Source organism: Prionailurus viverrinus, chromosome B4 (genome assembly GCF_022837055.1).
Source record: "Prionailurus viverrinus isolate Anna chromosome B4, UM_Priviv_1.0, whole genome shotgun sequence".
Classification (NCBI taxonomy): domain Eukaryota; kingdom Metazoa; phylum Chordata; class Mammalia; order Carnivora; family Felidae; genus Prionailurus; species Prionailurus viverrinus.
This window is the reverse complement of record NC_062567.1, coordinates 106,510,693-106,582,781: the sequence shown is the minus strand read 5'-3', so window position 1 is coordinate 106,582,781 and position 72,089 is coordinate 106,510,693. Positions and strand designations below refer to the sequence as shown.

The following is a 72,089-nucleotide window of genomic DNA, read 5'->3' as shown; positions in this document are numbered from 1 at the left end:
TTCTTCAATATTGTGTAAGGTATTCTGGGTTTTTGTCCTCTCTGTATAAACTTTAGGATCAGGTTGTTGGTAGCCATAAAATGATTTCCTGATATCTTGATTTGAATTGTATTGAATTTGTAGACCATGTTAGGAAGAACTGATGTCTTAACAATATTGAGTCTTTCTACCCATAAACATGGAATATTTCTATTTAGACCTTCTTTGATTTCTTTCATCAGAATTTTGTATTTGCTGTGTTCTGAATGTTTGGGTGATCCCACAATTCAGATGTTGAAATTCTAACTACCAAAGGTAATAGTATTAGTAGATAGGGTCTTTGGGAGGTGATCAGGCCATCAAGGTGGAGTTCTTATAAATGGGATTGCTTTTACAAGGGGAACTCCGAAGAATTCCCTTGCTACTGCTTTTACCATGTGAGGATACAGTGAGAAGTCTGTTACCAGGAAGAAAGCCCTCACCTGACCATGCTGGTACCTTGATCTCAGACTTCCAGCTTCTAGAATTATAATAAATATATTTCTGTTGTTTATAAGCTACCCAGTCTATGATATGTTTTGTTATAACAACCGGAATTGGGTCAAATGATAATTTTTTTCAGATTGTTCTGGTACATATTTTGTGAGATGGATTCCTAAACATTTGAATTTTTGGATGTGAATATAAACAGCATTATGTTTTTAGTTTCAAACTGCTATATGGAAAGGTAATTAACCTCATATTCTGCAAACTTGCTATCATTGCTTATTAGTACCAGTTCTTTGGGATTTCCTACATAAATAATCATATCGTCTGTGAACAAATATAGTTTTACCTCTTCTTTCCCAATCTGTAACCTTGTGTTTCCTTTTTCTTTTCTTTTTTCTTTTTTTCTTTTTTTCATTAGCTAGGACTTCCAGTTCAATGTTGATAGAAGTGTTGATGGTATATCCATGTCTTCTCCCAAGCTCAGTGGGAAAGCATTCAGTTTCTCACCATTAGATATGATGTTAGCTATAAGAGTTTTGGAGATGTTGTTTATTAGTTGAGAAAGTTTTCCTTCATTTCTTGTTTGCTGTGAAATTTTATCCTGGATAAGTGCCGGCTTTGTCACATGCTTTTTCTCCATTTGTTGGTATGAACATGTGATTTTTCTTGAGCCTGTTTTTTTTTTTTTAAGGAGAAAAGTACAGAGTTTGTTCAATTTTTATAATGCATATGCACATTGTCTTCACAAGACAATGAAGGCCTAAAGAAATGACCAAAGCAGGAAGTTTTTATACCTTTTAGATAAAAAAAAATTAAAGAAATAAAATGAATTGGTCAAGAATTGATAAGACAAAGGAATTTGGGCTGGGGTGTAGTAAATGGTGAAGAAGTAACTAGGTAGGAAGGTAACTGTTCACTTAACAGGGTTTGTCAAGATTCCTTTTCTTCAGCCTGTCAATATGATGGATTTCAATAATTAATTTTCAAAGATTTAAACAATATTGAATACCTGAGATAAACCTCATTTGCTTATAGTGCATAATACTTTTTATGCACTGTTGGAATTATTTCTAATATTTCATTAAGGATTTTTGCATCTATGTTTATGAAAAACATCGGTCTGTAATATTCCTTTCTTGTAATGCTTTTGTCTGGTAGGGTATTAGAGTAACACTACCTTCATAGTATGAGTTAGAAAGTATCCCTTCTGCTTCTATTTTCTGTAAATGATTATAGAAATTTCTTCATTAGAATTCACCAGTAAAGGCTTTAGAGCCCTGTGCTTTCTGTTTTGGTTATTATTTTAATAGATATAGGCCTATTCAGCTGAACTGTTTCTTCTTGTGTGTTTTTATAAATTGTGTCTTTCAAGGAATTGTTTATTTCATAAAAATTATCAATATTGTGGGCAAAGAGTGGTCCATAATATTTATTTATTATTCTTTTATATCCATGGGTTCAGTAGTGATAGACCCTTTTTAATCTCTGATAATATGTGTTTTTTCTCTCTCTGTCTTTTTTTCTTGGTTAGCCTGATTAGAGATTAGTAATTCTATTATCAAAGAACCAGCTTTAAGTTTTATTGATTTTTCTTGTATTGATTACCCATTTTTAATTTTATTGATTTCTGGTCTCTATTATTTCTTTATATCTGGTTTACCTTGAATTTAATTTCATACTTTAATTTTTAAGATAGAAATTTAGATTAATGATATTATTACTTTTCTAATATACAATTTTATAAATTTTCTTCTAAGCACTGTTTTCTTTGCATCCCACAAATTTTGGTAAGATTTATTTTCATTTTCATTTTTATTTAGTTCAAACAATTTTTAAATTTCCTTAACCCGTGTGTTATGAAGAAGTATTATTTAATCTACAAATACATCAGTGTTTTCCAGTTGTATTTCTCTTACTGGTTTCCAGCTTAATTCCAGTATGATCTGAGAACAAATTTTATGATTTCTATTCTTTTCAGTTTATTAAGAGTTGTTGATCCAAATTTGGTTTTTATTGGTGAATGGTCCATGTGAGCTTGAGTAGAATGTGTATTATGCTGTTTTTGAAAGATGTAGTTTAATTTTTAATTTTTTTCCTAACTTTTCACTTCTCTTCTTTCTCATTTCATTGTGAATAGAGCAACATTTTAATTACTCAGTTCTCCCAGTATCTTGACACAAGCAAGAAAGTAGGGGAAACAGGATGTGTTTTATAAAATCCCTAAAAAGGAGAATCCCCGAATATACATTAATGACTTGTGAGCCTGGTATGCCTCTACTGTGGCTTTTGTAGTTCAGTGCCTTTTCCCCCTCTCACCCAGATGCCCCTGAAGCTCATTCTTGTTCTTCCCTATGGTCCTTAGACATGTTGGACCCAGGTATCTCCTCCTGAGGGCAGGCAGGGACCAAATCTTTGTGTCTTCAGTGTCTGACACTCCAACAATATTACAGCCCTTCTAGATACATTTTTATGTGTTTTTGTTTTTAATAATTTATTCTCAAGTTAGATAACATACAGTGTATACAGTTTAGTCTTTGCTTTGGGAGTAGATTCCCATGATTCACACTTACATACAACACCCAGTGCTCATCCCAACAAGTGCCATCCTCAATACCCATCTCCCATTTTCTCTGCCCTCTCAACCCCCCACCCTTATCAACCCTCAGTTAATTCTCTATATTTAAGAGTCTCTTATGGTTTTCCTCTCTCTCTGTTTGTAACTTATTTTTCTTTCTCTTCCCCTATGGTCTTCTGTTAAGTTTCTCAAATTCCACATATGAGTGAAAACATATGATATCTGTCTTTTTCATATGATGGCACATACATGACTGACTTATTTCATTTAGCATAATACCCTCCAGTTTTATCCACATTGTTGCAAATGGCACGATTTCATTCTTTTTCATCACTGAGTAGTATTCCATTCTATGTATATGTATCACATCTTCTTTATCCATTTATCAGTTGGTAGACATTTGAGCTATTTACATAATTTGACTGTTGTTGATAGTTCTGCTATAAACATTGGGGTATATGTGTCCCACAAATCAGCACTCCTATATCCATTGGATAAATTCCTAGTGGTGCTATTGCTGAGTCATAGGGTAATTCTATTTTAAATTTTTGGAGGAATTTCCACACTGTTTTCTAGAGTGGCTACACAAGTTTGCATTCCCACCAACAGTGCAAGAGTGTTCCCTTTTCTCCATATCCTCACCAACATCTTTTGTTTCCTGAGTTCTTATTTTAGCCACTCTGACTGGTATGAGGTGATATCTCACTGTGATTTTTTTGTATTTCCCTGATGATGAGTGATATTGAGCATCTTTCAGTGTGTCTATTTGCCATCTGGATGTCTTCTTTGGAAAAGTGTCTATTTATGTATTTTGCCCATTTCTTCACTAGATTATTTTGGGGGGGTTATTCAGTTTGGTAAGTTCTTTATAGATTTTTGATACTAACCCTTTTCTGGTATGTCATTTGCAAATATCTTCTCCCATTATGTTGTTTTCCTTTTAGTTTTCTTGATTGTTTCCTTTGCTGTGCAGACGCTTTTTATCTTGATGGGGTTCCAATAGTTCAAAATGGATGAAAGACCTAAATGTGAGACAGGAAACCATCAAAATCCTAGAGGAGAAAACAGGCAACAATGTCTGACCTCAGCTGCAGCAACTTCTTACTTGACATCTCTCCAAAGCCAAGGGAAATAAAAGAAGTATTCTTTAAATGTCAATTAGGGGTGCCTGGGTGGCTCAGTTGGTTAAGCATCCGACTTCAGCTTAGGTCATGATCTCACAGTCCATGAGTTCGATCCCTGCATCAGGCTCTGTGCTAACAGCTCAGAGCCTGGAGCCTGCTTCAGATTCTGTGTCTCCCTCTCTCTCTGCCCCTCCCCTGCTCATGCTCTGTCTCTGTCTCAAAAATAAATAAAACATTAAATTTTTTTAATCTTATAAAAAATGCCAATTAGATTTAGCTGATGATGGTACTGTCCATAACTATGTCCTTGGTGATTTACTGCCTGCTGAATCTGGAATTACTGAGAGATTGGTATGGAAGTCACCAAATATAATAGTGGTTTCACCTATTTTTTCTTGCACTTCTAACATTTTGGTCTCACATATTTTTACTCTCTGCTTTTAGGTTCATGCACATTGTGAATCTTTAAGTCTTTTTGGATACTTAACCCCTTTATGTTATGTAGAGCCCTTTCTATATCTGAAAATTTTCCTTGCCATTAAGTTGGATTTGTCTTAAATGAATATATTTTCTACAGATTTCCTCTGACTAGTCATAGCATGGTATATGTTTTTTCTTTCTATTCCTTTACTTTTTATCTATTTTTTCCTTTCATTAAGGTAGATTTCTTATAAACAACATCTAGTTAGTTCTGTTTTCTTCTTCTTTTTTTTTAAATCCACTGTGACTTGTCTCTTTTAATTGGTGAACTTACATCACTGACATTTAAATGATTATTGATATAATAGGTTTCTAACCTATTTTTAAACTGTATTCTGATCCTTGGCCCTTTTTATCCCACTATTTTCTGTCTCCTCTAATTTTAATTTGGTATTTTTTATGACTCCAATTTTTTTCTCATTTCTTATCATCTCAGTTATACATCTTTAATTATGGTTTTTGTTGCCCTAGTATGTGAAAGATACATTTACAACTAATAATTTCACTTTTGAATATTACTATACTATTTCATGGATAGTGCAATTACTTTATAACTGTTACCTCAGTTTCTCCTCCTAGTCACTTAAAATTGCTGTCATTCATTTCACTTAATCTATAAACTGTAATCACCTAATACATCAGTGCTGTGATTATTTTGAGCAATCATGGTTATGAAGAGTGAGAAGAGTATTGGGTATATAAAGCTCATTTGAAGTCTCAAAGAAATTGAGTAGCTTAACATCTGGTCTAGCAAACAAATTTATTACTACAAATTAAACTTTTATATACACTTTTATCATAGTCATCACTCTATTCAACAACATCAAGCATCAAAAATCATCAATAGGATTTAAATTTAAAAAAAAAAAACTCCTGTTCTCTTAGGATATTCGTAGGAGCATTAAAAAGCATACAAGGTTTTTTTGTGTACCTCAAATTATCACTTTTGATTTTTTCTTTAAAAATAATTTTTTTAGCATTTATTTTTGAGAGATAGAGAAAGACAGAGCACGAGTGGGGGGAGGGTCAGAGAGAGGGGGTACACAGGATCCAAAGCAGGCTCCAGGCTCTGAGCTGTCAGCACAGAGCCTGATGCGGGGCTCAAACTCATGGACTGCAAGATCATGACCTGAGCTGAAGTCAGGCGCTTAACTGACTGAGCCACCTAGGTGCCCTTTGATTATTTCTTTTTAAAACAAAACATGACTTTTCATAAAATAGCAATAACACTTCTGATAAGAGTATTAATAGTACTGATTTTAGTCATATGTAATGGAGTGGTGAATTTGAAATTAGTTACTAGTTTTAAAATTTGGTAACAGATGCTTGAAGTGCACTTGAAATTAAGGTCAGGTGTGATTCTCAGGCATCTTTGTGATAACCTACTTTTTTTTGTTTGTTTTTATGGTCATAGTATGAACATATCAATCAAGATAATCGAGAAAATGAAACCCAGAAAATGGTCACAAGTTAGGAACAGTTCATAGAATCCCTTACTCTATCAAATAATCATTTCAGTATCTATTTATATTTTATTAGCACCTGATAGGTTTTTTCTGAGATATTTTTCTTACAGATGATTGGAAAACTTTTTTTTTCTGGTTTGTATATAAACCTTACAATCCCAGATGTAGACAGATAATTTCCAAAGAAACTTTTTTTAAAAAAAATATGTATGCTTTTCACATTCTGATTCAAGTGAAATGCAGTGCAATCTTACCCAGAAAATATGCAAAAGAGTTAAAGTTTTTGGCAACCAAATATTAGAGTAGAAAAAATGTTATGTAACAACCATTTTTTTTAAGTTTATTTATTTTGAGTGGGAGAGCAGGGGAAGGGCAGAGAGGGAGACACAGAATCCTAAGCAGACTCTGTATTGACAGCAGAGGGGCTCAAACTCACAAACCCTGAGATGATGACCTGAGCCAAGATTGAGTCAGATGCTCAACAGACTGAGCCACCCAGGTGCCTTCCAACTGTTTATTTTTAATTTTCACCTGGCTTCCCTAGCTGAGAAACCATTTCAGAAATCATTAAGTCTTTCTCTTTTAAGTTCTAGCTTTCATTTGATTTATAGGGATGGTACTTCTATTTCAGTGTTAGGTCACTGCACAAATATTTATTGTGCAGGTAAATATCTCATAAATAATTCTGTATAATTAACCCTAATGGTAGATTTAGATGTATGTTTTAGCATGTCTTTTGGTTTCCAGATTTTATAAAAGGAGTAAATAAAATAATGGCAACAAGTTTTGTCATACTTTTGAATACTGTGGTGATTATTTAACAAACTATGATGCAAGACCCAACTACTGTGAGCCAAGAACATAATGTGTCACCAGGGAGAATTATGGCAAATTAATTACATAGTAGATTATAACTTTACAATAAAGAATAATTATTGTTTTATTCCTCTGGTCCATGACTCAATATTAGCTCATAAAGTGGGGCTCTATTGAGTGTAAAATAATGTTTTTGTTTCTTTAATAATAAAAAATCCATTTAGAATAATATCTCATGTAAATTAAATAAGATATAGGAAAATGCTTAACACAGTAATGTCCACATTCATATTCTGTAACTACAACTGTTTAGTGATACTTTATTAGAACACTTCAGCTTTTCATTGAAATATGTTTTTTCCCAGATTTTTATCCATAGTAAAAGAAAATTATATTTTCAATATAAAAAGATAATCTGGTCATTGAAGAAATACCAAACTAATTTAGTACAGAAGAAAAGTATTTTATAATTCATGAATTTTAACACCATTTTGAAATGTAGAAGAGGAAATTCTCCAGTCTACTCTTTCAGAGCTAATTTTGCTTTCCTGAAAGTTTTAGTGAATAGAGCACTTGTGGTTTATCGGTTACATTATCCTTGTTCTTGCCAAACATATCCAGTATTTTCAGCAGCATTACTGCCTTGGAAATCTCAGAAAAATGTAAGTCACACCTTATGCATATGGTTTTGATTTTCCTGCTCCTTTTGTTTGGTGTTTGTGACAAAAGAAAAACCATGTTTTCTCCAAACATATTTTGTGTTTCTCCTGGGCAAACAGGAACATTATATTTACCAGTCTCTACCCTTTCTTTTCATGGAGTTAGGCAGTATGTGACCAATGTCACTTAACAGAATGTGGAGAAAAGGGATGTGTAACACAATGAAATTTGGATTGTGATCTTTTTGTTTTCTGTCACCCACTCTCTGCTAATACCTTGTGGGCATATGTTAAGGAGGTCACCTTCACAAGATAAAGAGACAAGGTATGATTTCTTAATGGCAACCATATTGGATTTTGAGATATATTGAAAGTTGAGTAACCAACTCTCAATGTTAATTCACTGAGATTTGTTTTTCTGATATAAAAGTTTGCATTATGTACACAAATCCTATAAACCTCATTAATTTATATAACATTTTATATTCAATATAATAGGATGTAATGCATTCAGTGTGTTTAGGAGACGTACTTTAAATTGAACTTTAAAATTATGTGTTGCAAGGAAAGTTTAGTTAAGTATAAAAACACCTAGTTTTTGGTTAGTACATTTTTATTTACTACTATAACACAAAATACATGTTATCCTATAATTATAGTATTACATGTATCTGTTATATAGTGAAGCTATGCAAACACTGTACTATGACCAAAAATTCTCCGTATGTGTAACTCAAAGATAAACACAGATTGAATTTGCTGGTCTGCTTATATTTTAACTAAAGGAGAGGTCCTTTTAAGGATTATAAAATAGTTAAATATAAAACTACATCTTATTCCTATAATTTTAATAAATGGATTAAATCCTAATATACAACCTTGGAAACATTTTTGGTTCGTTTTCAAAGCTTAACGTCCTCAATAATGAAGAATTAGAGTTATTTTGTATACTTGAATGCTATCTTTAGCTTACCAATTTATTTACATAGATAAGTGTTACTAACAAATCAATTGTATTTATGTTTGAGATACCATTGATAGGTCCTCAATTTAATAAATTTAATGTAAGGCTTAGGGAATTATATAATATGGGCATTTCGTATGAGAAATAATAAATTTACCATATATTGTAGAAATAAATCAGAGATAGGTAAGTTTTAATGGCAGTAAAAGGGCTAGCTATTTCAGTAGGGATTTTCTTACCAGTAAATGTGAATTTTAGTCTCAATAGTTCTGTATAGGTAATAAATGTAATCATCAATGTAATAAAATATATTTTCAATAAAATAAATGTAAAAATCAATGTAATAAAATATATTTTCAATTTTATAATGTTTATAGAGAAAATACCAATACATTTAGTTGTATGTCTGTTTAGGCCATAACGCTGTGAATGTTCATTATGCAGTGTAAGCTGCTCAGCCACATATCGTAGGTCCAATATATATATGATACTGCTCAATATATTATCAATTATAAATACATGCATAAAATCTTGTTAGTAAAGGCTTACCAAAATTAACAAATGGGTATATTTCTACAGCCAATTTTGTGCTGAGCAGGCCAAATCATATTTCTGTCTTAATTAGATAGAAGAAGGGACAGGATGTGCTCTGATTTAAAAACAACATTCTCTATGGAATAAAAAAAGGATCTTGCACCAGGCAATTAGGCATATTTCCATCACTGGAATGGCTCTAAAAATTGATCTGGGGTACTGGTAAATGAAAATTCTTCCACATAACATCAGCTAAAAAAACCCTTTAGTTACAAATAATACAGACACTGAAAGCTATGTCATGTCCATATTTATTTTCCAAAAAGTTACGTAGTTTTTTTTCACAAGGCAGAGACACTGTGTAAAAAAGCTTTTTCTTTCACACTTTACCATGAGTATGAAGTCTAATTATAATATTGTCTCTTTTTCTATTTGAATGTGTCAGTTTTCATATTATGACTTTCACACCTGTACTAGCTAAGATTAAACAGCCATGTCATCTGAGACCACCCGACAACTAAACTGTGAAAATTAATTTCAATTTCACCTAAGCTCAACCTCATGCTGTTTTCCCATTATTCCCATGCCAGGATATATGTGACTTTTGCCTACCAAATGGCTTACTTATTATTATAGACAATACTCTAAAGACTTGTAGTGATGAACTCTATCTCATAATTCTGTATAACTTTAATAAACACATTTTATGTTTGATGGAAGCATATTATGAAAGCATTATTCTTGTTTCTCATTGACAAATATTTAACTGAACACCTCCTAATGATAAATATTAAACTCTAAAAACTGTTTAGGCTAGCTGGTAATATGTGTGATATTATTATAAAATAAACATATAAATGACTTATCTAAGTAGTGTTTTGAGAAAGAGTTTAAAAATAAATGAAGTAAACACTGAAAACACCAAAAGAAAAAGTAGAAAAGTCTAAAATCACAGTTGGAGATGTAATATTCTTTATTAAGTCATAGAACAAAACAAGACAATAACATTACAAGGAAACTACAGCCTGATAGTGTGTGTAAGTATGTGTATGAATATCTATGAAGATTTTATAAAAGTATTAGCATTTAGAATCTACCGATGTACAAAAATGGTATTACATCATGATTAAATAGAGTTTATCCCTGGAATTCAAGACTACTTTAACTTTGATAACAATCAATGCAATCTGTCATATTGATAAAATCCAAAAAAAGTCATAATTTCACTAAAAACAGATAAATTATCTGACAGAATTCATCAATATTCATAAGAATTCTCAGATAAGAAAGGAACTCCCTCAACTTGAGAAAATGTAGCTTAAAAAATGAAGCTAACATTATACTCAGTGATAAATATGAAATTCTGTCCCCTGATGATCAGGAGCAAGTCAAGGATGAATGTCTTCACACCATTTCTAATAAATTTGCACCATGGTCATAGACAATACAATAGACCAGGGAGAGGGAGAGGTGGAAAAAGAAAGGGATGGAGGAGACAGGGACATCAAAGAAGATGGGAGACTGAGGGAGAGAGAATGGGAAAAGAGAGAGAGAGAGAGAAAAAAGAGACAGAGCATGCAGTTTGTAACAAAGCAGTAAATTTATTTACAGGGGATATGATCAAGTATATAAGAAATCTAAGGAATATACAAAATTGTTGCTAGATTTAATAAACTCTAATATGAGTTTACCAAGTCATAAAATGTTAGTTCAGCATATCAAAAGCAATTTTTATGTATATAAACAATTGAAAATTGAATTTAAAAATATCATGTAGATTTTAATGATATGATATATTTAGGAATATATATATATACACACATATATTTAGGTATATATATATATATATATATACACACACACATATATTTAGGTAAATATATATATATATATATATATTTAGGTATATAGGTATGTATATATACACATACATATATACACACATTTATATATGTGTGTGTGTGTGTGTGTGTGTATATATATATATATATATATATATATTCCTAAATGTGTATATATGTGTGCGTGTGTGTGTGTGTGTGTGTGTGTGTGTATAGTTCTGGAAACTGGAAACTACAAAATACTGTTGAAAGAAAGTATACACATACACATTTAATTTTATACATTTTAAATTATATGTATACTTGTATCCTCTATTTAAAATCTTACAACTTAACAGCACAACTAAGTTATAAATAGACAAATGCTTTGAATAGATACTTGATAAAAATAGATACATTATTAGCTAATGCTTACGAAAAAACTAAATAGTTTTAGTCATAGGTAAATGCAGATTAAAATTATAATGACATAAAACTATAAACCTATTAGAATAGCAAAAATTAAAAAGATGGGCAATATCAAGGGTTGATAAGGTTATGAAGTAACTACAACCTTTGAAACCATTTGGAAGTTTCTTTTAATATTGAATATACACTTAATATTAAATATACAACCTAGTAATTCTGCTAGATATTTATTCAGAAGAGATGAAAATGTATATCCATAAAAAATGAACACATACTAGACGACTCCATTAATGTAAGTTTTAGAACTGGGAAAACTAATCTATAGTAATTGAAATGAAATCACTGGTTTATTGGCCAAGGGGTTGATGAGTAGCAAGGCAGGGTGGTAGGGAGTGGGGTGACTAGTCTTAAAATGGACAAGAGGGAATAAATTATTTGAGTTGATGGAATTCTTTATATGTTGATTTTGGTGATGCTTGCTTGGATATGTAAATTTGTCACAACTAAATGTATATGCAAATGCGTTCATTTGACTCAGCCAATATATTATATATGTATGAAATACCAAAGTGAGACCAGACTTCAAAGGTGATTTTCAATGAAACCAGTTTCACAACTTTTAAACAGTAAAATTTACACACACCAGAAAGGAATGAAGAATATCGAGTAAGAGATGATTTTATTGGGAAGTGTAGGAGAAGAAAACTTTCTCTTTCTTTCATTCTAGGTTCTTTGACATGTCTGATAACTAAATTGACATAACAGATCAATAGGAGAAAAACAAGTTTTGTACATACAGGAGCCCTATAAAAATATGAAGCTTTTTAGCAGTCAAGTAATGGAGACTTAAATACCATCCTGACCTAAGGGACCTAGGTCTCAAAAGGCAGGAAGAAAATCCATAGGAAGATGAGAAGAGCAAATGTTTGGCAAACAAATGATTGTCATGCCCTGCAGATAAGTCTGTCTGATATAAAGAGTTATCCCTGATAATAGTTGTCTTGCTGGGACAATCCCCCTTTCTAAGTTATTTTAGGCAATTAAAGGGAGGGTAAAAGCACTTCTTGAGTCTGTTGGGCCTTGATTATCTTCAGCTTGAAATAATGCACATACCAAAGTGGCACATTCTGGGGTGGCATAGTCTGCTCCCCTTGAAATTATTTAAAGGAAATTATTCCTATATTGTAAGCCCCTCTCCTACCACCACATCCACACACTAAGGAGAAAATAGGTGGTGTGAGTGTTTGTAAATGCGGAGGGAAGGAGACCATTTGAAGAGCTTAGTTAGATGTTGTTATGGGTTGAATTGAGTCTCCAAAAAGTTATGTTGAAATCCTAACCACAGGTACTTATGGGTGTGACTTTGTTTGAAATAGGGTCTTTTGCAGATGTAGTCACATTAAGATGGGGGTCATGAAGGTGGGTTCTAATTCACTGTGAGTGTTACCTCTATATGAAGTGAAGAGGGACATATGGCCACAGGATGGAAGACTGTCATGTGATAACACAGGCGGAGATTGATGTGCTGAAGCTGTAAGTCTGGGGATGCCAAGGATTGCTGGCAAACTATCAGAAGGTAGGAAAAAGCAAGGATGGATTGTCCCTAAATGTTTCAGAGGGAACATGACCCTTCCAACACCTCAGTTTCAGAATTCTATCCTCCAGAGTAGTGAGACAATAAATTTCTATGGTTCTAAGCCACCCAATTTGTGGTGCAGTGTTCACTAACACTAGGAAACTATTAGCAATAATCGCACCTTGGATAAACCTCATTGGCTACAATACTGCCACTGCGCAAAGCTAACACTAGGAAACTAATACAGATATTTTCATTAACCAAGATTGTGACTTTCAAAAAGGAAAATAGAGAATGAAATATTTTGGCTAGCTTTTCCAATGACTGGAGTAAGGGACAAGATGCTTCTGTGTTGCATTTAGCCTGTGCTCTCTTATTTTCTCAGGCCAAAAATTGTATAAATGTTTCCTATGGACCACATGTAGTCCTTTTGGGAGATAGCCAGGATGGAATTAAGTCCTACCCAAGCCAAAAATATTGTCTTCAGGGAAGACATAGAAATTGTGTGGAGTGGATTGCTGGAAAGCCACACTTGGGAAAAGAGTTGCCAGCTGAAGGACCATCATGGTCAACATCAGGTCAATGGAGTTTTAGTTGATAGGCCCAGAGTGGATATGTGAGAGGAGTGAACTTTGCCAAGCACACAATGTGCTAAGCTCTTTCACAAGAGGAGCTACCAAGTAGAAATTTCCCTATGTCCCTTTACTTTTCTTTCTCGTTTTTGCTCTGATCCTGGAGGGTCAGAAATAGCAGCTAATGAGTGGCAAACAAAGAAAGCAAGAAAGAATGAAGGCTCCAAGTATTTGCTCCTTTTAAAGGGCAGAAAACCTGCCCTTTCTTACTTGCACTAGTTAGGAGAAGGACAAAAAAAATAAGTCTAACTTGTTCAATTCGGATTGAAGAGCTGAGTAATAATATCAAAGTGTATATAAGATTATTTCTAAATCAAGGCTGTGTTTTCTGACATAAAGTGATAGAAAATTCTAAATTCCTTAAGAGGATACTAGAAAATCATGAGATTTGCTCAAGTTTTTATCCAGGGGCAGAGGAGATATCTACAGAATATTTTTAAAGAATGTGACAGAATGAAAATAAAGGTTCTGCTATGATTACATCCCATGGGTCCTCATTTTTTGTACACAAATCTTAGAGACAGAGATCAAAACTTGAATGAAGTCAGGCATTTCTGGTCTGCTTATTATATCGTGACAAGGTATCTTGTGAAAACAATGTATTCAATGGCGATTTTTAACCCCATCAGATACTACCTCTGGAGGAATTTAAACAAAAGAGGTGGTGTGGTGCTAAGAGAGTCATAGGTGCAGAAGTCAAAAATTGCAGTTATTAGTAAGCACAATCTGTACGGTAGGAAGATAGAATTGGTAATAGGATTTAACATATGTGAAAACTGTGGAATGGCTCTGTGTCTAGATAGAATAAGTAGCAACAGATTTCTTTAAAGTCTTGAATGCTCAATTTCCTTTTGGGATACAGGAGTTGTCATTGTATTCAGAATAACAAAGAACAATAATCACTGTCTGGAGACTCAGGTTGTGTTACCAAGGAGAAGCTCTGTGTGTGTGTGTGTGTGTGTGTGTGTGTGTGTGTGTGTTTACCATGATGTTTTCTTAATATCAGCTTTCATCTCTAGAGATAATCTCCCGAGATGGCCCAGTTTTTTACATTATACATACATAATTTAACCACTTATTGGTAAACAGTATATAAAAATAACATATTTATATTGCTTATCAAAATATTGTTTTCTAATCTCTCTCTCTTTCTGCATACACATAGTGATATTTGTAAACACATATCTTTAGCAAAGGTGGTGAATGCATAATATACCAGAATTTAATTAGCAATTTGTTTTAATAAACATTTAAATTGTTTCCAATTCCTTTGTTATTATCAGCAATTGTTCACAGATACTTATACATAAATATTTGTACCTGTTACTTTTTTTCATGAGACATATATAGAGAAATTGTATTACCCCAACAAAAATTCTCACAGAAATTGTAACCAAACTCAAGGGGCTCACATCTTGGGATACATCAATTTTTTCATGGAAGTTTTGAAAGCAAATAACTTTTTATTACTTGTTACAAGTGAGGAGATCAGGAGATATCTCTCAAAGTACTGTCTCCCTGTAGGGTTAGTATAGGAAGCTTTTATTCAGAGTTATACTAGAGGGCAGGGGCAGGAGGCTTGCACAGGCATCTTGGTTCAATTGTGCATGCCTAGCATGTCAACATGCTGGCACATACATCTTCTGTTCAAAAAATGGCAGAAAACTCTGCCCATAGGAGGAGATCATAATATTATAATGAGCTATAAGTAACTTCAGGACAACTGTGAAGGGGGTTCTGCGTAGGTGTTCAGCACCAAACCACCTCAGACTGGTTGGAACTTCTGGTTGTGCAAAATGAAACACATTCTTTCCCTGCTTTTGTCCCTTCCTTTCCTCCCTCCTGCTGAGAGCTTTCAGACCCCTTAGAAGTTGTGTAAACTTCCCCTTGTGACCTAGCTAACAAAATGGTGGAACAGTTGGCACACACACTAGTAGATTCTTATTCTCTGAGGACCTCTGTTTCTTTAGCCACACGAAACTGTATGAACAGGGGCAGCTGGGTGGCAAGATTGGTTAAAGCAACTGACTCTTGATTTTGCGTTAGGTCATGATCTCACAGTTGGAGCCTGGTATCAGGCTCAGCTGACAATGCAGAGACAGCTTGGGATTTTCTTTCCCTCTCTCTCCCTGTCCCTCTCCCACTTGCTTGTTCTCTCTCAAAATAAGTAAATAAACTTAAAAAAACAACAACTGTGTGAACAAACTTATATAAAGTCACACCATCTAAAGTTTCAGATGACCTGAAGTGGTTACAAATAGTAAAAATAAAATAAATACATTACTAATAAAAATATTTAAAAGAAATTAAAAGCAATGTAAATCAATTATATCTAGTACAAAGATCATATAAATGATATTCTATAATCAACATATGACATTTGGGCCTTAAAATTCTAATTGAAACTGTATTTGAGAAACGATGTATTTGACAAATAGATTATAATTATGTAAAATTCTAAGTAACCTTTATATTTCATAGTCATGTTTAAAAATATGTAAATAATAACTCACCTTTAAACATGTTTGACCTATAATTTAAAAGTATTATGGAGTCAAGATTTTATACTCCTGGGTAATTTGAATGCTCCTTCCCTTTTAGGTACAAGAACTAAAATTAGAAACTTTTGATATTGTATTATTTGAAAGAGCATCCCTAGAAAGTGTTGAGTTGGAGTGTAACATATATACACACACAAATTGTGCAGGAAATAGTCACACAAACAACAACGTAATACACACAAAGATAGGGGCGCCTGGGTGGCGCAGTCGGTTAAGCGTCCGACTTCAGCCAGGTCACGATCTCGCGGTCCGTGAGTTCGAGCCCCGCGTCGGGCTTTGGGCTGATGGCTCAGAGCCTGGAGCCTGTTTCCGATTCTGTGTCTCCCTCTCTCTCTGCCCCTCCCCCGTTCATGCTCTGTCTCTCTCTGTCCCCCAAAAAATAAATAAACGTTGAAAAAAAAATTTAAAAAAAAATTAAAAAAAAATTAAAAAAAATACACACAAAGATAAAACTTTGCCTTAATTGCACTTTTCAGTGACTAAGAAATATATAATATTTGCACATAAATATTAACTTTCTATATATCTGTTATGAGTAATAGCTTTTATCTTGGGTAAAACATTTAGATGAGAAAAACAAGTTGTTAGAACACCAACTTGGTACATCTTAAAGTTATCTATTCATAGAAAAATATATTCTGATATGAATCATAGACACATATGTATATGTATATGAACACCCTAAAGTAGTCATCTTTCCATATTTTAAAACTTTTGAGGGAAAGATGTAGGGTATGTAACTTAGGAGTCTCAGTTGGATTAAGTTATTTAGAGTTAAGAAGTTGAGTTATTTACTTTCTAAGTGCCTCACTTTTATGTGTTGTGATAGGAACTAAATACAAAAATGACTTGGTGGTAACCCAAAATGGAAGAAGTCTAATGCTTTCTGATAAATGTAAGTTTGATTTCCTTTTAATTGATTTCTCTCGTTCAATATGGAATCTTTGCCCAAAAGATCTATACACTAGAAAAATATAAAAGACTTAAGAAGGTCTTATCCATATTAAAAGTAGCATTTCCTTTTGGAATATTAAAATAGGATTAATATTTACTAAAATTCAACTAGCTTTTTCCTTTGTGACTTTCATCCTCCCTTCCCTTTCTTTCCTTTTTTCTTGTCAAAAGAGAGGATAATGTGATATATTTGAAAGAGAACATATATATAGGCATTGGTCTTAGAACAAAATATAACATATTTTTAAATATTGTTATATACTTGCTAGAAAACAAAAAGTAAGTAGCCTCTCCACCAAAAAAAAAAAGAGCAGCTCTAATTGAAGTTTTAAATCATTTTATTTTAATTCTTTGACCAGATGTGCTGAGATTCAGAATCCTCTCCCTTGACTTCCTTGAGTTACGTGCTATTTTCATTTTAATGAAGTTACAACTATTTTGTCTTAAGAGGAAGTGTTCTACATTATACATTTTTTAAGTGTCAGAAAATTGGGGGGTAAATGAGAGAAATATCAGTCTTTCCTAAACATACCCAAGATTCTTACAAGCCAATGAACTGCCATGTATATTTCCAGGTAGCTGTATGTTGAATTGCTGGGTTGACCAAGAGGATCCTATTAACTGTCAATGAACACAGATAAATTTTCATAGAGTGAGCCAATAAAATTAGAATGATTGGTGCTATAGTAAACTTTGGAGAGAGAGGAGGAAAAAAGTATATACACAATAAGCATGGCATGTTAGTGTAAATACCATAATTTTTATTTTAATTATGATAGCTTATTTTTATTTTTTAAAAGTTTATTTATTTTGGGACACCTGGGTGGCTCAGTCGGTTAAGCGTCCGACTTTGGCTCAGGTCGTGATCTTGTAGTCCGTGAGTTCAAGCCCTGCATCGGGCTCTTCGCTGACAGCTCAAAGCCTGGAAACTGTTTCAGATTCTGTGTCTCCCTCTCTCTCTGACCCTCCGTCTCTCTCTGTCTCAAAAATAAATAAACATTAAAAAAAAGTTTATTTATTTTGAGAGAGAGAGCAAGCAGGGGAGAAACAGAAAGAGAGGAAGGGAGAGATAATCCCAAGCAGGCTCCGTGTTGTCAGTATAAAGCTCAACATTGGTCTGGTTCTCACAAATCTGAGAGATCATGACCTGGGCTGAAACCAAGAGTTGGACACTTAACAGACTGAACCACCCACGTACCCCATTTATTTTAATTTTTTAAATGATGACTACTATTTATTTTTAGTTCATATTAAGTTCCAGCCCAATTGGATAGATGCTATTATTGTCCCCATTTCATAGGCAGGAAAACTGGGAATTGAGAGATTAAGTAACTTGTCTAAGACTACATAGGGAGAAGAGCTGGGATTCACACCAAAGCAATATACCATAATTTAATTTAAATTTTTTTCTCAGAAATATCTTTATCTTGATAGATAAAACAGTTTAACCCAAAGTGGTGCAACTTTAGAGTTTGATATCTAGATTTTTTTTAGCTTTCAGAGGTACATACATAAATAAATATTAACTTTTAAATATTTACTTATTTGTTTTTGAGAGACAGAGAGAGAGCAAGAGCAAGAGTGAGAGAGAGCGAGAGCACACATACTGGGGAGGGGCAGAGAGGGAGACACAGTATCTGAAGTAAGCTCCATGCTCTGAGCTGTCAGCTCAGAGCCCAAGAGGGGGCTCAAACCCAGGAACCATGAGATCATGACCTGAGCTGAAGTCATTTTCTTAACTGACTGAGCCACCCAGGTGCCCCAAAATTCACTTTTTTAATTGTAGAGTTTGATTCTGATCATTGTATCCAATTAAATCCTCTCCATAGAAAAATGCTTGAGAGGTATTATCTCCCTAAAAAGTCTTCCCCAATCCCTTTGAAATTGATACCCCACTCTGATGAGCTGAATTGTACCTCCCCCCCAATTCATGCATTGAATGATGAAGTCTTAAATCCCAATACCTCAGAATGTGATAGTATTGGACATAAAACCTTTGAAGTGGTAATTAGGTTAAAATGCACCCTATTTTATAGGCCCTAATCAGATATGTCTGGTGTCCTTAAGGAGGATGCCAGATGGGATGAGCACAGAGAAACATAGAACCATGTGATGAAAAGGGAGAAGGCAGATATCTAACAAGCCAAGAAGAGAGGACTCAGAAATTGATTCTAGTGACAATGCCTTGATCTCACCACTGTCCTACCTTCCAAACCTGTTAGAAAATACATTGCTGTTGCTTAAGAGTCCCAGTCTGTGGTACCTCATTATGGCAACTCCAGCAACCTAAACTATCCACTTTCGACTGAAAGCTCAATGAATAATCTACATGGTATAATTTTGACCTTTCTCAAATTTCATATAAATGGAATGATCCAATGTGTAACATTTAATTAAGCATTTGAATTTTTTTTTACTTACCATAATATTTTTGAGATTTATCCACGTTGTTGCTGTATTTACATTTTGTTCCTTTTTTATGACTAAGGAGTTTTCCATAGAATGAATAGAATGTAATTTCTTCCTCTAGTGGATGTGGTGTTATGAAATAATACCCCTGTAAACACTGATATATGTTCAGGTGCAGGCATAGAAAAGTACCTAGAAGTGGGATGGCTAGATTCTATAATAACTAAACTTATAATGTACTGGCCCTCTGTGCTCAGAAGTTGGTATCTGTATCATTTTGCATATCGACAGCAAGACAGGAATTACTGTTACTCACCGTTCTTGTAAGCACATGGTTGTATTGCTCATTTGGTCTTAACTATTCTAGAGATGTGTTGGGTATGTTATTGCAACTTTAATTTGAACTTCTCTGATGACTAGTGATATTTGCCATCATTTTATGTGCATATTTGCCAGCCTTATATCTTTTATTATGAAGTGAATATTCAAATTGTCTGGCCCTATTAATCTAGTTTCTTGTTTTCTTATTGATGAGTTTTGAAACTTCTTTATGTATTCTGTATACAAGTCCTTTATCTGGGATATATTTTTTTTTTTTCAATGTTTATTTATTTTTTTGGGACAGAGAGAGACAGAGCATGAACGGGGGAGGGGCAGAGAGAGAGGGACACACAGAATCGGAAACAGGCTCCAGGCTCTGAGCCATCAGCCCAGAGCCTGACGTGGGGCTCGAACTCACGGACTGCGAGATCGTGACCTGGCTGAAGTCGGACGCTTAACCGACTGCGCCACCCAGGCGCCCCTCTGGGATATATTTTTAAGAAACCATTTGAATATTTTCACAGAGTCTGTAGTTTGTCTTTTATTTTACTGAAAGGCTGAAGGTTTTAAATCTTGGTTAAAACCTATTATTATTATCATTACTATTTTTATTTCCAGGCTGACTTTTTTATATCTTATTGGATAATTTTTTTTCTAAATCAAAGTCACAAAGATTTTGTTCTGTTCTCTTTTAGAAGGTTAACAATTTTATTTCTGACATTTTCATAGTATGATCCTTTTGGATTTTTGTTTTAATGATATAACATATATGTCAATTAATTTTTTTTAATTTTATTTTTAATTAAAAAAAATTACATCCAAATTAGCATATAGTGCAACAATGATTTCAGGACTAGATTACTTACTGCCCCTTACCCATTTAGCCCATCCCCCCTCCCACAACCCCTCCAGTAATCCTCAGTTTCTTCTCCATATTTATGAGTCTCTTCTGTTTTGTCCCCCTCCCGGTTTTTATGTTTTATATTTTTGTACTATGTAATATATGTTTATATATTTTTGTTTTCCTTCATGTTCATCTGTTTTGTCTTTTAAAGTCCTCATATGAGTGAAAACATATGATTTTTGTCTTTATATGACTGACTAATTTCACTTTGCATAATACACTCCAGTTCCATCCACGTAGTTGCAAATGGCAAGATTTCATTCTTTTTGATTGCCGAGTAATACTCCTTTTTATATGTATACCACATCTTCTTTATCCACTCATCCATTAATGGACATTTGGGCAATTTCCATACTTTGGCTATTGTTGATAGTGCTGCTGTAAACATAGGGGTGCATGTGTCCCTTCAAAACAGCACACCTACATCCCTAGGATAAATGCATAGTAGTATAATTCCTGGGTCGTAGGGTAGTTCTATTTTTAATTTTTTGAGGAACCTCCATACTGTTTTCCAGAGTGGCTGCACCAGCTTGCATTCCCACCAACAATGCAATTGAGCTCCTCTTTCTCCACATCCCTGACAACATCTGTTGTTGCCTGAGTTGTTAATGTTAGCTATTCTGACAAGTGTAAGGTGGTATCTCATTGTGGTTTCGATTTGTGTTTCCCTGATGATGAGTGATGTGGAGCATTTTTTCATGTGTCGGTTAGCCATCTGGATGTCTTCTTTGGAGAAGTGTCTATTCATGTCTATGGCTCATTTTCTCAAAGGATTATTTGGTTTTTGGGTGTTGAGTTTCATAAGTTCTTTATACATTTTGGATACTAACCCTTTATCTGACATGTCATTCGCAAATATCTTCTCCCATTCTGTCAGTTGCCTTTTAGTTTTGCTGATTGTTTCCTTCGCTGTGCAGAAGCTTTTTATTTTGATGAGGTCCCAATAGTTCATTTTTGCTTTTGTTTCCTTTGCTTCCAGAGACGTGTTGAGTAAGAAGTTGCTGTGGCCAATATCAAAGAGTTTTTTGCCTGCTTTCTCCTCGAGGATTTTGATGGCTTCCTGTCTTACATTTAGGTCTTTCATTCATTTTGAGTTTATTTTGTGTATGGTGTAAGAAAGTGGTCCAGGTTCATTCTTCTGCATGTCGCTGTCCAGTTTTCCCAGCACCACTTGCTAAAGAGACTGTCTTTATTCCATTGGATATTCTTTCCTGCTTTGTCAAAGATTAGTTGGCCATACATTTGTGGGTCCATTTCTGGGTTCTGTATTCTGTTCCATTGATCTGAGTGTCTGTTCTTGTGCCAGTACCATACTGTCTTGATTATTACAGCTTTGTAGTATAGCTTGAAGTCTGGGATTGTGATGCCTCCTGCTTTGGTTTTCTTTTTTAAGATTGCTTTGGCTATTCAGGGTCTTATTTGGTTCCATACAAATTTTAGGATTATTTGTTCTAGCTCTGTGAAGAATGCTGGTGTTGTTTTGATAGGGATTGCATTGAATATGTGGATTGCTTTGGGTAGTATTGACATTTTAACAATATTTGTTCTTCCTCTCCAGGTGCATGGAATCTTTTTCAATTTTTTTGTGTCTTTTTCAATTTCTTTCATAAATTTTCTGTAGTTTTCAGTGTATAGATTTTTCACCTCTTTGGTTAGATTTATTCCTAGGTATTTTATGGTTTTTGGTGCAACTGTAAATGGGATCAATTCCTTTATTTCTCTTTTTGTCACCTCATTGTTAGTGTGTAGGAATGCAACCGATTTCTGTGCGTTGATTTTATATCCTGCAACTTTGCTGAATTCATGAATCAATTCTAGCAGTTTTTTGGTGGAATCTTTTGGGTTTTCCATATAGAGTATCATGTGATCTGTGCAGAGTGAAAGTTTGACCTTGTCCTGGCTTATTCGGATGCATTTTATTTCTTTTGTTGTCTGATTGCTGAGGCTAAGACATCCAATACTATGTTGAATAACAGTGGTGAAAGTGGATATCCCTGTCTTGTTCCTGACCTTATGGGGAAAGCTCTCAGTTTTTCCTCAGTGGGAAAATGATACTAGCATCAGCTCATTCATATATGGCTTTTATGATCTCAAGGTATGCTCCTTCTATCCCTACTTTCTTGAGGGTTTTTATTAAGAAAGGATGCTTTATTTTGTCTAATGCTTTCTCTGCATCTATTGAGAGGATCATATGGTTGTGTCCTTTCTTCTATTGATGTGATGAATCACGTTAATTATTTTGCGGATATTGAACCAGCACTGCAACCCAGGAAAAAAACTCACTTCGTTGTGGTGAATAAAATTTTTTAATGTATTGATGGATCCAGTTGGCTAATATCTTGTTGAGGAATTTTGCATCCATGTTCATCAGGGTAATTGGTCTATACTTCTCCTTTTTAGTGGTGTCTGTCTGGTTTTGGAATCAAGATAATGCTGGCTTCATGCTGGCTTCATAGAGTTTGGAAGTTTTCCTTCCATTTCTATTTATTGGAACACCTTCAAGAGAATAGGTGTTAACTCTTCCTTAAATGTTTGTTAGAATTCCCCTGGAAAGCCATCTGGCCCTGGACTCTTATTTTTTTGGGAGATTTTTGATTACTAATTCGATTTCCTTACTGGGTATGGGTCTGTTCAAATTTTCTATTTCTTCCTGTTTCAGTTTTGGTAGTGTATGTTTCTAGGAATTTGTCCATTTCTTCCATATTGTCCATTTTATTGGCTTATAATTGCTCATAATATTCTCTTATTATTGTTTGTATTTTTGCTGTGTTGGTTGTGATCTCTCCTCTTTCATTCTTGATTTTATTTATTTGGGTCTTTTCCTTTTTCTTTTTGGTCAAACTGAGTAGTGGTTTATCAATTTTGTTAATTCTTTCAAAGAACAAGCTTCTGGTTTCATTATTCTGTTCTACTGGTTTTTGTTTTGTTTTGTTTTGTTTCCATAGCATTAATTTCTGCTCTAATCTTTATTATTTCCTGTCTTCTGCTGGTATTGGGTCTTATTTGCTGTTCTTTTTCCAGCTCCTTAAGACTTAAGGTTAGGTTGTGTATCTGAGACCTTTCTTCCTTCTTTAGGAAGGCCTAGGTTGCTATATACTTTCCTTTTATGAACGCCTTTCCTTTGTCCCAGAGGTTTTGGGTTGTGGTGTTATCATTTTCATTGACTTCCATATACTTTTTAATTTCCTCTTTAACTTCTTGGTTAGCCCATTCATTCTTTAGTAGGATGTTCTTCAGTTTCCAGGTATTTGTTACCTTTTCAAATTTTTTCTTGTGGTTGATTTTGAGTTTCATAGTGTTGTGGTCTGAAAATATGTTCGGTATGATCTTGATCTTTTTGTATTTGTTGAGGGATGATTTGTTTCCTAGTATATGGTGTATTCTGGAGAATATTCCATGTGCGCTGGAGAAGAATGTATATTCTGTTGCTTTAGCATGAAATGTTCTGAATATATCTGTTAAGTCCATCTGGTCCAGTGTGTCATTCACAGCCATTATTTCCTTGTTGATTTTTTGATTATATGATGTGTCCATTGCTGAGTGGGGTGTTGAAGTCTCCTACTATTATGGTATTACTATCGATAAGTTTCTTTATATTTGTGATTATTTGATTTATGTATTTGGGTTTTGCCACATTTGATGCAAAAATGTTTACAATTATGATATAATGCCCTTTTTCATCACTGGTACAGTCTTTATTTTAAATTCTAGATTGTCTGATATAAGTATGGCTACTCCGGCTTTCTTTTCTTGACTATTATCATGATAGATTGTTCTCCATCACCTTATATTTAACATGAAGGTGTCTTTAGGTCTTAAGTGGGTCTCTTGTAAACAGCATATAGATGTGTCTTGTTTTCTTATCCATTCTGTTACCTTATGTCCTTTGATTGGAGCATTGAGTCCATTGGCATTTAGAGTGAATACTGAAAGATATGAATTTATTGTCATGATGCTTGTAGAGTTGGAGTTTCTGGTGGTGTTGTCTCGTCCTTTCTAGTCTTTGTTGCTTTTGGTATATATATTCATCTTTTCTCCCCTCAGACAGTCGTCCTTAAAATTTCTTGCAGGGCTGGGTTAGTGGTCACAAACACTTTCAATTTTTGTTTGTCTGGGAAACTTTTAATCTCTCCTTCTATTTTGAATGACAGTCTTGCTGTATAAAGAATTTTTGGCTGTATATTTTTCTGATTCAGCACATTGAATATATCCTGCCATTCCCTTCTGGCCTGCCAAGTTTCTGTGGATAGGTCTTCTGCAAGCCTAATCTGTCTTCCCTTGTAGGTTAGGAATGTTTTTCCCTTGCTGCCTTCATGATTCTCTCCTTGCCTGAATATTTTGTGAATTTGACTATGATATGCCTTGTTGATGGTCTGTTTTTATTGAATCTAATGGGGGTTCTCTGTGCTTCCTGGATTTTGATGTCTGTGTCTTTCCCCAAGTTAGGAAAGTTTTATGCTATTTCTCTCTCTTCCTCTTCTGGGACTCCTATGATTCTGATGTTGTTCCTTTTTAATGTGTCACTGACTTCTCTAATTCTTAAATCGCGCTCTATTGCCTTCTCTCATTTTTTCTGCTTCATTATTCTCTATAAGTTTGTCCTCTATATCACTGATTCTCTGTTCTGCCTCATCCATCCTTGCCACCGCAGCATCCTTCCATGATTGCAACTCAGTTATAGCATTTTTAATTTCAGTCTGACTAGTTTTTACTTCTTTTATCTCTGCAGAATGGGATTCAAATCTATTTTCGACTCCAGCTCATATTCTTATTATTGTGATTTTAAATTATGGTTCATACATCTTGCTTGTATCTGTGTTGGTTAAGTCCCTGGCTGTCATTTCTTCATGCTCTTTCTTTTGGGGTGAATTTCTTCGTTTTGTCATTTTGAAGGGAGAAAAGGAATTAATGAGGTAGAAATATTAAAGTTAAAAAAATGTTGAAATTAAAAAATTAAAAACACACACACACAAAAATCAAATAAATGATGCTAGACCCTAGGTGTATTTTGGTCTGGGTGTTGAAAGTGGTTTGACAGATTAGAGAAAAGAAAATGTGGAATAAAAGAAAAAAAAAGGCAATCGTTTGAGAATTTGAAAAAAATGAATACACTAATGTAGACTAAAATGAGATGATGGGAGTAAAACAGAATTTGAGGAAATATACACAAAAGTAAAGAGTATAGTAGAAACAAGCTAAAGAAAAATATTTTTAATAAAAATTGAAAATAACAATGAATTTTTCCCCTTTGGTATTCAAGAAGAAGAAAACAAACGAAAAAGAAAAGGAAAAAATAAAAGGAAATTGTTTGGAAATTTGAAAAAGTGAAAACAACTAGTAGACTCAAATAAAATGATGGAAGAAAAATCGAATTTGAAAATATAGTAAAAAAATAAAATATATAGTGAAAATTAAAAAATATAGTAAAAACATAGTAAAAATTTTAAAAATATAGTAAAAAGAAAATTAAAAAATATAGTAAAAAATTAGAGAAAATATATTAATGGAAATTGAAAGTAAAAATGAAGTTTTTCTCTTTCTGCATTCATGAAAAAGAAAAGAAATGGAAAAGAGAAAAAAGAAAAAGAAAAAAAAGGAAATTGTTTGAAAATTTGGAAAAGTGAATACACTGAAGCGGACTAAAATAAAATGATGGAAGTAATATGAAGTTTGAAAAAAATTACACAAACATAAAAAATATAGTAAAAAAATTACAGAAATTTATTTTTAATAGAAGTTGAAAATAAAAATGATTTTGTTTTCTTTCTGTATTCAAGAAAAAGAAAGTGAAAAAGAGAAAAAAAAGAAAGAAAATTGGATAGACCTGTTAACAAATGGAAATAGGACTGAAATTACTGCGTTTTCCCCTGGAAGTCAGACTATGAAGGACTTTATAGTCCATAAACTAAGTAGGTGGTGAGACTTGTGTTCTTGAAGAGCGAGGTTGTCCCACTTGGGCGGGGCTCGGTGTAACAGCTCCGTTCTCCACTAGATGGTGCTGCTAGCCTACTGGGTTGGAGTGTTTGGAGCTCCTAGGTGAATATGCACATGCGCGGGAGCAGTGAAAATGGCGTCACCCAGCTACCCAGTCTCTAGTATGAGAACTCTGTTCTTCCCAATCAGCAATCATGCACCTGTCATCTGTCTTCAGCTTTCATCCAATCCCTGCTTTTTCACTGTCTGTGACCAAGCCCCAGGCAGTACCTCTCACCTGAGTTTTGTCTCAGATACAGCTGTTTTCCCCGGCCCCTTACTTCCGAAGGACTGCGGCTTTGACCCGTTCCGCCCCTCTGCAGGAGGTTCTCACGGAGCAATGGCCGAATGAGCAATGGCTGAATGTCGGCGGCAGCCAGGAACGCTTGCTGGACCCTGTTGCTTCCGGTGTCCCGAGACTGTGGCCAGGAGCCAGCCCGCCCCAGAAAAAGTTGGTGAGATAGTGTAGCAGAAGCATTTCAGGGATTATGGAAAATCACAACACATATCTGGCACCAGGCTTCACCCTTAATGACCTTGTTCCAGCACCAGCGAATGTCGCTGTTTTCTGGGGTCTGCTGGGACCAGGTGGCTTCAACAGTCTCTACCAAATGTCCTTCCAGCAGTGGAACCGCTTTTCCCCATGTGGCCTGAGAACCTCCCAGCTCCCACTCTGTTTCTGGGGATTTGCCCTTTCCACCAGAGTGCCTCCAGGTATTGAGCTGCGGAGTTGCAGACTTTTTGCTCCCCTTGTTTACAGTCTTAATGGAATTTAAACCCTCTCCTTTCTCCTTTCTCCATTTTTAGTTTAGTCCCTATGGCTGTTTCCAATTTTCTACTTTCTCTCCAGCTGCTTTTGGGGAGGGGTGCTTTTCCTGTATTCTTCCCCCCACCCTGTCTCTGTCCTCTCTCACCCACAAAAGCATCTCCCTTCCCATGGCTTCTCGCTCCCCAATTTTACCTCTCCTCGCTGAGTACCTGCTGAATTCTGTGGTTCAGGTTGTGCAGATTGTTGTCTTAATCCTCCAATCAGTTTTCTAGGTGTGCAGGATGGTTTAGTGTTCGTCTGGCTGTATTTCATGGATGCAAGACACACAAATAACTTCCATGCTGTTCCACCATCTTGGCTCCTCCAGTGTCAATTAATTTTTATACACACACACACACACACACACACACACACACACACACACACAAACACAATTATATTCCAGTTGAATAACTTTGGCACTTTTGTCAGGTCAATTAAGCAAAGAAGTGTAGATTTATCTGAGCTATTGTGTTCCATTCATCCAACCTTACTCTAATATGACAATGCTGCTTTAATATAAGTCTTGAAATTAGAAATATTAGTTTTCTATAATTTTTCTTCTTTTTCAAGATTTTTTTCTTGGTCTTTTGCCTTTGCATATAGACTTTAAATCAGCTTTTCAATTTACTAAGGAAAAAAATCTGCTAATATTTTGATTGGAATTGCATTGAATCCAGAAAAACTAGAGGAAAATTATAATCTTAATAATAGTGAATTTTCCATTTAATGAATTCAGTGTATCCCTTGATTGAGGCTTTCATAGAAATGTCTTTGTGATATTTTGTAGTTTTCAGCATGCAGGTCTGTACCACTTTCTTTTCTTTTTTTTTTTAATTTATTTTTTTTATTGAGGTAAAATCAGTATCTAACATTATATTATTTTCAGGTGCACAATGCAATAATTTGATTCTTGTACATATTAATTTATGATTCCGTAAGTCTAGATGCTATCTGTCACCATATAATTGACTCTCTCACCTATTTCTCCAATCCTTACTCCTTTTACCTCTGATAAACCCCTCTAATAATGACCAATCTGTTATGTGTATTTATGTGTGTGTGTGTGTTTCAATTCTCATATAAGTGAAATGATATGATATTTTTCCTTGTCTGAGTTATTTCACTTGACATAATGCCTTCAAGGTCCAATAAGGTGGTTGCAAATGGCAAGATTTCCTTTTTTTGTGGCTAAGTAGTATTCCATTGTATGTGTGTATGTATGTATGTATGTGTGTGTGTATATATATATAAATATATGTGTGTATATACATATATGCATCCCATATATTCTCTATCCATTGATCTATCAATGAATACTTAGGTTGTTTCCATATTTTGACTATTGCAAATAATGCTGCAATGAACATAGGTGTGCATATATATTTGAATTAGTGTTTTATTTTCTTTGGATAAAGAGAAGTGGGATAGATGGATCATATGGTAGTTCTTTTTTTAATTTTTTGAGGAACTTCCATAATGTTTTCCATATTGGCTTTACCAATTTACATTTTTACCAAGAGTGTGCAAGAGTTCCCTTTTCTCCGCATCCACCCCAACACTTATTATTTCTTGTCTTTGTGATAATAGCCTTACCTGTGGGAGGTGATATCTCACTGTTGTTTTGATTTGCATTTCCCTGATAATTAGTGACTATGAGCATCTTTTATGTGTCTGTTGGTCATCTGTATGTCTTCTTTGGAAAAATGTTTTTTTAGGTCCTCTGCCCATTTTTAAATATTATTGTTTCATTTCTGTTGTTGAGTTTTTTGAGTTCCTTATATATTTTAGCTATTAACCCTTTATCAGATACATGGTTTGCAAACATTTTCTCCCATTCAGTAGATTGTCTGTTCACATTACTGATGATTTCCTTCACTGTGGAGAATCTTCTTAGTTTAACATAGTCCTATGTGTTTATTTTTGCTTTTGTTGCCATTGCAAGGCAACAAGTAAGGTCTAAAAATTCAACATCAAGGCCTCTATCAAGGAGATTACTACATATGTTTTACTAAGAGTTTTATATATTCAGGTCTTAAATTCAAGTCTTTAATTCATTTTGCATTAATTTTTGTGAATGGCATAAAATAGTGGTCTAGTTTCATTCTTTTGTATGTGGCTGTCCAGATTTCCCAATGCCATTTAATTGAAGAGACTGTCCTTTCTCCACTGTATAATTTTGGCTCCATTATTGTAAATTAATTGACTATATATGTGTGGCTCTCTATTTATTCTTGGGCTTTCTATTCTGTTCCATTGATATATGCATCTATTTTTATGCCAGTACTATACTGTTTTAATTACTATAGATTTGTAGTATTGCTTGAGATCAGAAGGTATAATGCCTCCAGGTTTGTTTTTCTGTCTTAAGATTGTTTTGGCTATTCAGTGTCTTTTGTGGTTCCATCCAAATTAGAAGTATTTGTTCTAGTTTTGTGAAAGATACAGTAGAAATTTCAATAAGGATTGCATTGACTGTGTAGATTGCTTTGGGTAGTATGGACATTTTAATAATATCGATTCTTCCAGGGGCACCTGGGTGGCTCAGTTGGTTAAGCGTCTGAGTCTTGATTTAGGCGCAAGTCATGATCTCATGGTCTTGAGATTGAGCCTACATTGGGCTCTGTGCTGACAGTGGGGAGCCTGCTTCAGATTCTCTCTCTCCCTTTCTCTCTGCCTCTCCCCTGCTTGCACATTCTCTCTCTTTTTCTATCAAAACAAATAAATAATTATATATATGAATAAAATGTCAATTATTCCAATCCACAAACACAGGGTATCTTTCCATATATTTGTATATTCTTCAAGTTCTTTCATCAACATCTAGATTTTATTGTTTAGGTCTTTCACCTCCTTGGTTAAATTTATTCCAAGTATTTTATTCTTTTCACTGCAATTATAAATGGGATTGTTTTCTTAATTTCTCTTTCTGCTAGTTCATTATTATGGTATAGAAATGCAATATATTTCTCTATGTCAATTTTATATCCTTCATCTTTACTGAACTCACTTATTCTAACAATTTTTAGTGGAGTTTTTAGGATTTTCTAATATATAGTATTGTGTCATCTGCAAGTAGAGACAATTTTACTTTTTCCTTTTCAACACTGATATCTTTTATTTATTTATTTATTTTTTCCATTTGCTGTGACTATGACTTCCAATACAAATGCAAAAATGGCGCTTGGCAGTGCCCTCATCCCCCAAAGTCCCACTAGTCCATGCCCCTCCAGCAGATGCTTTAAGATTTAGCCAATGAATCTTCTTCATATATAATCCCATAATTCTCAAACTGCTGGGTGAATGACTCTGCACATGAACCCCATAAAAGGAATATGTCATATTCCTACAGTTCCCCCAGATCTTCTGTACATAAGACCCACTGGTTTCCAAAGCCAGGGTCTTTTGGGGTCTTGTCTCTCTGGTGCAGATCCCTAGGGTTAGGGTGGCTAATGTGAGATGCAAACCCCTCACTCTTCAGGGAGAGTTTTGAGACCCATGAGGTTCTTCCTTATTGAGGATTACTGTTTATAGGGGCGGTAAGTATTTTGATGAGACCACATCTCTGCCTCTCCTACCTATCTGGATTTGGCCATTTTATCCCTTGTTGTGGATGGAGCTGTTCAGCTAGTTTGTATTATTTTTAAATGGCTATTATTCCATATATAGTAGATTTGGCATATCTGTGGAAGAAGGTCAGTTCAGGTCTCTCTATGCTGCTATCTAGGACTATCATGACTTCTAGTCCTGAACATTTTATTAAGTTTATTTCTAAGCATTTCATTTTTTATTCTAAGTGGGTTCATTGTTTGCTTATTTTCTTTTCTAAAATTTCATTTCTGTTATTTGGAAAAAATAATTTTTGTATATTAATGTATAACCTTATAAACTTTTTAAATTTACTTATTAGTTCCTATAGCCATTTTAAAATAAGATTCTCTTCCATCCATAAGTATTTCCTACTTATGGAAAGACCTAATTGATGCCATTAAGTAGTAAGAGGCAGCATAATATACAGATAGCCTCTGCGTGCAGACGTGGCCACGTTGAATGAAGCTTTATTTCTTAAGTGTTCTATAAACATTGGCCTTTGTTTTCTAGTCTGTTAAATGTACATAGTTATTTTCCTATTCGAGATACTAGTATAGAGTTAGTCAAAAGGGTGTTTTTGTTCCTACTATTATTAAGTCTAAAGTGTCCTTTCACCCAAGACATTTGCATTTTTTTATTAAAAATTTTTTTCATGTTTATTTATTTTTGAGAGACAGAGAGTGACAGAGTGTGAGTGGTGGAGGGGTAGAGAGAGAGGGAGACAGAATCTGAAGCAGGTTCTGGGTGCAGAACTGTCAGCACAGCTGACAGGAACCCTGAGATCCTGACCTGAGCTGAGGTCTGATGCTTAACTGACTGAGTGACCCAGGTGCCCCAACACATTTGCATTTTAACTATGATTTTCAATGGCTTAACTCAAATGAATTATCATATTAAGCACCATGATTGTTCATTTGGTACCTTACTTTCAGTCATAAATCTCCTCCCCTCTCCAATATTAAAATTTAAATATTACTGATTTTTCTAGATATGAGACAACACTTACTGTCACACAGAGAGTAAACATTGGCAGCTAAGCTTATTGTCAGCTTCGTAGAGAATTGATAACTGTACAATTACAATAAAGTGATAAAAATGAAATATTGCTTTGTCTAAAAATACAAGATTAATTTAATTCAGGGAGTTTTAAATTTTTTAAGAACTGTTCAATCTCTGCTAGCCTATGATACACACATACCTACTCCTTAGGGAGGAGTAGTGCTGAGAAGCTATAAAAAGTCTAATATCTGAAAGGTTAAATTAGATTTGGGAAAGCTACAGGATTCTCAAGTGTTTAAATGATGTAATTATTGTAGAAACAAACTTGATTGTACCTGATAACATAGAGGATTCTTTATATGATGTTTCTGCCATTGGAGATATTATATCACCATAAAAATTATTTTGCAAACCTATCCAAATGTATTATGTTAGAAAATATTTAGTAGTTGTTTAATTTAACTCGTAAAAAAACCCATAAATAAGTATCAGCTTCCTTGTTGAGGATAAAACACCATGACCAATAATAGCGTTTAATGCTTTATGAAATGTAACCCTATGAAAAATGCAGTGTAATTACATTTAGTGACATTCTGCAATTTAATTAGGGTTAATTAAATTGAACTATTGGCAATTTTTGCTTATTTGCATTATTTTTTTAAAAATACTGTGATTTAAAGGTTAATTGCAGTATTTATAAGACAATAAAATTGCTTCTCCATCAACTTTTTTTTCATATAAATACAGATGGATAATTTTGCCACTCTGTAAATAAATTTGTAGTTTTATTATTTAATATTATGAGTTGAACACAACTAAAACAAATGGACAACTTAAACTATGAATATAAAAATTTATTATAAACTAATGACTACCAGGTTGGTGCTTTTGGTTTTTAATTCAGAAGGATGATTCAGGAGGATGGTCTTCTGTGCTTAAGGAGCCTTCTTTTGGGGTTGTCTTTTTGGTGTCACTCATGAGAATATTTCACTTGTGCCTGTTTTTATTCATACCAGTGCTTCTGGTATACTCTCCAACTTGTTGATTTGTTTTACAACTCTTTATATCACTTTCAAAGATCTCAACCTAAACCCTCAAACTTCATCAAGCTGAGTCACTACTGTTTTAATTGCCTTGAGTTTTGCTGCTTCTCTAGTAAGAACCCTTATTTTTCACAACCTGTCAGTTGTATTACTTCCATCTGTCACCAGCATTTCATCACCTCTGAGCAGCACGGCCTGCCCTTTGTTAAATCATCTGTTTTTTCAAAACTTCAGTATAAATAGTGAACCATTCCAATTACCAGTATGGCATAAGGGGGAGAATTGCAGACTACTTCAGGATGTCTGAGTTTGAATTGTAGGTCTACCATTTAGCATCTGTATGACATTGGGAGGTATAGTTAACAGCTCTAATCCTCAATATCTTTACCTGTAAAATGGGAGTAGTAGTAATGCTGTTTAAAGATGCAGTGAGATAATGTAACTAGACCATGCTTTAATTCATATTAGTTTATATTTGTATTATTGGCTTTGGTCTTCTATACTTAGTTTCTCAGTCAATTATTCATGTCTATTATCATTACCATCAACCTGACAAAAACATGCCAATAATTGAAAACAACCATAGTGATGTGACACCTCAAAATCTACTCTAGATAAATGTATTCATTGGAAGGGGAGAAAATGTTTCTTTGGCCTGAAAGGCAGGTTAGATAGTAATGAAATTGATTATCAGTTATAAAGATGTATTTGCTTCTTTGCATTCTCTATATCTTCCCCCCAAGGTTGTGGCCCCTTGATCCCATGCAGCACCAACTCAGGAAAATTCTCAGTTATGGATATAAGTACACATGATCAGAGGATTCAAAGGAATGAAAATCAGGTACACTGGCACTCAGCTATTCTATTTGGGCAGTCTCTGGCTAGACAGGAGAGTACATCATTCCAGAGAATGTAGTTTAAGGAAATGCGTAAGGCCTTTGGGAATAGAAAATCTATGTCTTAATTAGGATTGGTCTTTTTACTTTTTTTTATTTTTATTTTTTTTAACATATATTTATTTTTGAGACAGAGAGAGACAGAGCATGAGTCTTTTTATTTTTTAATATAAATAAGATTCTAGATGTTTATTATTTTTCTGCAAGGACAGTCATAACATTTCATAATTCAAGCTCATATTTCTCATTTTTAGCCTATAATCACGTGCCACAGAGTAGAAAATTTAATATTGAAACACACTGAGCTAAGTGTTACAATTCATTTTTCAATAATGATAAGACAAAATCTCATATTCTCTGTCCTGGGGTTTTGTTTTATAGTTCTTATAAATTAGAGTGTTTTGGAAATTCATTGGGAAGACTTGTACTGTGAAAAGATAATCTTTTCATTTCATATCATCTTTTACTGATATACTTAAAATTTCTAACATCATGATTTGATCTTTTCAAATTTATTTCAGTCACTATTCTTTCACTCTATACTTTCCAGATATGAAAATACTATTGAAATAATCGTAAACATGTGAAAGATACAAAAATGATTCTTTTTAAAACCACTTTCATTAAAAGGTTCTAATGAAATCCATCCTTCTCATTTAATAACTTTAATATAAAACTGAAATAAGTTGTATCTGCTTAATATTTTCACTAATACTAAATACATTTAGTATTAATACTAAATACATTTAGTTGTATCTGCTTAATATTTTCACTAATACTAAATGCATTTAGTATTACTACTAAATGCATTTAGTATTACTACTAAATGCATTTAGTAGTAATACTAAATACAGTTAGTATTAATGCTAAATACAGTTAGTATTAATACTCTATACAGTTAGTATTAATACTAAATACAGTTAGTATTAATACTAAATACAGTTAGTATTAATACTAAATACTAAATACATTTTACTAAATACACACACTAGATGTGAACAAATTAACAGTGAAAAGCAAACATTTGACAGTATTTGAAATATAATATGTCTCTTTTTAAAAATCCATTTCTCATTTGAGAAAAGACATTATTATGATTTAGAATTTTCTCAGTGGCTTATGCACCTAAATATTTATCCTAATAACATTGTATTTTTTAAATTTTTTTGATGTTTATTCATTTTTGAGAGATGAAGAGAGACACAGCGTGAGTGTGGGAGGGGCAGAGAGAGAGGGAGACACAGAAACTAAAGCAGGCCCAGGCTCTGAGCTGTCAGCACACAGCCCGATGCGGGCTTGAACTCACAGACTGCGAGATCATGACCTGAGCCGAAGTCAGATGCTCAACTGACTGAGCCACCCAGGCACCCCACATTGTATTTTAAATTATAGATTTTAAAGCAGATAATAATCTGTACAAGGAAAAGAGACACAAAATATTTATTTCATGGGTACATAAGTATGTATGTACTTAGACTAATTGATTTAGAATAACACAAGTGGGTAAAAATATGAAATTGTTTTGCAACTCGTGTTTTAAATAATGCAAATGTAGAAAATTATGACCTTCCCTTCTAATGTACCATAGATATTTTAGTGCAGCTTCCAATTTTAAAATAGCATGAAGTGATTAATATTCATCAAAAGGAAGTGGGAAGAGAAGCATCATTTTATTTTCAATTAATAGAAAACATGGCATTGTCTATTTTTAGTCTCCTAGCTATTTATCCATTCCCTACGGAAGTGAATGGGCTTCCACACTCCTTGTCTGCTTTTTTGCTAAAAGTGCTTGCCTGGGCTGCCAAGCTCACCACGCAGTTTCTATCTGGCATTGAAGCGCTATCTTTTTCAGCCATGCAAGTCTGTGTTTTGTGATAAAGTGCCGTTATGGGCAGCCTTGCTGACTCTACTCTGCTTCAGAAAGAACTCGTGTGCACTACAGGATTCCATTTGAAAACTCTCTCTTCTGATGCTTGACTTTCTTCTGAAATTGTACTTGCAATCCTAATGGTTCTCTTTTTAATATTTTGACTCATTTTACTTGTTTAATATGAACTAGATATTTAATTCTACATAGAACAGCGAGGAGGTTTCTGACTGCTACAGAAAGTAAATTTTATAAGAGATAAACTACAATTTATAACTTGATTTTACCTAGCATGTATCACTTTAAATGCACAGATGGAGAGTTTTCAGGCCACTATGGGGGTAATCTGACTTGAGATATGTTGGTCTATTCATTTCACATTCCACAAGATCCACCGTGATTATTTCAGTCCATGTGATGGCATAGTGGCTGTATCACTGTCAATTTTTCAGCATGAGAAAAGAAAGCATTGGTTGTATTACCAGCCATTTATTTAATGTGTGTATAGGCATCATCTTGGAACATCCATTTCTGATGTTTTATAGGCACTTGACACCGTCTGCTTCAAACACATAGAAATGAAGGATATATAGTAACTGAGTGTATCTACTTCTAAGTTTAACTAACAAAGCTTTAAATATTTTTTACCTGAATTTATAAATTAGATATATTCAGTTTTTAGGAATCACACAAGCAGGACAGAGAAAACTCACACTATAGTAGGGAAATCTCTCCCAAAACTGCTTAAAGAATTTTCATAAATTCAAACTTATAAATTCGTAAGTTAAATTCCCTTAACAATTCTAACACTGTTAACAGAAAATAAAGTCATCCTAGACATTTTAGCTATAAGTATCAAATATACCATGTTCCCCTAAATATCATACCCACTTTCATTAAAAAAAAAGACACTGCTATTGTAAACTTAATAATGAAGTGTTAGTGATTTAGACTTGGCTCCCTTCATTATATCTTAACTTAATTACCTTTTAACTTACTCTCTAATGGGCATGCTGAGGTTACTTGGTGGAAAATTAAAAATCATTGTACTGTTTGCTATGCCAGGTTTGCTGTAATTATTGGTATATTTGTTTATCATTCACAAACTTGAAATCACTTTATGAGAACTATATGTGTGCCCTGGATTCCTCCCAGGATGCTGATTAGACAGGTGGGGCCATTTTTAAAGCTGTCTGATTTGGTTGATGGAATTTCCTACTCCCTTTAATTTACTACCTAATTGAAATCTATTTCTTCCCATGATCTTCTCCTGTTACAATTCAGCACTGCTGCAATTCTAAAATTTTTAAATGCCATCCATTGGGTTTCAAAATTCACTTATCTTTGTCTTCTGAAGCTATAATTCTGACGTTAGGCTAATGACATTTTGGAAACAAAAGAGAGGGAAAATTATGAATAGCAGAAAAGGGGATAGGTATTTGTTTCTTTTCTCCTCAATTACAGATTATTTTTTCTGTCTTCATGTATTTATTAAATTGGCTTTTAATTCCTCATTTTATTGAAGAATAGCAAATTTAACATTCCTATTCATGTAGAAAGGGCAAATGTCAGCTAGTCATTGATACTTTAGGCAATATCAATGTCTAATTTCAGCTGGGACCTAAAGTTACAACGTAGACTAGTGTGGAAAGAACTTGGGTTTTAGTGATTAGACATGGGTACTAATCTGACTTTACCAATCATCATCTGTATGATGTTGAACATGTTACTTAATTTTTAATGTCAGTTTCCGTATCTTTATATCTGGGGTAACTAAACAAACCACACCAATTTATTGTGAAAATAAAATCACATCTCTAAAGTACATTTTAACATGCCTGACACCTAGGTAACACTTATTAAATTATAGTTGCAATTAGTTAATCTATCAAAATAATCTTATATATGCTAGGGTGGAGTGGTTCATTACTGATATTAAATGTAGCTTTGAAAATAGATTTTACTTTTAAACTCACTAGGGCAAAGAATTTAATTTAAAATCTGCCATGTTTCATACAGATGTCAAGATCTGTGAAGGGACTGAGATCTGAGATCTGAGATTTTGCCCTCTGTGTTAGCTAATAAGTTATCCTGTCGAAAGTTCACCTACATCGATAAAGACAAAAGATGCTTGCATGAGACAAAGGACAGTTTATGACTCACAGCAATAGCAGTGGTCAGCATTATATTGTTTACACTAGTTCTCCAAGCCCTAATTCCCACATGCCACCTGGTGACATGACAAGGTCTGGGTGATGCCTGTACACACTGTGGGTTATGTTAAAGGAGAAAAAAAAAACCTGAGTTTAAAAACCCTAATTTTTTATAAGGAGACTGTGAGCAAATCTACCCAAACTTTGCCCTGGAAAGAGACATTGTAATTATTAATGTGAACAGCAAACCAATATGCCTTCTGTTCTGGAAGACACTCTCTAACTTCCAAAGCTATTTGCTTTATGAACAATCTTGAAAGATGATATAGAACAAAACTGTTAATGCCCCTGCTCAGAAGACAGAAGTACATGGAGAATTGAATCCCCACAGTGGGATAATGGAAACTATGGACCTTCTAGTATAAAAATCAGGAGAAAATTTTATGAACATAATTTTAATTCAGTCATTCAAAGTGCTGAATTCTATCCAAACCATTTGTTGACAGGTGTGGTAGAGGAGATCAGTTACTTGTGAATGTCTTAATAGTATTTTAGAGAGGAAAAAGAAAAATTGGGATATTTATGAGGTTTTTGGATACAGTAGAAAGCATGTATTTCAATGTGAGGTCTTAATTAGGACTGGTTCACGATGTAGTAGTGGACGATGAGTGGACCAGGCAAAGCTAAGGTTTTGAGAAAACAGTTCCAAAGTGAGTGTTATGTATTGAAAGTTAGCAGACGAATGTTCATATTAATGAGTTTTTCAAAAGTGCTTGAAAGGAACAATGTTATTTGTATCTTTTATCTTTTTGGATTGGGTTTTCTGGAAGAGCAAGAATAAGTGTAACATTAGTGAAGTCTTGATAATACAGAGATTAAGCAGTGTGATATAGATAATTTTGCTTCTTCAAAGCCAAATGACATTTATCCAAAGCCTGTCATTATTTGTATATGAATCTGGATTTGTGGCATAGAGACATCTACTCACATTTAATAGGTTTTGTATCTTGAAGACAATATGGGGAAAAGGGTAGAAAACAGAATATACCAAAAGGAGAAATTAAAAACAAAATGACCATGGTGTGGGAAAATGACCAATTTAAGGTAAAAAAAAAAACCAAAAAACAAAAAAAACAAAACTGTAGAGAGGGCACCTGGGTGGCTCAGTGGGTTAAGTGTCTGACTGCGGCTCAGGTCTTGATCTCACCATTCACGAGTTGTTGTTTTTTTTTTTTTAATTTTTTTTTATAACGTTTATTTATATTTGAGACAGAGAGAGACAGAGCATGAACAGGGGAGGGGCAGGGAGAGAGGGAGACACAGAATCTGAAACTGGCTCCAGGCTCTGAGCCATGAGCACGGAGCCCGACGTGGGGCTCGAACTCAGGAACTGTGAGATCATGACCTGGGCCGAGGTTGGCCGCTTAACCGACCAAGCCACCCAGGTGCCCCTCACCACTCACGAGTTTGAGCCCCACATCCAGGTCTGCGCTGACAGCTCTGAGCCTGGCGCCTGATTTGGATTCTTTGTCTCCCTTTCTCTTTCTGCCCCTCCCCCACTAATGTTCTGTCACTCTCTCTCAAAAATAAATAAACATTAAAATTAAAAAAGAAATATATATATATATATATATATATATATATATATATGGATAGAGAGAGAGAGAGAGGGGGGCACTTGGGTGGTTCAGCCAGTTAAGTGTCTGACTTTGGCTCAGGTCGTGATCTCATGGTTTGTGGGTTCAAGTCCCATGTCAGCCTCTGTGCTGACAGCTCAGAGCCTGGAGCTTACTTCAGATTCTGTGTCTCCCCATCTCATCCCCTCCCCCACTCGTGCTCTCTTTCTCAAAAATAAACCTTAAAATTTTTTTTTTTTTAATGTACAGGAAACAAACAGGGAAGAAATGTTAAACACACAGAAGAATTCTAACAGTACACTAGCATCTGCCCTAAGAATGAATATAAGATTAGAGTCACGGGGCGCCTGGGTGGCGCAGTCGGTTAAGCGTCCGGCTTCAGCCAGGTCACGATCTCGCGGTCGGCGAGTTCGAGCCCCGCGTCGGGCTCTGGGCTGATGGCTCAGAGCCTGGAGCCTGTTTCCGATTCTGTGTCTCCCTCTCTCTCTGCCCCTCCCCCATTCATGCTCTGTCTCTCTCTGTCCCAAAAATAAATAAACGTTGAAAAAAAAAATTAAAAAAAAAAAAGTTTAGAGTCACATTATTATAAAAAAGATATCTTCCTTGCACTTAGGACAATAGAGAAAAATGAGTCCAATCAGAATATCTGATCTAAGTGTGTATATATATATATATATATATATATATTAATCTTATTATAGAAAATACTTGATTGAGCTATATTTTTAAGATGATTAAAATGACTCACAACTTGTAGCCAGCTGAAAGTTTTTCCAGGTGTTCTTATTTGTTCTTTCTTTCTTTTCTGTTTTGGTCTAGATTTGATATTTCCAAAGTCAAAAGTTACATAAGTCCCTGTAGACAAGGGGTGATTTATAAGCAAAGAGGGTCATCAAGATTAGGATGGAGTTCAAAAGAAGCAATAAGAGAGAAACCACTTGAGAAAACAGAAGTCATTTTATGTTCCAATAAGAATTCCCCAAGCCTATCATTCTCAAAGCAGGCTGTCCAGAAAATAAAACCTTTTCTTAAAAATAAACTTTCAGGTTTGAAAAATATTTTTTGGTGCAAATGATAAAGTTAGAGCTTTCTGACCAATGGGCTTCCATTTTCTAGGGATAATTATTAAACTGATAAGGACAGATACCATACTTGATCTTAGCCAAAAGACCAAGAAGCGATTACAGATAATTATTAAAATATGAGAAAATGAGGCAGTAATACTAGAGGTAAATTTAAAACGTTTAGTTCTTCCTAGACAGATAATTGACATCTGTTCAGACAGTTTGGTGGGCTGCTTTTATTATTATTATTATTACATTCTGGTTTATATTTCAGTTTCTCTCTAGAAAGATTTGTTCTGATGCATTAATAGGAAACCTATTATTAAAATTCACCAAAGCTGCAGGAGTCACCTGTATCCATAGTAAAGATACAGGATTCACCTGTATCCATAGTAAAGATAACATTTCACCTCCATCATTCTGCCTTTTTTGTTCATTGAACTTATTTGATATGGAAAAAGAATGCAATAACATATATTGAAGGAGGACACAGGAGAAGAAAGAGCAAACTGGAATGACTCCTTCAGAGGGAGCTGAGATTTGCTGCAAAATTGGCATGTGGCCCCTTAACGCAGCAGATTGAGATCCAATAGCCATTGAGGAACAACCATTTAAGTATCGTGACAGCTGTATTCAGCCGTCAAAGAAAAGTTGGACAGACTTCATGGCGGATGACTGGACAGATCAATGTAAAAACTTGAAACATTACATTTGAGTTTCAAGGTAAATACTTTTCCTAGGTAGAGACACTGGTATTTCCTGTGTTTTCATGAAAAATGCCTGATAAATTAATACAATTTGCTTCTAAGGGAAGACACAGACAGGATGACATATTAAATGTTCTTTAGCTCAAGGTCTACTCAGAAAACAGAACCCAACTCAAAGCTTGTGTGAGGCTAGTTTATTATTATTATTATTATTATTACTATTACTATTATTTTTAGTTTATTTTTTTGAGAGAGAGAAAGAAAGCAGGGGAGGGGCAGAGAGATAGAGAAAGAGAATCCCAAATAGGCTCCGCACTGTCAGCATAGAGCCCAATGTGGGCTCGAAACCATGAACCGTGAGATCATGACCTTAACCAACTGAGCCACCCAGGCAGCCCAAGGCTAGTTTATTTTAGCATGTGATCCCAGGTAGGAGATGGAATGCAGGGCAGTGAGAATGGAATAGGAAAGGAGGAACCGCCAATGCAAGGATGTGATGGAGTTGGATGTTCTCCAGGCAACCGTTACCCATTCCCACTGAGACCTTCTGAGGACCTTATAAAATGGACCCACAGAATTATCTACCCAAAGATGAAACAGGGAGATATGTGTCCAATACTTTTTGGCCCTGTTGGTCCAGGGTGGCCCTGTTGGCATTAATTGTTTACACTTCCAGATCACGAGTCAGTCTGACTAGATGACATTCCCCACATGGGTCTTACAGGAACTCCAGGGCAAGACTCACATTGCAAGATCCTCAGCTTGAGGCAATGCTTTTGGAGGTTGCACCTGAAAAAGCTCTCTAAAGTTTGCTTGATGCTGACTGCTGCAACCAGAGGATTTTCAAATAGTGTACAAGTTGTGTCCAAGGTAAAGGATAGTCAGAACGATAATACTAAATTGAGTCTGGGATGGGATTAGTCTGATGAAAGACAATTTGGTCAGAGATTTAATGATTCTAGTGATACAAAAGGCAGTGTGCCATACTAGTGCATTTGATTCCCAGAACTAATCCCTTTTTATTACTTTTTTCCTTTATATGATGAAGTTATTTTCAGAAATAATCATGAATTTAAATAACTAATAATAATGGTCAAATAAAGCCTACAGTGATTTTTTTCTTTTGTTGAATTCTGTACTTCTAATAATACAAGTAAAATAATATAAATATTAATAATATAAATAATGTAAATAATATAAGACAAAAATTAAGACATTTTAATTTAAAAAATCTGTGTTTTTATAAAATATTTAAAACCCATAGTTTTATATCTATATACTGGTCTATCACAGAAATGAATGATAACATTACATTTTAGTTTTGAGCCTTAAGTTCTGAAAACTTATCAAAGGGTTTGTCAAAATCTATATTCTTCATATATTGATGTTTAATAAATAGCATAGCCACGTTCCATTTTTCATTCATGATTGATAAAGTATTTTTAATGTTTTTTTTAATTTCAAAAGGTTGTTTCACTTGATGTGGCAATTATACAAAATAAATTCTTTAAAAATTTTTTTTTTATTTAGAGAGAGAAACCATGAGTGGGGGAGGGGCAGAGAGAGAATCCCAAATGCAGAGAATCCCTGCACTCTCAGTGCAGATCCCAATATGGGGCTCAGTCTCACGAACCATGAGATCATAACCTGAGCCGAGGTCAGATGCTTAATCGACTGAGCCATGCAGGTGCCCCTACAAAAGAAATTCTTAAATATAATAGTTTGTTGGAGATTCATAAAAAGTAAATTTTGCAATAAAATCCAGACATTCCCATAATGTCTATGTATTTATTCCTTCAGGACTGATTCTGGCAGATTTTCAGTATTTCTATAGTTCAAAAATATTTTCACCAAATAATTCATCATACATTTCTGTTACATTTGATAAAAATATATTTGAAGTTTTCTTCTTCAGAGAAAACTCTCTACATATAAGTGTACATTGACTTTATTTGATCTACTAATTTAGAATAATTGCCCAGTTGTTAATGAAAATAATTGAGACATTCAAATACTGTATCTTTGACTTTTTTCTGATGACCTAACACCATTATCCTTTATCATTTCTTTTGGCATTTATCTTCTGCAAATATTCATTTCCTTACATTTTATTGTTGCAAAGTTAGTAACCTCCATTGTTTTCTGAATCAATCTTCAAGTGTTAATTTAAAACTTGATGTTTCACTCTAGATAATTCAAATCTTACTCTGGTTGTTTGCAATATTTGTGTCACTTTAATATTTACATTTCAAATTTCACTTTCAAATGAGGTAACTCAGAAAAGACATAGACAGCAGAAGACAATATGTGAGCTGATGTTTGTGTGTCCCTTTTTCCTTTGAATCAACCAGTATTTCATGGATTGAATTAACTTTCAAAATGTGTCTTTCCTATGCACTCAGCTTCATAATGAGCACTACATCTTTTAAGAAACTCCTTAGTGATAATATCTACATTCTGCAGCCTTTGCTATTGATCAGGTGAACCTGAAAGGATAGGTTTATTTTTCACAAATTCCAAAATACATTTTCCTGAGGAAATCTTCTAAAAGAGTGAATTCTCTTAAGCTTTGGGGGAAAAAATGTGCTCAAGGAGCAAATGAGAATTAAGGATTAATTTATTTCACATTTTTCCATCATTTGTTTTGGCCACAGTTATACTGTTGTCATATTCTTGACCATTGGGCAGTCGTTTCAGGGAATTTCCTGGAAAGGAGAGAAAAAGCTCAAAATTAATTTCTTTATCTTGACCATCTTCAAGATTGATGTATTTGATCAACTTGTATAAATGAACAGAGTATAAAGCTTTGGGAATGTTAAAGAATTTCAAACTACTTTGCATTTTTAATGCAACTATCTGTTCTTTGAGGTAATTTTCCAGAAGATGAATATAATTATTTAGACCATAGAAAAAAAAACTATCATGGTAATACATTACTGCATAGTAAAACATTACAAAATGTTCCTTTGACTTTGGGTCATAATTTGAGAGTAATTTCTTCAACTTCAAAACAGTGTTCTTGGGGCGCCTGGGTGGCGCAGTCGGTTAAGCGTCCGACTTCAGCCAGGTCACGATCTCGCGGTCCGTGAGTTAGAGCCCCGCGTCAGGCTCTGGGCTGATGGCCAGAGCCTGGAGCCTGTTTCCATTTCTGTGTCTCCCTCTCTCTCTGCCCCTCCCCTGTTCATGCTCTGTGTCTCTCTGTCCCAAAAATAAATAAACGTTGAAAAAAAAATTTTTTTTTTAAAAAACAGTGTTCTTTATTTGCTAATGACATATGGTTTTTATGATCAGGGAAAGGATATTTTATTTGGCTGAAAGCATTATTAACTCTAAATAGGATCTAAAAAGTCATTTTTTATTCATACACATACACACAAACATATATCTACATGTGTGCATATGTATGTATATATGTGTGCATATATGCATATATATGTTTTTGTATGTGGTGTAAAAATCTTCCATTTTGTAAGAAGATAAATATTGTTCAGATGTCTTAATATCAGGGACTTTAGAATATACTTTCCAGCAGGTTTTAAAATGATTTATTAAGCTGGACATGCCAGGTTTTGTTTCATTACCAGTAAACTAATAAAATATATAATTTTTTCAGTTTCTAAACAACTCACATAAACTCTCAATTTTCCACTATATGGAAAATATATAAAGAGTCTAAAAACCATCAAGTTGACAAGAGTTGACTTCCCTCCTTTGTTCTTTTCTCATTCTCATTCAATTGTATAACAACATTTATTATAATATGGTTCACTTATTTTAAACGGGTTTAATCTCAATCACCTGGAACAAATATTGACTAAGTAGTGAAATCATAATACATTAAAATTTCATTTATCATATCTTTTCCTTCAAAGGCTTAGCCAAGCATCTCCTTATCATCATCATTATCATCATCACTATTAGTGTTGACTTTTCATGATACTTACTTTCTGTTCAAAATTATCAAACTTGAGAGAAAAATATTCAAATTCATCCTTTACCTGTATCACTTAAGCATTAGTCTTTCTTGTATGGTTTCTTAGGATTGTATGTGCAATCCTGATTTTCCGATAATTGAAGAACTGTAGAGTATGTTCAGTGATTCAATTACTTCCTGTATTGACTTCTATTTTCTTGTTTTACTCCACTAGAATGTCATCACTTCATGTTGACAAGGTACCTCACATTAAAGTTCTTTGCAGAACTTTACAGAACATAGAATTATTATGGTTTCACAATAATATAGAAAATGACTTTAAGCTACTCCAAATTCCTGGAGAGGGAAAAAACCTCAAAACACAAAAAACTATGTAGATAAAGTTTTATAACAAGTGAATGTCAAACTTTGGTTAGTTTGATATAATTATTTAAATTACTTTTTATATGTTAATAAGTTTATTTTCTCACAACCAAACATAAAATGTTTATTTTGAGTAAGAACTCAATTGCTCCACTGGTGCACATTTTATTTTTATGACTTGTTTTCTGTTTTAAAACAAAAATTAATTAAAATAGAATAATAAAATCCAATTTTAAGTATGTTATTAAAATCAATAAAATATTACATATGTGGCTTAATATGAACTTTTCAAACAAAAATTATGCACTTCAGAGTTCATATATTATTTCACTCAGGTCTTAAAATAAAAATTTCAGCAGTCACATGGAATGACAAAATTGACCTAATTCAAATTCCATTTCTTTATCTGTACATTCATTGTGCTGACACTGTTTATTCTGTGTCCACCTTTGGAAAAAAAAAAGCTTGAGCTTTTTTCTGCCTAGATACCCTTAATGAAATATTCTATATTTTTAATAAAATAAAAAATGAAAAATATATAGATATTAATTTTATTATCATTATTTTGTCTGAAAAATGAAACATATAAGATTTATAGTAATCAAATGAACATAACTTAGCTATCTAATTGAATGACTGATAGGGAAATTTAAGTGGTACAGAGGATTACCATTTTGGGATTTTTAAAAATATTCTAATATAAAATAACATGTGCTACCTATAAAATAAATTTCAACTAGAGGATAATAGAAAAATATAGCTGCATGTTATTGATCCTTTCTGAAATGAGTATCTTTAAAATGAGCTAGACTTTAAGAAGAATATTTATGAAATTCTTTTACACATTTCCTTGTAAGGAGAGGAAAAATAATATGTAGTGCCACATTGGTTGGAGACACACTGTACCTGATGATATTTAGAAAACAATGACTATAACTGGGTCCACATGTGTTGGGGGCTTACTGTACAACTGAGAGTTCTCTGAATTAACTTCCATATAGTGTACAATATTTAATAGAGGACACAATAAAATATGTGAATTGGAAGCACATATGTTTTTTTTTAACTTGACTGTAACCATGACATTTTTTGAACTTTAACAAATTATTCTCTGAGGAAAGAATAATTTTTTACTGACATTATTTAAAATTGCTGAATCATGGTGATAATAAAAATATAGAACACCTTTTATTTTGATATTTTATTATTTTTATAAAATATGTAAAGTCATGTACCCCCTTACTGCCTGCTCCTAGGCAGAATGCTACCTCTTTACTGCCCATAATGTGATATAATGGAAAAGTGACACTGAATAGAATTTTCTGTAATAATCAATGATTTGGCAAACCTGATACTTATTGACTTCTTATTTCTCACTATAGGAAGCCTATAAGACTGACTTTAGAGAAAGTTAGAAAAAAGAAGTATCTGAGTCAGAAAGTAATAAGAAAGAAACAAGAAAGATAGTATTAGAACTGGTTAACATTACCAATTTAAGGAGCAATTCAAGTAGACTAATTTGAGAAGCATGTTTGACTTTTGTGAAATTAGCCCATCCTTTCTCATAGGATCAGGAAAAGGCAAAGAAATGAAAACAAAAACAAAAACAAAAACAAAACACTTGGAAGATGTTTGTTTGTTTAGGAAAGTTGGCTTCTTAAGCCTAAGAAATTCCATAACATATAATGGTGGCAGTCCCCATTTTGCCTTCCTTTGAGTAGACAATTTTGTTTTTTCTCTTGTGACTTAAGTACTTCAAATGATGTTTACCAAGTGGAATGCCTAGCACCTCATAAGCATTCTAAAATGGTATCCATCCATGGTCTGATAATAATAATTATGATTATAACTTTCAACAGATTCTATATTGTATTAAGATGTTCAATATGAGGTAATCAGCTTAAACTGATGCCATATACATCATAATCATTTTTACAAACAACTCATTCTTAGCTGTATTTCTCATTTTCAAGTGTGTTGATTAATTGAACAGAAGTATCTCATCAGATCTTTTTCTATTTCACCTTTTTCATACGTTCAGTCTTCATTTAAATGCAGTGAGGCATGCTTGATATACGCCTAAGTGGAGCTTGCACATTTTTTACTCTGTTCACTGAGCTTAAACAGCTCTCCCTGAAATTGGGTTGCATTTTTTTTATTGTTGATTCTCTTCTTCTCTTCTTAACTACTGTACTGCTTCAAAGCCTTCTTACAATCTATGTGTCACTGCCATCAAAAATGAAAGTTGAGCTATGAATTTGGGAGTTTGCCATCCTTATGAGGAACAGAGAAAGACTTCAAAGAGCCATTGCTAGGAAGCTAGGAAGGAATGCTATGAAAATGGTATATTTTTATACTTGATACAGATTATAGCTCCCAAATAGATGGTATTTAGAGATCAAAATATTTAGAGGATAAATGAATACCTATTATTTCATAATTGTTGGTGATAATTATGTGTTAATAAGCCAAGGAATTTCTTCATTTGCTACATTTCACTTATTCTTCACTCTTTCTTTCTTTTTAGGACTTACTTCTGAATCCTAAGCTAAGAAGATGAAAATATCTGAAATTGTCCATGATAAACTTCTTCACTTCTAGCATACTCTTTAATTGCATATACCTAGAAGAGTATTGTAAGGTCTCTAGTAGCCTGGAATACAAGAGAAAAAGTTAAATTGAGATAAGCTCACAGTTGAGGTTTTCTACACTGTAGACTTAATGAAGCTTATTTTAGTTCCATACATGGACCATGCTCTTTTCTCACTTCCAGACTTCAACATTGTGGTCTCTTTAATTCTGTAAACCCTTCTTCCCCACTTTTGATTTAAAAGTATATTAGAAATTTGCTTTCTCCTGAATGTCTTCCAGAACTCTTATACTAATATATCCCCTTATTTTGTGCTTCTGTCTTACCCCACACTTTTCTCTATTGTTCAAATGTTTTTAAGTGTCTGTTTCACATCTGAGAACCTGTAAGCAATATGAAGGCTGAGATCTTACCTCTGATGATAAGTGGCGATAGCTCTTGAACAGGTATTTAAATGAATGAATAACAATGGAGAACACATATTGAGGGTTCACACAACTTGGAGTGGCAATGACTGATAAAAACCAAGTTTTCTTATTTTTAGTACAATTCCTATTCTGTCGCAGTACATTGACCTAATTAATCATGATCCTCTGAATATGTAAGTTATCAAAAACTGAGAAAGAAAAAGAAAAAGATGTTTTAATAAGCCATTTTTCTAAAATCCATTTTGGGGTTAATATCCATATTCATTTTTACTGACTTTAGTAATTCAAGTGCATTAAACTTGCTCTAGAATTTGTTACTTATTTTTTTTCTCATTTACATCTCTAAAGAGAAAGAATTCTATCAATGAATAGTGAATCACAAGAGCTGCACTTTTATTGCTAAGCAGATATATATATAGTGCTATAAATAAATCAATATTTTTATTTGTGTGCTATGGCCACAGTATTTTTTCTCTGTTAAATTAAGCCTTAATGAATTTTGTAAGTGATCTTGGACTTCGATAAAAAGTTCATCAACAGACTACAAAAGTATTCCTTCATGAGGTATTAAAATAGAAAAATAGCAATGGTAGATAACCTGCTTTATAGAAGGAAAAACACCCAGATTTTAAAGATCCTATTTTAAAACCTTTTTTTTTTCAACGTTTATTTATTTTTGGGACAGAGAGAGACAGAGCATGAACGGGGGAGGGGCAGAGAGAGAGGGAGACACAGAATCAGAAACAGGCTCCAGGCTCTGAGCCATCAGCCCAGAGCCTGGCGGGGCTCGAACTCACGGACCGCGAGATTGTGACCTGGCTGAAGTCGGAGGCTTAACCGACTGCGCCACCCAGGCGCCCCATCCTATTTTGATCTCATTCTCTGACTATGCTTCCAGAAAACTTCTGAGGACTAGAGTAGAATAACGCAATGTTATGGAAGAGAGACAGTATGGGTGTAAGAGCAGTAGAGAAATAATGCAGCATCCCACCAAAGAGAAAAAGGGAAGCATACTCTCTTAAGTTGGGACACTTATACTAGCTAATAAGTGCTTCCTTTAAATATACAACTTCTCTCATAAAGAGGAAATAAAAATACTGTAAGTCAAGAGAAAAAGGTCAGAAAGGGTATTTCTTATTTTTTTCCTCTCCTTGCAAGGAAATATGTAAAAGAATTTCATAAATATTCTTCTTAAAGGCTAGCACATTTTAAAGATACTTATTTCAGAAAGGATCACTAACAGACAATTATATTTTTTTCTTATTATCCTCTAGTTGAAATTTATTTTGTAGGTAGCACATGTTATTTTATATTATTAGAATATAAAAAAAAAAATCCCAATATGGTACTCCTCTGTACCACTTAAATTTCCCTATCAGTCATTTGATTAGATAGCTAAGTTATGTTCATTTGATTACTGTGAATTTTATAAGTTTCATTTTCCAGACAAAATAATGAAAACAAGATTAATATCTAAATATTTTCCTTTTTTATTTTATTAAAAATATTTGATTAGATAGCTAAGTTATGTTTATTTGATTACTATAAATTTTATAGGTTTCATTTTCCAGACAAAATAATGAAAACAAGATTAATATGTAAATATTTTTCCTTTATTATTTTATTAAAAATACAGAATATTTTGTTAAGGGTATCTAGGCAGAAAACAGATGTTATTTATAAAGGATCCAATATTAGCTTAATTTCATGCTTTTTTCCCTGAAACTATTTTAATAAAAGGCAGTGGCACAATTTCCTCAGAGGTTGTAGAAAGATGTTTGTTCCTCAATACTTATATAGATAGCTCTACTTTATTTGAAAGAATGAGATGGACTCAGACCAGTAACAACGACAAAAATAATTAAATTGTAACTGAACACTATATATATATATTTATTTAAATTAATTTTGATAGTGATTAGATTATTGAATCATTAAATTTTCTAAAGAAAAACCAGGAAACTTGACTTTAATAATGAAAGCACACTAACAATATTAAAATTACAAGTTAATTTTTGGAAATGTTATTTTTTGGAAAAAATTAGTCTTCTGTTTTTTAAATTTACCTTAGCCATTGGAACAAATTAAAGGCATGAATTACATATGTTTCTAAGACTTGAATGGTTTGTTACTAGAACCCCAGGGGACTCAAGTCTGCAAAAGTAGTGTGTGTCCTATGTGTCTTAACCACATCCCCACTAATGTAGGAAGAAATGGTGACCTAAATTAGTGTGGAGAAAATGCTCGGTTATCCATGATGTCCTGTCTATGGTGAAGGTGAGGTGAGGATTCTGCTGGTGGTTTGGTTCCCTTTGTCACTCACAGTTCTCTGAAACATCATACTTCTGGCTTGATTATCTAGTCCACCGCCCTTTTACATCATCTTCTACAAGTGAATGGAAATATTAAACTGAATTTATTCTTTCAAAATACATTTGTGAATATCTACTCCACATCATGCATATTGAAGTATTAATGAGAACTACTTTGCTCTTTCCTAGATATGGAAACATATCAAATAAATAATTATATGTAGCAACTGAATTTTTAATAAGAGCTATCCCATAAAGAATACCAGAGGGAAATGGAATTTAAAATAGCAAGGTGGAAAGGGGAGATAGAATCTATAGCTCTTGTTAATTATGTAGATATATCAAAGTTTAAAGTTAAGTAGAGCAGAAAAGAAAAATAGGCCCAGCAAGTGGAAGAACATTTTCCTGAGAGGAAAATTGGGAAAAACTATATTTAATTCTATATTCGTATTGGATTTTTTTAACATTTAAAAGAAAGTGGTACCCAAATAAATAAGGCGTTGGATTTAAAGTTATTTGAACTCTGACCTCCTCTTATTATATAGAACTTTTATTGCCCTGTGGTCATATCCCCTTTTACAGTAAAGACAAATACATCTGTTTTGCTAAAATCTCTAGGAGTTTGTGTCAGAGTTTAATGTACCAAAAAAATTATTCATAATATAACATATGTTAGATCTGACCTAAATAGTTTCAGAAAGCCTTTCTAAATTTGACAAATTAAAACTATTGTGAGTTAAATTCCTAGATGCAGCAGGACTGTCCAGAAGGGTGTAATTTTTATGTGTGTTTTAAAAAGAAGTTCTGCACTATGTGGTAGACATTTTGGTAACTGGATATTTTTTTTCTTTAATATATATATATATTATATTAATTATATTATATTATAATTATATGTATTATATTAATATATATATAATATATATAATAATTAATATATGTATATATTGATTATAATTACACATGCCCACACACATACCTCTCTCTCTCACATGGTTTCTAACTCAGATGACATTATTTGAGACTCTTTTTGGATTATTTATGAATTTGTGGTTAGAATCACCAGTTTGAATTTTCTTACTAGTTTCATCATTGTCATCATAATGTCACTATCTTCCAAGCCAATCACTTCTATCTCAATCTCTGATTTAAATAGTTTTTAACTTGGGTATGTGATAGATATTAATTTCACATCATTTTTAAAAAGTATTTTCCCACCTTTTATTTTTAATTGATCACTTAAGTTTCTGGCCATTGCTGTGCTGACAGCTCAGAGCCTGAAGCCTGCTTCAGATTTGTGTCTCCCTCTCTGTCCACCTCTCCCACACTTGTGCTCTTTCTTTAAAAAAAAAAAAAATAGGGGCGCCTGGGTGGCTCAGTCGGTTGAGCATCTGACTTCGGCTCAGGTCATGATCTCGCGGTCCGTGAGTTTGAGCCCCACGTCGGGCTCTGTGCTGACAGCTCAGAGCCTGGAGCCTGTTTCAGGTTCTGTGTCTCCCTCTCTCTCTGACCCTCCCCCGTTCATGCTCTATCTCTCTCTGTCTCAAAAATAAATAAACATTAAAAAAAATTAAAAAAATAATAAAAAAATAAAAAAATAAAATAAATAAATAAAAATTCCTGTATTTCTGGCCTGACATGAATGATAAATTGAATATGAAGTGAAGAACACTGCTGCAAATTTGCACACATGGAAGAAGCCATGTGGTGGAGTAGAGAAACCATGGGATTCATCATATATTTGTTCCTGATTTTTTACTTACTACCTTTATGGCCTTGAACAAGTCACAGTGTATATTGATCTTCACAGTATTATGGTGAAGAAAATATGATAATCCAAGTTTTAGTGATGCATAAAGTATTTTACATTTCAAAGGTTATAAAAATGGAAAAGTGATTTCTTTATTAAAATACCCACATGAAAGTTCCCCGGAAAACATTTTTTTTCTCACTTGGGAATAATTAAGAGTCACTGTTATTGCCATAGTGATGGCCCTCATGACCTCCATTAAAGTATTTATTTTGAACATGGAGAATATAGTATATATTAGGTCCTATTGAAAACCTGGTAATTGGTCCAGAGTCCGTAGGATATAACGGTTAATGGCTCAGACTCCCCAGAATCAAGCTGAGTATCAATGCTTTACCACTAATGAACTTTGTAACCTTAGCCAAATTACTGCATATCTCAGAGCATAATCTATAAAATATGTTTGATATGTTTGATAATATATTTAGAGTTTAAGCAGTATCTGTCATAGGGTAAGAGTCAACACTGTTAGTATTGTTTTTTGTTGTTGATGTCATTATTATTAAAGTTTTTCAGGGACAAAAAAAATCTAGATTTGAAAATGACCTTCCTTGGAAATTTAGGAAATCATATATCTTCTACAGCTTATCAATTAATAAATCACATTAAAATTAATTAAATTCTTTCAAGTAACAACTGCTTATCTCATTGAATTCCAAAGAATAGCTTATAACTTGGTACTCTACAACTAAATGTGAAACATTTTCCAAATTTCAAGTGGATAATGCAGAAAGAGAAGATATTTAGAATGTTTTATATATCCTTGGGGATTTTATTTGAAGAAATAATTAATTCAATATTCACTTAACTATGTCCAGAACTTAAAATACTTTGATCATTCTTGGATTTAATGAGGGCTCATTTTGCTGTACTACATTCAACCATATTATAAAGTAGAATATCTTTAAATTTCCAATTAGACAATAGTACAGATAATTACCCCTTAAAAGCTTATATGAATACAGAATATGAATATTTGAGTCCAACTCCTAAGTATTCAAATCAAATTTTATTATATGTAGAAAAGTCATTTGTAAATAAATTAGACATAACACTTTTTTTCATCTAAATGTTATGTCTTTCCCAGTTGATGTTTATTGTTCTTGAGACTGCTTTCTTGAGAATATATAACTTTTCTAAAAGGAATATGTTTTGAATGTCATTTTTTTTTCTCTGTGGAAAGTCTATACATTTATTTCCTATGCTAGCAAAGATGGTATTAGACAAGAGAGTTGAAAATGCTACACTCTTATATAAATTGTATTTTGGATTTTTTAATTAAAATCTGAGATTTCTTTGTTTAAAAATAAGGGCAAGGAGGTAATGTAATTTGTTAAATAAAAATTCTTCTAGGAAAGGGTTTTGTCCCTGAAACCTTTTACTTTATAAAAACTGGTATTAATAGTTTCATACTTGTTAACAAAAAATTACTGGGTTTCTACTATGAACAGCCTAAAAAAGATTAAGAGAATGAGACTGAATATCATTACATCTACATTAAATCATCTAGCTCCAAGTGTACATGGCCTACATAAGACTGAAGAGAGAATAGGAGAATTAAGAATCCCTCTCTGTCCTCAGCAGTAGTCAAATACTAGGGATGAGGCAAGAGCATGGAGGGGTTCCCTCCGTACCATGCAGGGACTGCTGAAAATAGGGCAGAAACATGAAAAAAACCTACCAATCCAATCCCAACATAAAACATAAAGGAATTCTAAGGAATGCCGTAGGAATTTGAAGTCAGATGTGCACTTAAGAGCCTAAATCAACCAAAAAACCCAAATCCAACTCATGTATTGACTCAACACTCATAAGAAGTTCCCACAAGAAAAAGAGGCATGGGATGCCTGGGTGACTCAATCAGTTAAACATCTGAGTTTGGCTCAGGTCATGATCTCGAGGTTCTGTTCTTGAGTTTGAGCCCAGAGTGGGGCTCTATGCTCCTCAGCACAGAGTGTCTCCCTCTCTCTCTGCCCTTCCCCCATTCACGCTCTCACTCTCTCTCTCTCTCTCTCTCAAAAAATAAACATTAAAAATTTTTAAAAAGAAAATTAAAAAAAAGAAAAAGGAATGACCATTTTTAAGCATAAATGCTATTTATCTTATATGATACATTAGAATAGTAGTAGATGGTGATAAGAATAAAAATGTGCAAAACCTTATGGATAAAATTTTAAGACTATAAAAAAATCTTAAATATCGAAATATACCATTCACTTAAACGAAAAAGCTTAATCATAGAGCATATTTTAATTCTCCCCAAATTGATCTATAGATTCAATGAAATCACTTTAAAATTACAAATATATTTTGCAGTATTTGACATATTTTTCAATGTTTATTTATTTTTGATGACATATTTCTTAAATTTTAATGCAAATACAAATGTGCACAAATAGCCAAGTGACACTTAAAAGAGTACTTTTAACGGTACTTGATAAGACAAAGATGGAGTTGGACAGAGAAACAAAGTCCATCTCTTTATTTCTTGTTTTTATTCTAAGTATCTGGTGATAGCATGAGAAAATATGGAATTGAATCCTTACATCACAAAATATACATTTAAAATTCAAATAAAATATGTAAATATATAAGTATGTTAAATGTTTTAAATAAAACAAAAACCTATTTGTAATATTTATAAGGATTGCTTATAGCGGATAAAAAAATAAGCAGAAGAAAATACTCATAAATTATCCAACATTAACATTACAAAACTTCTATTATTAAACAAATCTCTCAGGAAAGTGAAAAGAAATGCCACAAACTCTCTTGGGACACATTAATTATTGAAGGATTAGTTACTTTATAGAAAATAAAATGAACATTTATAATCAACATGAAAAGAAAAAAAACACTAGAAAAATAGTAAAATAAAAATAATTTTGAAGAGAAAGTGCACATTGCCTATAAACTTTGACATATAGGTGGAGATAGAGATGGATGGACGGACAGATGGATGGGTGGATGGATGGATGGATGGATGGATGGAGATAGATATATCAAGAATCAGAGTAATGTAACAGAAGCCATTATTTTGTACTCACTAAATGAGCATTCTTTAGAAAACAGATGTTGGTAATGATTACATGTGGGTTAGCAAGCACTCAGTCACTGCAGGTGGAGGGTTAGTTGGTACAACTACTTTGGAAAACTGTACATACTTTCCTTGAAACCTAAGGATTCCATTTCTAGATATCTGGCCCAGAGGACCCCTATACCTCTACAAATGCAAATGTCAGCATTTGTGTTTGTTCTAGCGCTAAATTTGAATAGCTCTTCTTGACCTACATACCACCATATAGCTACTTTTATAAGGCTATATTTTATTATGTTTCTTTTAACAATACAGACACATTTCTATATATTCCTTATATGTTTGCTACTATCATTTTTTAAAATTTTAATCACATTTGGTGATTCTTTTACACAATACTATACTTGCTTACATATTTTTTTGTATAAATATGTACATTTACATAAATTATGCTCATTTACATACATGTATCTACAAACATTTTAGCTACAAATTAATATATCAATATTTTAATAAATTTTCAAAAGTATACTTTAATATAAATATACTTTGTATTAAATAGTACTTAAATATATACTTGTATATCAAATAAAATTAAAATAAGCATATGAAATTATAAAAGCTTTCTTTTGTAGTTAATTTATATTGAATTGTGTACTAAGTGCAAGGATTATTGGCATATATTGGTATATAGGAACATAGAATTCAGTGTAAAATACAATTCAAAATTTAAAAACTAAAAGGATTAGATATATTTAACAGCAGCTGAACAAAAGACGCTTTTAACACTAGTTATTATAGTGATAATAAAGAGATTCATATATCTGTTATTTGACATAGGTGTAGGTATGTCATCTGATAATGACATAGAAAGATGTCATTTTACTTTAAGAGGTCTTAGAGTTTTAATTATATACATTTATTCCTTGTAGCTTTCAAAATGTGTGATGATTATTCAGACATTATTTGTCATGGATATCTCATATAGAATCCTCTAGCACATTCATATATTTTTTCTTTAGTGAAATAGTCTGAAAGATGTAAGGTTAGCTAAAAATTCTTTATAAAATGAATAGATTTGGGGCTAGAAATCTGACATGAGTTGTAAAGGTATTACTAGAAATGGAAGCAGGATAAATCAGATGGACGAGGCCAGACTTTGAGGAAACTGCTATGTGAACTCCCACAAAAAACATGTCACGCTGACTATCGTGAAAGAAATAATCTGGGTTTTGTGGGTGACAGCTGTGGGTGTGGATAGAGGAAACAATTTTCAAAATATTACATGTTCTACCAATAAAATTATTCTACAAGTGCTAAGGAATCCTTCTGGATATGGTAATGGGACTTGACTATAAAAAATTATTGAGCATAAGAATAAATGCATACAAATACCCACACAGTCCTTCTGTGTTATTTCCTTAGACTGATACACGGATAATAATTGTTACAAAACACATAGGCTATACGTCTGCAGTGCCATATGAGAACACTTTCAAAATGTAGAACTACATGTCATTTCCTTAGTGGAGAAAATAAGGCTCTCTCTTTATCCCAGGTCCCTCCTGTGTGGCTAGCCCCTCACACACCAGTAGCAGGGATGTGCCCCCAATCAGCATGCATAGTATAGTAATAGGATTGGGGGATTGAATTGAGTATTTTGGTATCATTGCCAATGCTTTTTGGTTGTGAAAATTTACCAAATAGCTGTAAGTGATATTTAATAAGGAAGTATTTTCTTACTTCCTTATTCGGTGCAGCTTGTTTAAAGAAGCTTTGAAATATAGCATCTCTGTGTTACTCCATGGATCCTATTTTGTAGCACCACACTCTTCATCCCATGCTCCTCAATGTTTCTCTAGGGTGTTATAAGCTCTGCTCGCAAAAGCAAACGATTGCCCCCTGTATATACTGGCCAAGCGGGGAAGGGCAATCTAGACTTTTCTCATAAGAGGTAGAAAAATGTTTCCGAAAGGCAGAATCAAGTACAATGTCAGTGTTTATTGGGGTCTTCTCTAGCAACAGCACATTTCTTAAACGGTCTTAATTAAAATGTAGCTCAAAGGACAAAGTTATAATTTATAAACTACGACAACGTGGGATATAAGTATTTGATGCACCTAAAAATAAAAACATCAGTGAACCGGATTGTAAAAGAAACGATATTTATTTTTTAGCAGCAGAAGTATAGGTGGCAAAATGCATGACAAAAAACACACAAACATACAACAGTAATAGTTTGAAATGAGAGTAATGATTTAAAATATAACTTAAGTTTACCATGAAAAACTAATGTTATAGCTGATGAAAATTTCCTTTCAGTAACTTGGAATATAATGATGAACACAAATTGGTATTAATTTGATGTGTGTGACAGGTTTTTTTACCCACATAAGGAAATATTATCATATTAGAATTCCTTTTTCATATACTAGAGATAAACACTGAAGTCATAAGACAAACTCAATATATCACATAGTTATATAGGTGTGTGCGTGTATATGAATGCAATCCCCACATGTGCACATATGATATGTTACTCTCTCTGATGCAAAAAACATAATATTCTATATAATACAAGCTCTTTCTAAGTAAACTCCGGTGCTTATCAGGCACATAATTATTTCTGGAATGTATTCTTAAAATGTTTCAAGAAGTTTCATAATCTTGTGACCTGTGAAAATTCCTTTATATACTTAAGATTATAATCACATAAAAACAAATGACATATTCACATGTGTTTTATCAAAAATATCACGTACAATAAATTGATTTTTTAATGAGAAAAATCTTTTTAGGAGTGACACAATATCAAATTTTGAATGAGAATTCTGGTGAAATTGTGAAAAAACATACTTTTAAAATATTTTTATGTAAAGATTATGTTTATTGTGTTGTTATTAAAAATTAGGGCATTCAGAAATGTGATTTGAAAAGTGGTCTGAGATAGGAGATTAAAAAAACCTTTAATATTCAGCCACGTGTAGTGTGCTAATTAAACTGCATAATCAAGTAATGTCAAGGATTTAAAGATTATTATACAGCTGCTTCAGAGTAAGTGTGGAAAATGAGTGAGGATTAGTTACTGTTTACTCCTTTTTAACTCCTTTAAACCTTACATATATTCAAGCTGGAGGTGGCAAGCAAGAACATAAGAAGAAATTACTGTAGGCTAGCCATCTTCCCACTTACAAACTCCTCTCTCCACCTTAAGTCAGTCTTCTTATTTCAGTCTACTTTAATTTTTTCTTTTTTTAGTGCAAATCCATATTTCACCAAATTTTGTCATTGGCAATACTTCTTAGTTTGAAACTCCAAAAATATGGCTATTTCAAGACAGTAGACTCTATGTCCTACTTGAAGCCCGCCAGTATACCCTCAGGACAATATTCCTTTACATATATAGAACACAAGATAAAAGCAAAGTGCATGGGATACTGTTTTAGCGAAATCATCTCTTTCCGCTTGCTTTAAATGTTATAGTGAATTTTTCTTTTTTATTTGGGATGTAGTGATCCTTATTAAAATATTATCTTTTTATTTTTATTTTTAATGTTTTGAATGTTTGTTTATTTTTGAGAGAGAGAGAGAGACAGAGACAGAGTGTGAGTGGGGAAGAGAGAGAGAGGGAGACACAGAATCTAAAGCAAGCTCCAGGCTCTGAGCTGTCAGCACAGAGTATGACGTGGGGCTCAAACTCACAGACTGAGAGATCATGACCTGAGCCAAAGTCAGATGCTTAACCGACTGAGCCACCCAGGCTCCCTAAAATATTATCTTTTTAAATACAAAGCAGAATTTCTGTGTTATATGCAGTTATGAAAATATTGGTTACATTCTGCCTTAGCCATTCTAGGATTGAATATTTTTGTTCCCCAAATTTTATTCACATTCATGGAAAGGTGGACTGCATAGAAGGTTCACATCATCTTTGATTTCCTCCTCCAGAATGACTAAATGCCAAATATTAATTGTAAGCAAAGAACTTCTGCAGTGTAAGAAGGGCAATATTCAACGAGAAGAGCATTTGTGTACACCGAACTGTAAGCTTTGGATGAGAAAGAGCCCTTTCTGTCATATTTCTGTCATATATAATGCTGTAACTTCTCTGCATGACCTACTACCTAGAATATAGTTGTCACTCAATGGATATTTGTCATATTAAGTGATAGAAGATGATATAAGATAGGAACTTTAGTGATAATATCTTATTTCTAGAGAAACTTTTGGTGTGCCAGTCTCATTATTGGTGATGATGGTAGCAAATATTACTGATATCTTACAGTAGTTTAACAAATAGTATGCACTGACTGTGTACTGTGCTAGTGTCAGCTGTTGAAGACTGATTCTGGATATTCCTTTGCAAAGACTTTGGTTTGAAGTGTGCGAAAATATGCATGTCTGATAGTTCCATCTGTATTTCCTTAAAATGACCATGAATTTTTGCATCTTATTTAATTCCTTTAGCAGATCTTTAAAATATGTATGTCAAATTGCTTATGAATGAAGATTTTTACACAGACCACTATTTAAAAAATGAGTGAACTTATTTTTGAAAACTCTTCTCTGTGAAAACGCTTTCTTTGACGGGCTAATATCCATTTTACTTTATATGCTATTATGTTAGCATGGGAAAATAGAACAGAAATAATGATTTACAATTAAAAGTATGTTACATTGCATACAAAAAAATCAAATATAATTTCATTGTAAATTTGAATCACATTCATAGAAAGTGAAACCATCTCTTCTCCTTTATTATTATTTCACCCCTTATGATCCACTTTATTTATATTTTAATACTTTTAAAAATCTTATAAAAGGAGATGTTATTGCAATGTTGCATTCTAGCAAACATTTTAAAATCTGAAATATGAAACACATATTTAATGATTGGAGTCATAAAAAAGAAACAGAAAGGATTTCTGGTTTCAGCTCTAGCTTGTAAAAAGCTTGAAAGTTGCCAGATCCTGTTGTTATAAAACAACAACAACAACAACACAACTGAACAAAATGAAAATGAAGGAAGGAATTGTGTTGAATCCATCAGATATATGAGATTGTGGGGCAAACTATCACCCTGAAATCCGGAGAGAGAATGAATGCTTAGACTCACAGCCAAGATCTGTTTACCTGGAACAGAAGTCACATTGGAACTACAAGGGTCAGGAACACTTAATTGGTTTTTGGATGAACTGTTGAAGGCTAAAAGTAGACCAACTAGCTTCAGACTGGGAAACTTCTGGAACTACAGTCTTAGGAGACAGCTTTTGTGGGTTTTATCTTCAGGAATCTCACCAGGTTCTCAAGGTACAGGGTCAAGAAAGATCCTCTTGTGGCTTTGGCAGGGGTAGAAAAACAAAACAACTTCTTTGTCTTTGACAGAGAGAGAGAGACAGAAAGTGAGTAGGGGAGAGGGGCAGAGGGAGAGAGAGAGAAAGAGAGAGTGACAGAGAGAGAGAGATAGAGAGAATCCCAGGCAGGCTCCACACTCAGCAGAAAGCCCGACACTGTGGTAGGGTCCCCTCACTAAGTAAAGGAAAAAAAAACCCTCAAGCAACCTGGTTATACACATACATGACAACATCTCTCATGAATTTGCAACATGAGACCACTTAATCAGATTACACGTTTGTGTGTTACCATATATGGGAGACAAAGAAGTAGAAAATATGTAAAAAACTATGCCACATGGTGTTTGGGGCTCAACTCTTCAGGTACAAACCCAACTGAGCCATGCTGGCAGGAATAAAGTTGCTTCCCAGAAAGAGAACCCTTAGAGTAATGACTCTGTGCAAGAATCCTGCTGCGACGTAAGGCTCAATCCTAGGACTGGGAATCATGAGCTGAGGTGAAATCAAGAGTCAGACATTCAACTGACTGAACCACCCAGACACCCCATAAACCTTCATATGATAAGTCTAATTGCCTTAGTTCCTATCACTCAATATATCTGGCTTTTACCAAAATATTACGAGGTATGCTAAAAGTCAAGAAAAGATGTAGTCTGAAGAGACAAAAGATATATAGAAGAAAGTCTATATGAACTGGAGTTTATTAATGAGTTTTTAGCTATAACACCAAAGTAAAATCGATGGAAGAAAATTTGACAAGTTGTTTATATATATATATATATATGGAATTTATGTTCACTTTTTTATTCTTTTTTTTTCAATTTTACTTTTTAGTTTACATCCAAAATTAGCATATTCTGCAATGATGATTTCAGCAGTAGATTCCTTAATGCCCCTTACCCATTTAGCCCATTCCCCCTCCCACAACCTCTCCAGTAACCATCTGTTTGTTCTCCATATTTAAGAGTCTCTTATGTTTTGTCCCCCTCCATGTTTTTGCTTCCTTTCCCTTACGTTCATCTGTTCTGTGCCTTAAGTCTTTCTCTGACTAATTTCACTTAGCATAATACCCTCTAGTTCCATCCATGTAGTTGCAAATGGAAAGATTTCATTCTTTTTGATTGCTGAGTAATACTCCTTTGTGTGTGTGTGTATACACACATGCATCTTCTTTATCCATTCACCCATCGATGGACATTTGGGATCTTTCCATACTTTGGCTATTGTGGATAGTGCTGCTATAAAAACTGGGGTGTATGTGTCCCTTCGAAACAGCATACCTGTATCCCTTGGATAAGTACCTAGTAGTGCAATTGCTGGGTCGTAGGGTAGTTCTATTTTTAATTTTTTGAGGAAACTCCATACTGTTTTCCAGAGTGGCTGCACCAGCTTGCATTCCCACCAACAATGCAATTGAGCTCCTCTTTCTCCGCATCCTTGCCAACATCTGTTGTTGACTGAGTTGTTAATGTTAGCCATTTTGACAGGTGTGAGGTGGTATCTCATTGTGGTTTTGAATTGTATTTCCCTGATGGTGAGTGATGTGGAGCATGTTTTCATGTGTTGGTTGGCCATCTGGATGTCTTCTTTGGAGCAGTGTCTATTCATGTCTATGGCTCATTTTCTCAAAGGATTATTTGGTTTTTGGGTGTTGAGTTTCATAAGTTCTTTATACATTTTGGATACTAACCCTTTATCTGACATGTCATTCGCAAATATCTTCTCCCATTCTGTTGGTTGCCTTTTAGTTTTGCTGATTGTTTCCTTCGCTGTGCAGAAGCTTTTTATTTTGATGAGATCCCAATAGTTCATTTTTGCTTTTGTTTCCCTTGCTTCCAGAGACGTGTTGAGTAAGAAGTTGCTGTGGCCAATATCAAAGAGTTTTTTGCCTGCTTTCTCCTCGAGGATTTTGATGGCTTCCTGTCTTACATTTAGGTCTTTCATTCATTTTGAGTTTATTTTTGTGTATGGTGTAAGAAAGTGGTCCAGGTTCATTCTTCTGCATGTCGCTGTCCAGTTTTCCCAGCACCACTTGCTAAAGAGACTGTCTTTATTCCATTGGATATTCTTTCCTGCTTTGTCAAAGATTAGTTGGCCATACATTTGTGGGTCCATTTCTGGGTTCTGTATTCTGTTCCCTTGATCTGAGTGTCTGTTCTTGTGCCAGTACCATACTGTCTTGATGATTACAGCTTTGTAGTATAGCTTGAAGTCTGGGATTGTGATGCCTCCTGCTTTGGTTTTCTTTTTCCAGATTGCTTTGGCTATTCCTGGTCTTTTCTGGTTCCATAAAAATTTTAAGATTATTTGTTCTAGCTCTGTGAAGAATGCTGGTGTTGTTTTGATAGGGATTGCATTGAATATGTAGATTTTTTTGGGGTTGTATTGACATTTTAACAATATTTGTTCTTCCTACCCAGGTGCATGGAATATTTTTCCTTTTTTGTGTGTCTATGTCTTCAATTTCTTTCATGAGCTTTCTGTAGTTTTCAGTGTATAGATTTTTCACCTCTTTGGTTAGATTTATTCCTAGGTATTTTATGGTTTTTGGTGCAACTGTAAATGGGATCAATTCCTTGATTTCTTTTTCTGTTGGTTCATTGTTGGTGTATAGGAATGCAACTGATTTCTGTGCATTGATTTTATATCCTGCAACTTTTCTGAATTCATGAATCAGTTCTAGCAGTCTTTTGGTGGAATCTTTTCCCTTTTCCATATAGAATATCATGTAATCTGTGAAGAGTGAAAGTTTGACCTCCTCCTAGTCGATTTGAATACCTTTTATTTCTTTGTGTTGTCTGAATGCAGAGGCTAATACTTCTAATACTATGTTGAATAACAGTGGTGAGAGTGTACGTACCTGTCTTGTTCCTGACCTTAGGGGGAAAGCTCTCAGTTTTTCCCCATTGAGGATGATATTAGTGGTGGTTCTTTCATATATGGCTTTTATGATCTCGAGGTATGATCCTTCTATCCGTACTTTATTGGGGGTTTTTATCAAGAAATGATGCTTACTTTGGTCAAATTCTTTCTCTGCATCTATTGAGAGGATCATGTGATTCTTGTCCTTTTTTTTATTGATGTCATATATCACATTGATTGTTTTGTGGATATTGTACTAGCCCTGCATCTCAGGTATAAATCCCACTTGGTCTGGTGAATAATTTTTTTAACGTATTGTTGGATCTGGTTGGCTAGTATCTCATTGAGGATTTTTGTGTCCATGTTCATTAGGGAAATTGGTCTATAGTTCTTTTTAGTGGGGTCTTTGCCTAGTTTTGGAATCAAGGTAATGCTGGCTTCATAGAAAGATTTTGGGAATTTTCCTCCATTTATATTTTTTGGAACAGATTCAAGAGAATAGGTGTTAACTCTTCCTGAAATGCTTGGTAGAATTCCCCTGGAAAACCATCTGTCCCTGGACTCCTGTTTTTTGGGAGATTTTTGATTACTAATTAGATCTCTTTACTGATTGTGGGTCTGTTCAAATTTTCTATTTCTTCCTGTTTCAATTTTGGTAGTGTATATGTTTCTAGGAATTTGTCCATTTCTTCCCAAATTGCCCAATTTATTGGCATATAACTGCTCATAATATTCTCATTATTGTTTGTATTTCTGCAGTGTTGGTTGTGACCTCTCCTCTCATTCTCGATTTTATTTATTTAGGTCCTTTCCTTTTTCTTTTTGATCAAACTGGCTAGGGGTTTATCAATTTTGTTAATTCTTTCAAAGAACCAACTTCTGTTTTCATTGATCTGTTCTACATTTTTTTTTCTTAGTTTCAATAGCATTAATTTCTGCTGTAATCCTGTCTTCTGATATTTTTGGGTTGTATTTGCTGTTATTTTTGCAGCTCCTTAAGGCATAAGGTTAGGTTGTGTATCTGAGATCTTTCTTCCTTCTTTAGGAATGCCTGGATTGCTATATACTTTCCTCTTATGACCGCCTTTCCTGCATCCTAGAGGTTTTGGGTTGTGGTGTTATCATTTTCATTGGCTTCCATGAACTTTTTTATTTCTTCTTTAACTTCTTGGTTAGCCCATTCATTCTTTAGTAGGATGTTCTTTAGTCTCCAAGTATTTGTTACCTTTCCAGTTTTTTTCTTGTGGTTGATTTTGAGTTTCATATCATTGTGGTCTGAAAATACACACAGTATGATCTCGATCTTTTTGTAGTTGTTGAGGGCTGATTTGTCTCCCAGTATGTGGTCTATTCTGGAGAATGTTCCATGTGCATTGGAGAAGAATGTATATTCTGCTGCTTTAGGATGAAATGTTTTGAATATATCTGTTAATCTATCTGGTCCAGTGTGTCATTCAAAGCCATTGTTTCCTTGTTGATTTTTTGATTAGATGATCTGTCCATTGCTGTGAGTGAGATGTTGAAGTCCCCTACTAATGTGGTATTACTATCAATTAGTTTCTTTGTGTTTGTGATTAATTAATTTATATATTTGGATGCTACCACACTTAGCACATAAATGTTTACAATTGTTAGGTCTTACTGTGGATAGACCTCTTAATTATGATATAATACCCTTTTTCATCACTGGTACAGTCTTTATTTTAAAGTCTAGATTGTCTGATATAAGTATGGCTACTCCTGCTTTCTTTTGTTGACCATTAGCGTGATGGATTGTTCTCTATCCCCTTACTTTCAGTCTGAAGTTATCTTTAAATCTTAACTGGGTCTCATGTAAACAGCATATATATGGATCTTGTTTTCTTATCCATTCTGTTACCCTATGTCTTTTGATTGAAGCATTTAGTCCATGGACCTTTAGAGTGAGTACTGGAAAATATGAATTTATTGCCATTATGTTGCTTGTGGAGTTGGAGTTTCTGGTGGTGTTCTCTGGTCCCTTCTAGTCTTTGTTGCTTTTGGTCTTTATTTATTTATTCTTTTCATCTTTTCTCCCCTCAGAGAGTCCCCCTTAAAATTTCTTGCAGGGCTGGTTTAGTGGTCACAAACACCTTCAATTTTTGTTTGTCTGGGAAATTTTAATGTCTCCTTCTCTTTTGAATGACAGCCTTGCTGGATAAAGAATTCTTGGCTGCATATTTTTCTGATTCAGCACATTGAATATATTCTGCCACTCCTTTCTAGCCTGCCAAGTTTCTGTGGATAGGTCTTCTGCAAGCCTGATCTGTCTTCCCTTATAGGTTAGGGACATTTTTTACCCTTTGCTGCATTCATGATTCTCTCCTTGCCTGAGTAATTGTGAATTTGAGTATGATATGCTTTGTTGATCGTCGGATTTTGTTGAATCAAATGGGAGTCCTCTGTGCTTCCTGGATTTTGATATCTGTTTTTCCCCAGGTTAGGAAAGTTTTCCGCTGTGATTTGCTCACATAAACCTTCTACCCCTATTTCTCTCTCTTCCTCCTGGGACCCCTATGATTCTGATGTTGTTCCTTTTTAATGAGTCACTGATTTCTCTAATTCTTTTTTTTTTAATTTTTTTTTAACGTTCATTCACTTTTGAGACAGAGAGAGACAGAACATGAATGGGGGAGGGTCAGAGAAAGGGAGACACAGAATCTGAAACAGGCTCAAGGCTCTGAGCTGTCAGCACAGAGCCTGACGCGGGGCTTGAACTCACGGACCACGAGATCATGACCTGAGCCGAAGTCGGACGCTTAACCAACTGAGCCACCCAGGTGCCTCATGATTTCTCTAATTCTTAAATTGTGCTCTTTTGCCTTAATATCCCTCTTTTTTTTATGCTCTTATCTGCATAAATTTGTCCTCTTATCACTGATTCTCTGTTCTGCCTCATCCATCCTGGCCGCTGTGGCATCCATTCGAGATTGCACCTGAGTTATACCATTTTTTATTTCATTCTGACTAGGTTTTACTTCTTTTATCTCCACAAAAAGGGATTATAATCTATTTTCAATTCAGCTCATATTATTATCGTGTTTCTAAATTCTGGTTCGGACATCTTGCTTGTATCTGTGTGGGTTAAGTCCCTGACTGTCGTTTCTTCCTGCTTTTTCTTTTGTGGTAAATCCTTCATTTTGTCATTTTGAAGGGAGAAAAGGAATTAATGAGGTAAAAGAAAAGAAAATTATAAAAAATTAAAATTAAAAAAATACACACACACACAGAATCGAAAAAATGATGCTAGATGCTGGGTGTGTTTTGGTCTGGGTGTTGAAAGGGACTTAACAGATTAGAGAAAAAAGGGGAAAGAAAAGAAAAAGAAAAAGGAAAATCATTAGAAAATTTGAAAAAATGAACATACTGAAGTAGACTAAAATGAAATGATTGAAGTAAAATAGAATTTGAAAAAAATGTACACAAAAGTAAAAAATATAGTAGAAAAAATTAAAGAAAGCATTTTTAATAAAAATTAAAAAAAATGAATCTTTTCTCTTTCTGTATTCAAGAAAAAGAAAAATGAAAAAGAGAAAAAAGAAAAAAGAAAAAAAATAAAGAAAATTGAATAGATGGAACGGCGAACAGACTGAAATATGACTGAAATTACTTCATTTTCCCCTAGAAATAAAACTATGAAGTGCTCTATAGTCCATAAACTAAGCAGGCAGAGAGACTTGTGTTCCCTGAAAAGCGAGATTGGCAGAGTTGCGCGGGGCATAGTGTAATGGCTCCGTTTTCCACTAGATGGTGCTGCTTAGCTTACTGCGGTGGATTGTTGTGGTGCTTGTAAGTGCGCATTCGCATGCGTGGGAACTGTGAAGATGGCATTACCCAGGTACCCCGTCTGTAGTATCGGAACTCTGTTCTCCCTGATCAGCAATCCCATACCCATCCTTTGTCTTTGGCTTCCGTCCACTTCCTGCTTTTACACAGTCAGTGACCAAGCCCCAGGCAGCAACTCCTTCCTGAGTTCTGTCTCTGATGTGTCTGTTTTTCTGAACCCCTTACTTCTGAGGGACTGCGGCTTCGACTCATTCTGCCCATCTGCAGAAGGTTCTTACCAAGCAATGAGTTGGTGCCAGCCACACCCAGGAACGTTTGTGAGACCATGCTGCTTCCAATGCCCAGAGACTGCTGCCAGATGCCAGCCCACCCCAGAAAAAGTTTGTGAGATAGTGTAGCAGCAGTGTCTCAGGGATTATGGAAAATCACAATACACATCTGGCACCAGGCTTCACCCTTAATGACCCTGTTCCAGCACCAGTGAATGTGGTTGTTCTCCTGGGTCCACTGGGGCCTTGCCTTTGGGGGACCCACACAGTCTCTACCAGGTGTCTTCTCAGCAGGGGAATCACCCCTCCCTGTTTTGCCTGAAGAACCCCCGACTCCACTCTGCTCCTGGGGATTCACCCTTCCCACCAGAGCACCGACAGGTATCAAGCTGTGGAGTTTCTAACTCTGTGTTCCCCCTGTTTATAGTCTTAATGGAATTTAAACCCTCTTCTTTCTCCTTTCTCCTTTCTCCCTTTTTAGTTCAGTCCCTGAGGCTGTTTCCACTTTTTCACTTTCTCTCCAGCTGCTTTTGGGGGGATGCTTTTCCAATATTCTCCCCTCCCCCCCCATCTCCGTCCTCTCTGCACGCAAAAGCATCTCTCTGACCTCAGCGCCTTCTCTCTCCCCCAGTTCACCTCTCTGCACTGTGTACCTGCTGAATTCTGTGGTTCAGCTTGTGCAGATTGTTGTGTTAATCCTCAGATCAGTTTTCTAGGTGTGCAGGATGATTTGGTGTTGGTCTGGCTGTATTTCATGGATCTGAGACACACGAAAAACTTCCATGCTGTTCCACCATCTTGGTCCCCCAAGTTGTTCTTTATTAATATTAAATAAGTAAGACACTGTTAAGAGAATAAAAATATAAGCCATGCACTGGGATAAATACTTTGAAAAAAATATGTTTTTAATGTTTATTTATTTTTGAGAGAGAGAGAGAGAGAGAGACAGGGACAGAGTGTGAGTCGGGAAGGGAGAGAGAAGGAGACACAGAATCTGAAGCAGGCTCCAGGCTCTGAGCTGTCAACACAGAGGAGCTCAAATTCACGAGCTATGAGATCATGACCCCAAGCCAAAGCCAGATGCTCAACCAACCCAGGCACCCAGGAAAAATACTTTTAAAGCACATATGTGATAAAACTTTATATGTAAAAGTTGTAAACAAACAAACAAAAAAACCTTTAAAATCTATAAGAAAAAAACCAAACAGCCCAATTTTTAACAGGGCACAAGATTTGAATAGCCATTTCAGCCAAAAAAGATATACAGGTGGTGAGCAAGCACATGAGAAGATGCTTAAAATCATTTGTTATTAGGGAATTGTAAATTAAAACAGCAATGAACTAGTATAGCACGCATATTAGAATGGCTAAAATCCAAAAAGTTTACAATATAAATCACTAGTGAAGGTATAAGCATTAGAAACTCTTATTCATTATTGGTGAGAATGCAAATGATGCAGACACATTGGCAGACCATTGTACATGGATTTACAAAGCTAAAAATGATCCAGAAATTGCACTTGTTGGTATTTACCCAACTGGTTTGAAAAATCATGTCCCTGTGAAAACCAGCACGTAAATCTTTATAGAAGTTTTACTTTACAGTTTTATATTTTTATAGAAGCTTTATTTTATAATTTTATAATTTTATAATTAATACAAAATGGAAGCAACCAATACGTCCTTCAGTTGGTATTGAATGAATAAACAAACTATGGATGCATCAATACAGTGGAATAATACCCAGTGATAGAATGCAATGAGCTGTCAAAATATGAAAAGACATGGGTGAATCATAAATGCATATTGCTACATGAGAGATGCCAGTATGAAGAGAATACATGCTGTATGATTCTGGCAAGGCAAAATTATAAACTGTAGAAACATCACTGGTTTATTGGGTTTCAGGGGGAAAGAGAAGAGGTGGGGTTTTGTTTTTAGGACAGTGAAGCTATTATTTGTAATTCTTTAATGGTGAATGCATATCACTATACATTTGCTAACACAATAGAAATTTACATTACATAGTGAACCCTAATATATACAAGCATAATTTTATTTTTTAGAGGTTAGGCATCCCAGGATATAATGTGGAAGGGACAAACAATCTAACTCTATTGCAAATTTATGAAACAGTCTCACTCAAAGAGGGGTGGAGGTAAAACATGCTGACCTAATTAATTCTGGAGATAATTAGAGTCTGTACGTGAGCACTGTACTTTAGATGATAAATTTGTCTCCATTGGGGTACTTACTAACAACTCTGATACCACTATCCATGTATAATGGATTTAAACAATTAAATGAATGAATGGCTAATGGTTGGTGTCAAGAATATCATGATTGGAGTTTGAGTTGACAGATGAGCAAAGGTCTGCTTACCTGGACCAGGTGAGAGAGTGATAGAATAAACCATTTGGTAATGGAGTGTAGTAGAAGGAATCTGTATAAACCCATCTGTAGTTTACTGTGGGCACAGATTACTACATTTCTTGTATAGATATGTTCTAGATGTGTGTATATACCTGGGTTAGAATGCACATATATATTTCTTTGCTCAGTTAGCTTAGAGTGCTAAGAGGCAAGAAAATCTCAGTAATGATGAGCACCTTTAGCACCCAGATATTATTTTTAAATATTGTTCTTCACCAGGTATCCTTGGAAAAAAATGGCTGATTGTAGGATAGAGTAGGAAACATACAAATTAGTCTGGGGCATCTGATAGTTGTAAAAAATGAGGAAGTGTTAAAAAATCCCACAACAATGAGGGTATGTCAAATGGACACAGGAGGCAACTGAAAATGGTCCCATTGTCCAAAGCTGGGAAATTTAAACAATAAAATAATTGTTGGATTATAGGGATGCCTGGCTGCCTCAGTTGGTAGAGCATATGACTCTTGATCTTGGGGTTGTGAGTTCGAGCCCCATGTTGGATGTAGAGATTACTTAAAAAAAATACCTCTTTAAAAATAAATGAATAAATGCTAGATGACAACTTGAAGTTTAAAATAAATATTTATGAGTCCATACTAACATAAATAATCAGCTAAAGATATAAACTGAAAAGAGAAAAAGCTGTGGGAAATTGCCACATAATTTATTTCGTACTCTACCCTCAAGGAGGTGCAGAATGACTCCATAAGTATAAGCTGTGCATGGTGAATTCATTCCAAAGAGTACACTAAAACAAGGAATTAAAAAACAAAAAACTTTAAAGAAATTTAGCAGTCCTTCTACCAGGTGATCAAGTTAATGTAAACGATGGTAAGTCATGTTATTTTATGCACTTTTGGTATGATGAGACAAAAATCCTACATTACCTAAGCCATCTATCTTGCAAAGCTCATAAGCCAACGCTAAATCATGAGAAAAACATTACACAAATACCAACTAAAGGACATTGTACCACCTGGCTAGTACTGCTCACAACTCTCAAGGCCATCAAGCAATGAAACTGTAAGAAACTGTCACAATCAAGGGGAGCCTAAGGAGGTACAGATAATATATGTAATGTGGGATGCTAGATGAGTTCTTAAAATTTAAAACAAGAAAAGAGCATTATATAAAAACTAAAGCAATATGAATAAATTATAGAAGTTAGTTAATAACTTCTATATTCCCTAATTACAATAAATATTACAATAAATATTACAATATTCCCTAATTAAAATGAGTATGCTATACTACTGTAAAACTTTAATAATAGAGAAATTAGTTGAGGTGGTATATGGGAACTGTAAAATTGTTAGTTTTTTATAAACCTAAAACTGGTCTAAAATATGAAATTTATCCAGGAAAGAAACAATATCCCATCTCCTTAATAAAATTATGAAAACAATTTTGTAGTTTTAATACTATGGGGTCTTTTACTCTCCTTATTGACAAATTAAGCAACA

General features: G+C 34.1%; 1 pseudogene; it reads right to left on the bottom strand.

The window, feature by feature from the left end:
- Window positions 1-40,628: 40,628 nt before the first annotated feature.
- On the bottom strand, window positions 40,629-40,841 carry LOC125171483 (uncharacterized; annotated as a pseudogene).
- Window positions 40,842-72,089: the final 31,248 nt, after the last annotated feature.